Raw genomic sequence first — 59,463 nt, forward strand, 5'->3', positions numbered from 1 at the left:
GCTCTTGGTAAATGCATTGAGGAAATCAATGACTGGTTGTGCCACAATTTTCTCCAGCTAAACAAAAACAAAACTGAGGTAATAGTCTTTGGCGCCAAAGAAAAACGATTACAGGTCACCAGAGAACTTCAATCTATACATCTAAAAACCACAAACCAGGCGAGAAATTTGGGTGTAGTGATGGATGCAGACCTAAACTTAGAGAAACACATTAAGACAATAACAAAGTCAGCTTACTATCACCTCAAGAATATTTCAAGGATAAAAGATCTGATGTCTCAACAGGACCTGGAAAAACTAGTCCATGCATTCATCTTTAGTAGGCTTGATTACTGTAACAGCATCTTTACAGGTCTACCTAAAAAATCAGTCAGACAACTACAGCTCATTCAGAACTCTGCTGCTCGAGTCCTCACTAAGACCAAAAAAGTGGACCACATCAGTCCAGCTCTGAGGTCCTTACACTGGCTGCCTGTCCGTCAGAGGATAGACTTTAAAGTTCTGATGCTGGCCTATAAAGCTCTGAATGGTTTAGGACCAAAATACATCAATGACCTCCTGACCCAGTATGAACCTTCCAGATCCCTCAGGTCATCTGGATCCGGTCTTTTATCAGTTCCCAGAGTCAGAACCAGACACGGAGAAGCTGCATTCAGCTTTTATGCTCCTTATATCTGGAACAAACTCCCAGAAAGCCTCAGATCAGCTGAAACACTCAGTTTATTTAAATCCAGGTTGAAGACTCACTTATTCTCAGCTGCATTTGAATAAAGCACCAAATCCACACTTTAAGCTTAAATTTCAAAACTTACATTTAACTACTGATTTTATCTACTGTTCTGATTTTATCTGTTTTGATTTTATATACTGTTTTGTTTGTTTGTTTGTTTGTTTGTTTGTTTGTTAATTAGTTAGTTAGTTTATTTGCTTGTTTTAATCAATTTTAAATCATGCTTTTTATTTGTTCTTGTTTCTAATGTCTCTGTAAAGCACTTTGAATCACCTTGTTGTTGAATTGTGCTATACAAATAAACTTGCCTTGCCTTGCCTTGCCTTGCCTTGCCTTGCCTTGCCTTGCCTTGCCTCTTTTCCTCCTGGTGCACGACAATGTCCCACCTCATGTGCGGTGAGTATGTAGGCAGTTCCTGGAGGATGAAGGAACTGATGCCATTGGTTGGCCGCCATGCTCGCCCAGCCTAAATCCAATAAAACACCTCTGGGACCTGTTTCAGTCCATCTTACACTGCTAGGTTGCACCTCAGACTTACTAGGAGCTCAGTGATACCCTGGTCCAGCCATTGTCTCGTTAGAAGCCCCAACGCTGTCAGGCATGCGGAGCCCATACAACCTGAGGACTATTTTAAATAGATGCTAAGAAATTTGGGCAAAATCGATTAGCCTACTGCTGCATCAATTTTTCACTTTGATTTTTAAATTCAGTTGATGTGTTTTCAAAGTGTTCCTTCATTTTTATTTTTATAGCAATGTATTAGATAGATAAACTACCAACTGCAGTTACAGGTTTAGTTTCTCCGGACAGATGGGTAGACTTTTGACCACTGAGACACAGTCAGTACATTGCACAATGCTGATGCCTTCAAGCTCTCTGAATGTCAGTGCTATTCTTGTCTCCTTGGCTGCTCATACCAGGCTTGCATGTCTTCAGAATTAGAACAAGGTTCTTTTCCTTTTCTCTTGGGTAGATTTCAGTAGAAATGAATACAGTGTGATTTAATGATGCCATATCTAAGTAATTTGAGTTTTCCAATGATGTTACAGTCAATACTCTGCTATGTACTGTATTATATGTAGAATGTGACGTTTCAATCAACTAAAACATGAAAGACATTAATATGTCATCACTGCTGAAGAACTTAATTCTTATTTAACCCCAATGTGTCCTCAGAAAATGTCTCAGATAATCCTCCCTGTTTCCAAAGAAGGATGCTGTATCACATGTAATATTTAATTAATGTAATTTTAATAAAACGTAATGATTTTCAAACTTTTTAACCTATATTTTACTCTAAGGATATTTAGTCAGTTATTAAAATAAAGTTGTTAAAAACTGTAAGCTATGTATGCATTGCTTTTAGACAATCCTTTTCTCACTGAACCAAGAAGTGAATTTACACTAACATATAGCATTTACATATTTTATATATTCATTTATCTATATATAGATATAGTAATTGATATAGTACGCTATCTATATATAATTATTAGAGGTATTATTTAATTACATTAGTATATAATATTGAAATGTATAATTCGGTTGTGCATTTGTGAAATATTTTCAACGAGCTTTGAGGTCAAATTGTCCCTTTTCAACATAATTAATTACCTTTATAGGGGCTTATGATAAGATTTTAAATTACTTTATTAATAAAGTTGTTGCATGTAATTTCTTTTTTTTAAAGAAGTATTAAAGTATAATGCAGGAATTAGAAAGTGTGAACAGTAAACACAAGCAGAGACAAAACAATAATATAGTCATAACTGATTTTTTAAGGGAACTGTTCAGCAAACATTGTGTGGCGTCATCGGTGCTCAGCCAATCGATCAGTCCGAGGTTGCAGCTCTGTGGTGAAGGGAGGAATATTTAATCCACGTGGTGCGTTCCAGAGTAATTTGGAAGTGTAAAGTTCCGAGTTTGCAGTCTTATTTTTCGTCTGGAACGACCCGTCAGCTCTGACTTCCAACCGGAGAAGTCGGAGCAACCCCATTAATATCGAGTTAACAATCCGAGATGTCATAAATTAAACTGTAAAACTTGTAATCTGCACTGTCGTGCTCGCTAAATAAGCCATAGGCGGAGAACTGAGCAGCTTCTGTGCACAAGTGTGTGTTAAAAACAGTAAAAGTATTTCCCAGTAGTATTAGTGGTGCACAAAAGACTGTAGTTTGCTAAGAAGTAAAAACAAATCCTGTTTTTTCCTGTTTTCCAGACGTTAATACTGGAGTGACGTCACTCCCGATTCATGCGTCCGATTTCCAAGGTAACCTGAACGCGGCATACGATTTAAAACGCATATCATCCTCGAGCACAGAAGCCACGATCAGATGTCAACAAAGCTGTAAGAGTGTGAATATTACCGATGATGTTTGTGCTGAGCACTGACACTTAACGCCGTAAACCAGTATAGGACCCTTAGTGGAAAAATCGGAAGGAAGAAATATTCTGGAGGGAAGAGCGACGTCCATAAATAATGTAAGCAAAGACTACATTGCTTCTGTAGCATGCTGTGAGAAACATGTCATGGGGTTTAGGTATTTTTGAAGTACAGGTGTTATATATTGCTTGGGCTGTTTGAATGAAGACAGAGCCCTGATGCAGACTGCAGAGCCTCACCCCGTGTGCAGATGTTTACATGTCGCCACAGAGCCACACTACGACGTAATTATCAATCCCGTACTGATGCAGCTTCTCTTCACATCCTGCATAAGAGAAATATCCACAATATTTGTGACAGTATTTGTTTATATATTTGTATATATGTATAATATATGCATCTATGGTTTTATTTCGTGGTGTGCGTTTTCAGACGGTATAGTGATTTAGTAAAGTGCTGTCTAATATATAGAACCCCCCTCCCTTTTTTGTTTTATTTAGCTATCATTTGTCACAGACAATCATCCCGGTGTGTCTGGCTGCTCCAGTCACATTAAATTGATTTAATTGGATAATCCTTCACATTATCATCTGTCTGTAAATCCCTCAATCTCTCTCTTACCTCTCAGCTATCCTGTCCGTGTTTGCATACTGTCTTTCCTGTGGTGAGAGGCCACTGATGTTTTATGTTTATAAATAAGCCTCAGCACACTATGTCACACACTGTGAATGCAACTCAGCGTTGTTGCTCACTTATCCGAAAAAGAACAGCAGTGACTGAGATCAGGTTCTTGTAGCCTAACTGTTTTGTTTCTTGTGCTGCATGTCCATTTAATGACACATAATGACCCCTTGGCCTTGGGTGGACTCGTGATAGGTTATTACGTAATTGAGGCGCAGTGTGATTGGCTCTTTAACAGAAACGTCCTGGAGGACTGGGCATGGCTTTGGCCGTGTGTGTGTGTGTGTGTGTGTGTGTGTGTGTGTGTGTGTGTGTGTGTGTGTGTGTGTGTGTGAGGGAGAGAAAGAGAGAGAGAGAGAGATTAAAGGAGAGAGAGAGATGTGTTTGCGGGAGATTTCTGTTTACCGTAATGTCAGGTCTGTGGCATGAAAATTGATGGACTCATATTCATGGTGTTGAAATAAATGGACAAGAGGTCCAGGGAGTCAGAGTTGGGTCAAGGGATCAAATAATTATTGCCTATCCCATTTGTAATGCTCGAAATTGCACCATAGAAACTGACATGTTGAAACAAACTACCAAAGGAAAAAGAACATATTTTCTCCCATGAGGTTATATGCAAATTTGTTCATTTGCAAAGTATGTTCGATAGCTATCACTACAGTTTCTATTCCATCCTATTATTTTCTTTCCATGTTAAAAGAAAGAATGTTGAATAAACATTTAGAACACATAGGCTATTAATCATTTTGAATTTGTAGTGCATCAACACCATTTGGCTCAACAATATACAAGTACAGGCTCAAGGTCGTTAAAAAATAGGATTTCATACTTTACCACATTGTATGAAATTTCCATGAACAGCATTATGGGTTACTTTGTACGATATACAGATATCACTGAATTTACCACACTCCTCTGCAGAAGCAGAAAAAAGAAGGAAAGGTGCACAGCGTGTAGTCGTTATTCTAATAACAGTGTTGTGGTGTGTTGTGTTATTATTGTTGTGGCCTGGTTAGACCAAGGGTGTGATGATTGACTTATGTGGCTTTGATGAGCAGTGGAATAAAGCTAGGCCATTAGAACAAAAGATCCCCAATCTGTGATGTTCAATAATTGATGTGTGTTAATGAATCATCCTCATCATCAGCGTTCTTGCACAGTTTGCTGAAGCACGAAGCCATCTGCCGACTGGGCGTGCTGTAATGTTTGTGTATGTGACACTATCTTAGTCAGCACAAGCAGGTGACAGGTGGTTACAATTTTCTTGAATGTGTTTAAACCCATGTTACACGTGGCCTCACCGCCCTTTCGTAACCTTTTCCCGCTCTCCCTCTTGTTTCTGTATGCCTCTCACCAAAAGGGGATTTATATATTTTTAAACATTCTCTCTAAAAATATCTGGTTACAATTAACATTGACTATTACATAGTGGCTACTATTAATAAGCCATCATAGCTGTAGGGCCATTAGGTTGTACATTGCAAAGACAGTACAACAGAAGAAGGCTTATGAAATATCAACTTGTTTATTCATAAAAAATTAATAAGGCTGTTCAGTTCATAACAGATGGGTTGCTGTTCATTTCTCCATTACTCACAACCATAAATCTTGGAGGACACTGGAGGCATTTCCCTGTCTGTGATGCGCTCACAAGAGCATGTTTGCCGTACTAGAGTAATGCCAGACATCCCTGATGGACTGTATATTTGCACTACAGAAAGGAAAATGCGCTGAGTTTATAATGCTGTCTTTTTTGGTGGGGGGTAAACCCACCCCCTCATTCTGTCTTTTTTGAAAAGCACAATGCTCTCATATACCAACTTTGGTCAAACCCACAAACATACCCCGCACTCAGAAGCACCACAAGAATAGAGAAAAGAATGATGAAGCTGTCTTTGCTTGAGGTATCAGCAACCTGCCAGAAACCACTTGAGATTATGCAGTTAGCTGGCATGAGTGGGCACAAACTGGACTCAGTATATCAATAATGTGTCTTAATGTGTAATTATGTAACAAGATGGCCTTGCATTGTGTTTTGACGTTAAAGACATGAAACGTGACTAAAACAGATGAATAATCTCCTATATTTCTTCTCTCACTCTCTATCTCCCAGTTGCAAACCATGAATTATGTGGGTCAGCTGGCGGGGCAGGTGTTTGTGCAGGTCAAGGAGCTGTACAGAGGGCTCAACCCTGCAACACTGTCTGGGTGTATAGATGTCATTGTGGTCCGGCAGCCAGATGGTTCCTTACAGTGCTCTCCGTTTCACGTCCGCTTTGGCAAGATGGGTGTGCTGCGGTCACGTGAGAAAGTGGTGAGATCATAGAGCGCTCTCTAACCTGCACATGTTTAAAATCTATTTTATATTTCACGACAGCTAAATGTAAATTTTAATATATGTAAATTTAATCTGCATTCATTTGTGCAGCGCTATAGTATATTTTTTGAAAAAAAGAAACTAAAACAGTGCATTATAACAGTATATTTAAAACAGGACTACAATCAGTAAAACTCATGAGTCCGTATCTTAATGATAACATTAGGTTATAACAGATTATTATTTATTTTTTATAGCCTAAAGGTACTGCATTGGTCTTCTCAACCTTCCAGTCTGGAGGTTGTCAGGGAATGCTAATGAAGTCTAAGGCATTAGTCTTAATCAATTCTTTTTCTGTTCTGTTCTGCAGGTGGACATAGAAATTAATGGAGAGCCAGTGAGCTTACACATGAAGCTGGGAGAAAATGGAGAGGCTTTCTTTGTTAAAGAGACTGAGAACAAAATGGTGAGTAGTGATTGACAGAGTCATTACTCCTGAATCAGTAAACACACACGAGAATAGCACAGAACATTACTCGCAGATATGAAGGTCATAAAGCCTGAACTAATATACAAGAAGTGCTTGATTTATCACTGTGCTCCAACAGAGCTAAATTATTATTTGCCCTCTTAGGTAGTAGCGATTCTCACTGGTTTTACCACTCGCTGATTAATCTGCAACTACACGTTGTTGTAACTTTAATTGCCAAACTTAAATGTCTTCTCGTCCTGCCCTGACAAGCCCAGAGTAAGAAAAAAGATGTACCTTGACTCACTCGCGGCGTCAGTTTTACCACACAGCTTTAAGGAGTGTAAAATATACTTCAAAATTTCTTAATATTATGAGGTTTTCTATGAATTGAGTACCTTTTTTATTTACACGTGCATATAAAATATCCTAGTGTTGTCATACTTGGGGGAAAAAATCCAAGCATAGACCTTATCAACTTGTTTGTAGATAAGTAGCTAAACATTTTAGCAAAACACTAGGCTCAATAACAAGGCACAACAAGTGCTTCTGTCCTCCTGTGGCATCTTCTTGGCAAACACGAGTTTAGCTTCCCAGAAATAAACCATCATGACAAGCAGAAAGCAGAGACAAACACTGGTCAGTCAGACACTAAACACACAGTCGACAGTCTGTCATTGTCTAACTTTGATATGTGGGTGGAGAAAAAGAAATTTGATAGAAATGAATGACTGATTCATATAGTGTCAATTCATAGCAACATTTGCCTAAAGGTGTTTTGTGTTGTTTTGGACCTGTAACTATGTTATACAGGGTGTTTTCTTACTTCCAACAATTAGCCAGGAGCAGGCAACACTTTGTCATTTTCTTCCCATTTCAGCCAGGGAAACAAAGACATTTGTTTTTCAAGTCTAAAAGCTCTTATGAACATTTACGCAGTACAAAAGTGTCATGCGAGGACAGACAGACATTGACTATTGCCAGTGCCAGACACCAGTTTATTTGCTTCCAGGCAAATGGCAACAGATACAATGTTCAACTGATAAATTGGGGCATCTGTAATAGAAACGGCTCACATTATTCAACCATAGACTTTACCCACTGGTTTGCCTCAATCCCCTGAAGCTGAATTTATCTGTCAGATTTTAGCTTTTCATGTATCTGTAATACGCCGTATTACACAGAAGTATTTGCAGCGCACATGCACATACACGTCACAGGAAACGGCATAATCTGGGAACATTCCCTTCTGTTTTGAAACCTGATTCTGTAACGCGATAGGTAACGTCTCATGGGAGGTAGGAGGGAGTATGGGAGTATTTGAGGTTGAGAGGTACTTCAAGGAAGATCTATTGTAGTAAACAACATCTATCAGCAGTCACAATGTTACTCGTGAAGTGGTGAGTAACCAGGAGCTCGCGCTTTCCCCTGGCCAAGAATGAAAAGGAATATGTTGCAATCTGAGAGGTTCTAATTCCTTTTCCGAAGGATTACGTCCATCTAATGCTGCATCCATTACTTACTGTCCATCTTATAGAGAAGCTATTAATAAATCAATACTATAATACCTCTTTCCACAACAGACAAGAAAATAATGGCTTTTAGTTTCAGTCCCACATAGAGTTATTTGCGAATTCGGTTTGACCATGTTTGTCTTATAGTTTTGGTCTCAACTTGAATCCTTTCCCTTAACTTAACTCTCTCTCCAGAGAGTGGAAAACCACCGGAGACCTATTTATAGGTCTGCCATTTCACACACTGTATAGTCTGTTACACACAGACTGCCCTCGGAAATTACTGAGACATACTGTACATGTCATGAAAGAGGAGCAGTACAAGGACATAAAACCTCTAGCTGGTAATAGCACATTGGTAGCACAGCACGGTGTGTTTGCCACTCACATGAAGAGGTAAAAGAACAAGCATCATGGGAGCTTGCAGACTGTGTCAGTCTAAGTTGTCACATCTCAAGTCCTAATGTACACTCTGTACACTCTTCATCTGTGTTTCTCAAGGTGCAAAGTTTGCAGGGGTTTGTGCATGATCAAATAAATGCACAAAAATTGAGCCCAAAATTCTCATCTTCATGCTACAACATTAGAAATCTTTCAATACCAGTGCTTTAATAAAAGAAACATCTCCGATGATGTAACTTAATGACTTTGTGCCCTAAAGGGTGACACATAAAGAGAATTATTACTCTCTTTATCTTTATGGCATGTGCATTTAACAACCCTTTAATGCAAATATCACAGATGTAAAACCAAAGTGTTGGAAAGATTTTTACTCAGTAATTGAAGTAATCTTATTTATTACATTGCATTTTGCAGCATATAAACAAATCGCTTTATAGTTGATCTTGTGTGGTTTAAGAACTCTATATTTGTGCACAAATGCTCTTTTTCTAAGGAAATTGTGGGAATAACACTTATAGTTCAGTGAGAAACTGAAATATCAACAGACTGGAGTAAAAAAACAAAAACAATTTAAATACTGGAACTGAAACTGGCTTTAGAGCTGATATTTCCCTCTAAGTATAGAGCTCAGAGTAGATCTGTACTCAGTACTATCCCTTTTCCTCTCCAGTCTAAATGAATTGTGCTGTGTTGGACTGTGCAATGACACGTGAACTGCAAGGCATGTGTGAGTCTGCTCTGTTTGGATCATCCCTTTATCATGCCTCCGCCTCCCCCACTCTCTCTCTCTCTCTCTCTCTCTCTCTGTCTCTCTTTATTCTTCTAGCAGCCTCTTGGCAGTGCAACGCTGATGAGCAAATCTCTGTGATTTTGCTAATCTGAGCTCAAATTTTCACCAGATTATTTAGCTGGCTGTTTGGCAGTAGGAATGACCATATCTGTTGTTGCAATATTTCATTTTCTTTTAGAATAGAAAAATCAGCAATCTGCAATATGGACTGCTATGACATTTTGACAGAGAACAAACATATTTGGCCTGGTCATTACCTGCTATACTCAAGGCTTTTTCATCACCCCCAGCTGTAGAGAGGGTGATGGGACCTTAAAATGCTCCACTTTATTCTTGCATCTTGTCCTACATGATTGGATTCTCAATCTATTTTATATTACAACTGTTCAGAGGGCAATTTTTACTTGCTGTTGTGTAATAATTCTTAAAAACTCCAGATATAAATGTCAAAGCTAATGGCTTAAACCAAAGAAGACAATTGCATCATTAAATGTATGAACAAAGAGTTCTCAATAAGGCAATAATAATAATTAAAAAAAACAAAAGTAGAAGCACTTTTCATGTCAGTATCAGCAGCTATTATAGATGCTGCGGTCTACACAAGAGATGGTACAGCAGAAAAGACTTGCGTCAAGTATTGCTAATTTCAGACCTTATCTCACTTTCCCTGGAAACAGGAAGTGGTTCCATCCTACCTGGCAACATCACCAATCATGTCAACAGGGCAGGAGTTAATGAAGTCACATCTAGCCAGGGGCAACTCTCGTCACCATGGTAGGCGCCGTTGGAAACAGCGATGTTAGAATTTGTGACAATTTGCATTTTCTTAAACAGTTTTTTATGATACTCTTTCCCATCATATAGACTCCATCCCATGCGGCCCGCTTCCTGTTCAGAATCTGGGACTGCAGCAAAGTGAAGGAGGGTTAACCAAGAAGAGGAGAAAGAGAAAGAAGAAGGCACGGCCAGAGGGAGGTGGAGGAGGCGCAGGACTGAGGAGAGAGGAAAGTGGAGAAGAGTTCTCAGATGATGAGGACATGTTCACTATTGACCTGAGCTCAGATGAGGAAATGGAGGGGGACAGCAGCAGGTGTGTGTGTGCAAGAGAAAGTCTGAATATGTTTGCGTGTATGAAACAGAGAGGGAGAAAGAAAGAGAGGTTATTATACCTGCCAGCCTGGTATTTAACAGGGGAAAAAAAACATTTGTTGGTTGTCACAGTGTTGTTTGCGAAGCCGATGAACCACTGCCAATAATTCCTTAACTGTGTTAAGTGGAAAACCTGTGTGTGTTTGTGTGTGTGTGCTTACATTTTTCATGCATGGGTATGTGTTTAAGTGGCTGTTTGAACTGTCTAAAAGCTGGGTGTGTATTTATATCATTTAAATCACAGATTACATATATATATATATATATATATTCATATCTGGGCCTATGTCCTCATTTTAGCTTTCACAGCGTTTTAGTAGATAAAGGTGAATGGCTTGGATGTGAATTGAACTGCGATTTGGGGAAGACCTCGAAGGGGCCTGGTGGCGGCTCCCGGGCCAAGCAGATCCCCATGTACTAAATAGAAGTGAAGAAGTTAAAGAATTGAAGAGGGGATGGAGGGTGGGGCACGTAAACAAGAAGGAACTGCTTGTAGAACTGGGGGAACATATATACAGTGGGGCAAAAAAGTATTTAGTCAGCCACCGATTGTGCAAGTTCCCCCACTTAAAATGATGACAGAGGTCAGTAATTTGCACCAGAGGTACACTTCAACTGTGAGAGACAGAATGTGAAAAAAAAATCCATGAATCCACATGGTAGGATTTGTAAAGAATTTATTCATAAATCAGGGTGGAAAATAAGTATTTGGTCAATAACAAAAATACAACTCAATACTTTGTAACATAACCTTTGTTGGCAATAACAGAGGTCAAACGTTTACTATAGGTCTTTACCAGGTTTGCACACACAGTAGCTGCTATTTTGGCCCATTCCTCCATGCAGATCTTCTCGAGAGCAGTGATGTTTTGGGGCTGTCGCCGAGCAACACGGACTTTCAACTCCCGCCACAGATTTTCTATGGGGTTGAGGTCTGGAGACTGGCTAGGCCACTCCAGGACTTTCAAATGCTTCTTACGGAGCCACTCCTTTGTTGCCCGGGCGGTGTGTTTTGGATCATTGTCATGTTGGAAGACCCAGCCTCGTTTCATCTTCAAAGTTCTCACTGATGGAAGGAGGTTTTGGCTCAAAATCTCACGATACATGGCCCCATTCATTCTGTCCTTAACACGGATCAGTCGTCCTGTCCCCTTGGCAGAAAAACAGCCCCATAGCATGATGTTTCCACCCCCATGCTTCACAGTAGGTATGGTGTTCTTGGGATGCAACTCAGTATTCTTCTTCCTCCAAACACGACGAGTTGAGTTTATACCAAAAAGTTCTACTTTGGTTTCATCTGACCACATGGCATTCTCCCAATCCTCTGCTGTATCATCCATGTGCTCTCTGGCAAACTTCAGACGGGCCTGGACCTGCACTGGCTTCAGCAGCGGAACACGTCTGGCACTGCGGGATTTGATTCCCTGCCGTTGTAGTGTGTTACTGATGGTGACCTTTGTTACTTTGGTCCCAGCTCTCTGCAGGTCATTCACCAGGTCCCCCCGTGTGGTTCTGGGATCTTTGCTCACCGTTCTCATGATCATTTTGACCCCACGGGATGAGATCTTGCGTGGAGCCCCAGATCGAGGGAGATTATCAGTGGTCTTGTATGTCTTCCATTTTCTGATGATTGCTCCCACAGTTGATTTTTTCACACCAAGCTGCTTGCCTATTGTAGATTCACTCTTCCCAGTCTGGTGCAGGTCTACAATACTTTTCCTGGTGTCCTTCGAAAGCTCTTTGGTCTTGGCCATGGCGGAGTTTGGAGTCTGACTGTTTGAGGCTGTGGACAGGTGTCTTTCATACAGATGATGAGTTCAAACAGGTGCCATTCATACAGGTAACGAGTGGGGGACAGAAAAGCTTCTTACAGAAGACGTTACAGGTCTGTGAGAGCCAGAGATTTTCCTTGTTTGAGGTGACCAAATACTTATTTTCCACCCTAATTTACGAATAAATTCTTTACAAATCCTACCATGTGAATTCATGGATTTTTTTTTTCACATTCTGTCTCTCACAGTTGAAGTGTACCTCTGGTGCAAATTACTGACCTCTGTCATCATTTTAAGTGGGGGAACTTGCACAATCGGTGGCTGACTAAATACTTTTTTGCCCCACTGTAGATAAGAATCGGAAGGAGCATGTTTGGAGGTGTGGTCCCGCTCCTGAAATTCCAATACTTTATCTCCAATTAAAATATGTGTTGAAAAAGTACTTAATGAGAGAAGAATATAACACTGAAAACTTTAGAACACGTGCTTCATGAGGACTGCTGTGTCGGTGTAGTTTGATCAGATTTGAATGGCAATAACAAACAGCCCACCTGCTTTCAACAGATTCATATTCAAACATTGCTAGATTTTAATTTGTCTAAGCAAGTCCTGCACAGCTCAAAACAGTGAGAAGGCATCAGAAAAATCAATGTGGTGTGTTTATGTTGAAAACCAGGATCAATTTTCTCTCTAACCGGTGTTAAATGGAATTAAGGTTAGTTTCTGTTCAATAAATAAATAATTTTCTTAAGTGTTTAAAGAGAAGCAGTTTTATGTGTGTGTGCAGGTTTGTGCATGTTTGTGTTCATGTGTGAAGCCCTCTTGGAAACCAGCTCTGCTTGTTGGACTTGCTCCAAGGATTTGTCCGTTTCCCACAGCGCGCACTGTCTCTTTGAAAGAATGGCTCACGGGGTCATCCTTACTGGAGGCATTCCAAGCCTTTTTTAGGAAGTTTGCCACATGATCCTGAAACCCTTAAAGACAAGCAAAAAAAGTGTGTGTGCTTCAAGTCATTCTCTAAATTGTACTTAATGAGTGTATTTCCTTGGCTGGTTTATGATATGCGGTCACAGTCAAACAGCCCACGACATTTCAATTTTCAACAAATAAAAAGACCATACCATAGTTTCTTGGCTGTGATACGACTTGCATCGACGCACTGTTTACATAGTAAATACCAGTGTCTGCACTAATGATGAAATAAAATGGTTGTGCACATGACTGACATCTCACTGGATGTGTGTATTTGTGATCAGACCTGTGTATGGTGATCAGGGATTGACTGCCAATGCCCACATTCTCCCCAGCACTGACTGGACTCATTCACAGAGGTATTTGGATGTAAGTGTGTGTCTGTCACACTGACAGACACACACTTGAACTCTTTAATAAACTCTTCTCATGAAATAGCATATTGCACATTTTAATATGTTTTTTTTGTCCTCATGATAATTAGATGGAATCACAATTCACTGTCTTTCATTCTCTCTTTTCTTCCCTTCTCTTTTTTTGTGTTCTTTTTGTCTTTTATTCTTTCTGTAGTAAATTGATTAAGAAGACTCTGTCCATTCCTCAGCCCTGTGGTCTATCCATCTCCTGTCCTCAGCAGTCCTCTCACTTCTCTTCTCCTACTAGGTATCACCTTAGATTCCACCCTCTCTGAACACTAAATATGAAATAATGCACTAATTTTAGTGCATTATTTATGCAATAAAAATTTGCACAAAGAATGATACATTTTGTAACTTTGTAACTTTGAAACTGTGAAGTACCAGACAATCCAAAACAAATGTTTGACTTTAACTTTTCCAGTAGCCCAGACGATTCGCAGTCATCAACACCAAAGAGTGACTCAGAGCTAACAAATCCATCTAAGGACAACCCTGAGATGCTATGGACCTGGGGGGAGTTACCACAGGCTGCCCAGGTACATAACCACACATGGCATCACATGAATTGAGTCTGTTGGCTTTGCCTTTTGGGGATGGCAGCATTAAATCAACTGCATGGTCATAAAATACAATATATACATATAACTGCATGTTGTAGCTGTTTACTGTGTTAAGGTGTGAAGGTAAAATAAAGTGTGCAAACAATGAAAACTGTCCACCGCACCCATTATTAGCACTTCTCGTGCTGCTTTTTTTGTTTTTTCATGCTTCTCGCCTTTGGGTTGTGCTCCACAGTTGCTCCCTTTACTACTCACGCTGATCCACTTTGTGTATCAGTCGACACACAGCTTCATCAACATTAGGCTGCACACTGTTAGTTTCTTGGAGGACTACACTAAAGTATGTCTGCATAGGTTGCACACCCAAAGTCAAACAAATGGACACAAATGTGCTGATTCTGAACTGATTCCACCTGCTGATCAGAACCAACAAAGCCATATCTATTTTATAAGTAATGTTAAGACTTCAGCCTGTATGAGTGGAGAAAATGAAACATGACTAAGGGGTGGGGTTAATAAAATGTATGTAAGAAAGCAAATATTGTCTGAACTGACTGTCTGTTTTTCTTTTACAGCCATCTTTCCTGACCGCCCACCAGAAGCAGGATTCTGCCGCTGTTGTCTCCATACCGGTGTCTTCTAGCACTCACTTCCGAGCCATCAGTGACATGGGAACTCTGTGCAGTCCAGTGCCACCACTGGACAAAGACACAGAGGAAAACAGAAATGGACACATTGTCAGAGAACAAGGTAGAATAAAACTTTGCACTGAATGTACAAATATCTAAAAGCAGGATAAATTTGCACAGCGTCACATTAAAATGCTTTGAGAAATGCTGTGTTTTTTCCTTTAGAGAGAGAAGTGAAAAGTGTTGGGCCGTCATGTGTACAGATGGAGAGTTTGACAACATGCTCAGTGTCTCAAAGAATTCTTCCTGATCATTTGGAAGATAGCAGGAATAGTCCCATCAAAAGGACCGATTCACCGTCCAAGAGGAAAGGTACTGTTTGAGTTTTCTGCTCGTAAACAATGGATATCTTGATCTCAGTGTGTCTAAATTTCTGTTTCCTCTTTTATGCACTGATAAATGTCTCTTCTAGAAAAGAGAAGTCAACACCTGGGTGCTGATGGTATTTACCTGGATGACATTACAGAACTGGAGCCTGAAGTAGCTGCTCTTTACTTTCCTAAAACGTACGTACAGCATGTGTTGTAGCACCCTCTGGTGGCCATATTAGGGATCACAGTATTTCTTTCCACTGACACACAGAGCACAGAATACTTTATGGATGATTTTTGTATAACATTAGGTTTTTTTTTTTCAATAACTAAGCACTTGCTTCACTGTAAGTGCTTATAATAGCAGATTATTTGAACTTGATAGCATGAAGAAGATTAATGAGGTAGCTAGGTTACGAGAAAGAAGGAGACCTTCTTTCAGTTGTATTTTTGTCACCACATGGTAACAGCCATTGAACTTCTTTATAACTAAGAGAAGACAGATATTCCTCCTCTCAAGGTCTTCGAAAACTCCAATTTCCAAAACTGAATTTAGCCTTGAAGAACTTGAAGTGTACTAAATACATTTTAGACCATTGTTTACATAGTATATGGCATGATAGTATGAAGAATTACTGTGTGATCCATGTGTGTGTATTTTTCCCTCCACAGTGACGGAGGCAGCAGCTCGATGAAGGGGGACACTGAGATGATGGTGGGTGTGCGGAGCGCTAACCAATCCCCACAGTCAGTCGGCAGCAGCGGGGTGGACAGTGGCGTGGACAGTTTGGTGGATCAAGTGTGTGATCTACCTCATGTTGCTATCTCTTTGTGTGGAGGACTCACTGATAACAGGGAGATTACAAAAGGTGGGACAGGGAATGATGATGTTGGATAATAATAGTGAAATAATGTGCATGAAATATTTGCAGTTGTCGAGATAAAGCTTATATGAAAGAAATTAAAAACAACATATTATATTTTTTAATTTGAAAACTTTAACAATATTCATAAATAATGTTGCAGGTCTGTTCGCGTTTTACATATTTTAAACAGAAATGAATTGATTTTTAAGATTTCACACAGTTAGATAAAAATAAGTTATTATATGAAAAAACTATCTTATCAATCAGATCTTTTTTTCTCATTTGTTCTTGCCTCTGTCTGTTCCTGCTACAGAGCAATTCATGGAGAAGGCTGTTTCCTACCAACAGTTCTCTGAAAACCCTTCTATTATTGATGACCCTAACCTTGTGGTCAAGATAGGAAGCAAGTATGTACTTCTACTGCTCTTTATTTGAACTGAGCGTCTGACATATACAAGCTTTTTTTTTTTTTTTTGCAAATATGTAAGCTATCCTTTGCCAGTAGATGTCTTTAAGAATGAACGGGTGCATAATAGCTTCCTCTGTCACCTGTTGTAGGTACTACAACTGGAACACAGCTGCTCCTGTCATGCTGGCCATGCAGGTCTACCAGAAACCACTGCCACAGGTAAGACCACCACAGTGATACACAAGTATTTACTCCTGATTCTTTCCATTCGACATGAATGCCACAAATTCTGCCCTCTCAAAAACTGTGAAGACGGACCTTTACGTTTTGTTGTATTTAATCAATAAAATGTGTAAATGAAGAGTTTTGTTTTTTGTCTGAAACAATGTGTAAAGCCACATTTTGCTTTGATGAATATACATTACTTTGGCTACTATCTACTGTTGTATTCAATATTGTTATTTGTTATATGGTGTGTTTGTTGTGTTGCAATGTTATGGACCACCTTTACTCCAGAGCATTTCTGGCATTTTACAATTTATCCTTAATCTGTTTTTTTTTCCCACTCTGGTTCACTATTGTTGTTTGCCAGCCACCTCTCATTAATACAACAAAATAACACCAACTGAAATGTGTTCACACTCATTCCTTGTTTCAATAATCAATATTTCAAAACTAAGTGAAGATTTAAATGTTTTCACTTTATCCCAAGTGAACAAAACTTACATGCTACCGATCAAAATTACTCGACACATGGGAGAGCTTATAGCATATTTGCCAGTCCTATATCACAGTGAACTGTTGTGGTAAATTCATTGACCTAACACTTGATTAATGTCATGTCTTTGTCCCCCTTCTTATTTTTCCCTTTTATTTAAATCCATTCTTTCTTTCACCATCCACCCGATGTTTATATTTACCAAGTGTTGGTGTTTGAGTTATGTGTTTTCTGCTTTTGGCTTCTTCTCATACTGCCTCCCTGGTCTGTTTGGCTCCAGTCCTACCCAGCCTGTATGATGTTTTCTGGCTTTGCTTATGTGTTGGTCGGGGCATGACTTTATCTGCCTGCTTTGTTGCTTTATCATTGTTACCCTTTCCGTCAGCCTCTCTTTTTCCCCATATTTTCACTTGAGTCCAACCATGAACATCATCTTCCTTTTCATTTAATCTAGCATCTGCTATTTTTCTATTTGCATGTCTTATTGTTTTCAATTCTAATTGTTTCACATGCAAGTTAGCAGGAGTTTAGTGTGGTTTGTCATATTTTACTTTGCCTTTTAGATTTTCTTTTTGTGCTTTCTTGTGCTCTCTCTTTTTTGTCAGCTTTAAGTTACATTTTCGGTCAGTTTTGAGTTGTATATGCATGATTGTCTCCAGGCATCGGTGGAGAACATTATGAAGGACAAGATGCCAAAGAAAGGAGGACGCTGGTGGTTCTCATGGAGAAGCAGGAACAATGACTATAAGTCAGTAAGTGCACAGATAGATATGCAGATGATGAACTTGTTTATCTACGATTCACCGTATCATTTACTGGACATTAGGAAGAACGGGGAAAGGATTAGTCAAATTTCTTCCTTGGGTCATACATGTGACCTTTGACCTTTTTGTTCCTCAGGAATCAGTGACAGAAGCAGCTGGAGACCAAGACGAGACTTCCATAACAATGGCCCCAGTAAACAGGTAACGTTAGATTTAAAACTGTGTATTTTTCTCTCCGCACCTATTGACATATTTTTTCCTACTTGTTTAATCTTATATGAGCATTTTTGTCTTGTATAATTCAGGCTGAAGGATGAATCATCCTCAAGTGATGAAGACCACAAATCATCCAGTCAGATATCAGGAGTCTTTCAGTCAGAGCCCCTTGAGAGTTCTGGTGGCATTTGTTACAAGAAGACTCTTCGGCTCACGTCAGAGCAACTGGTACAGTGTTTGTTTCTACACTTGCTTTTATTGACATCAACAGGAATACAAATTACCTTATTTAAGATATTTTGCTCATGTGGTTCACTACATATAGAAGAATCTGTACAGTAACAAACAATAATACACTGTCTTTAATAAGACCATCTGAAAGTTTAAATTACTTAGCAGTCGAGGCAAAGTGAAAATAGAAATACGTCCAAAACCTCAAGAAAACTTCTCAACCTTCCTCATCTGTGTGTTTACAGGCTAGCCTGCAGCTAAGGGAGGGTCCTAATGAAGTGGTGTTCAGTGTGACCACTCAGTATCAAGGCACGTGCCGATGTCATGGCACAATCTATCTTTGGAGCTGGGATGACAAGATAGTCATCTCCGATATAGATGGAACCATTACAAGGTGTGAAATAACACTTAGTGGCCTACATCCTGTTCAGTTCTATCATATTACCAGCAGGAGTCAGACTTTACACAGTTTTTGGGTTCAAAGGGACAGCTTTATTCTGTGATGTTGTCTGTCTTACATTACGCTGTAGATCAGACACTCTGGGCCACATCCTCCCTACGCTGGGTAAAGACTGGACACACCAGGGTATCGCACGGCTCTACCACAGAGTCAGCCTGTGAGTGCTGCTTATTGTCCTCCAGCTAAAATACAGTATGTTGGGGTGAAGCACAATGCTATGTTTCTGTCTCTCATATTTTCTTTTGTTTGTTACAGAAATGGATATAAATTCATGTACTGTTCTGCAAGGGCCATTGGCATGGCTGACATGACAAGAGGTTACCTCCACTGGGTCAATGAAAGGGGAACCATGCTGCCAATGGGCCCAGTGCTGCTCAGCCCAAGCAGTCTTTTTTCTGCCTTGCACAGGTCAGATATAGAGCAAGGGGTAGAAAAATTCTACTCTAGATTATTTTTGGCCATTAACACAAAACCTAAAATATTTAGTTGCAGGTAATAATAGGTAACCTTTATTGTTTTTGCATATTTAAACTACGGCAAAAGTATTTACTCTGGCAAGTTAGTGGTTATTACTTAGATGTACCCTTTGAAAAAAGTTAGCTGAGGCAGATTTACAATGAGGACAAAAAAAAAAAGAATGTTCAACATTATGTTGTGTTTAGGGAGGTGATTGAGAAGAAGCCCGAGAAGTTTAAGATCGAGTGTCTCACAGACATCAAGCACCTTTTCTACCCAAACACTGAACCATTCTACGCTGCTTTTGGCAACAGAGCTACGGTGAGAATACTGCGCTGACATCCGCAGTGTGGATTACTCGCTCGTATTTTGGCCTCAGTGATTTTTAAAGCATGCTGGTTGTTTGTGTTATTTCAGGATGTTTATTCCTATAAGGAGGTGGGCGTTCCACTTAACAGGATTTTCACTGTCAATCCTAAGGGGGAGCTGGTGCAGGAGCATGCCAAAACAAATATTTCCTCGTAAGCTATATGCCTAGTTGCTTTTTGATTTTTATCAGTCTCGTGTGCATGGCCATGTTTTGATGTCTGCATTCTGCCTTCTAACAGGAAAAATGACAAAAGTCTTGTGTTTCTTTCTCAGCTATGGCCGTTTGTGTGATATGGTGGATCATGTCTTTCCGGTCTTTATGCAAGGTGAGGAAGCAGACTTCCCTCACTCTGATGATTTTGACCAATGCAATTACTGGAACAAAGTACTTCCTGAAGGCACTATTGAGGGAGAGGAAGACCCACAGCCAGCCAAGATGAGCTGAAGAAACTGCTGAATCTAGCATGAAGCAGCTTTAGCATAAATGTGAAGATGAATGAAGCCATCAAGCTTTTCCTAATATGGTAAATCAAGATGGCTCCTTAACTCACAGGTGATACTTAAAAAAATAACTGAGTACCAATTCAAAGGAAATGAATGTTTTTTTCTACAGTAAACACAAAGAAACAAGCTGTGCTAACATTTAGGAGTGATAACGAAAGTAGTCAGGGAGACGGAGATAAAAGCAGAGGACTAAAAATGGCAACCTTAGGATCAATTGCTAATGAGACTGCTGAGTGAAAAACAAAGCAAGAAAAGAGATTTAAAAAACAAACAAACAAAAAAAGCAAAACCAAAATAATTCTGTGATGAAATTCAGCAGCTGGTTGGGAATTAAACTAACTCACATTTGCAAGTGTTCTGACTCTAATGCATACACATAGTAAACCTTGCAAACAGCATGAGTATAATATTTCTTTAGATTTTTTGTTATGCTACAAAATGTTTCTCAAAACATGTTTGTTGGTTCTCTAAAGGCACCAAGACAGAACTAACTGATTCCTTCGACTGGTTACCATTCTTGCCTTTAACCTACACCCATCATGTATATTCCAAAGGATAACAATTAGTAAATCAACTATTTCAACTATTGCCTAAATAGCAGACAATAAAACATAAATTGCCAATTTAGTTCAGCTTTTGAAATGCTAGATGGGCCCTTTGCTGCGGTTTCTGTTCTGCTCGTAGCATGCAGTATTAGTTGTACTTAAACTACAACTTTAAATAAGATTCTACCTAGCTATGTGGCTAAAGGTTGTCTTCTGACCTCAAGTACAGTGGACATTTTGCACCAGAAAATGCAGACTATATATGGTAAAACCATCCAGAGCATGCAAAAATAGCACAAATAGGGTATGCAAAAATCTCCTGTGCCAAACTCCTTTGCAAAGTAAAGCTAAGCGTGTGGTCTTTTGACCGTGCTACTGTGAAACATGTGGCCATGGCACATATTATAGTCTTCAGTGACTATATTCAAGACAAGTGCAAGACAATGCAATGAAATTCTGTCTGTTTCTATCTATTGTTTTTAAATGTACAAAAAAGGACATTCTGTGATATCGTACAATGTAATATACAAATCTCTCTACTCATTCGAATAACTAATGCCCATCAATGCAATTGCTTCATAAGCTAATTTAACACTAAGTATATTTTCAGTTTTGTAATGCAATATGATATATTGCACAGGTTAGTGTACTTCATGTAAAGCGCTTATCTGTCCTGCAGAGGGAAAGTAAAGGAAGAGTATTCAGATTCTGTAAAGTTTTTGTATGAAACATGCCTATTTTTTGTAGTTTGTACATACGGGGTTTTTTTGTCTGTTATCAGACGTTTGTATTTTCATCACTTATCTAATAACATCCACTAAACAACTTTTATGCCTAATGTAAACCTCTCTTTTAATTTATATTACTTAAAATGGGAAAACCACTGCGTATGGTGTTAACATAATTTTTGTGACCGTACTATGATACAAGTTCTTGTGAATCAGTATATTGTCTAAAATACCTTGATGCTGGTGCTCATTCAAATATTCACACCCATTTTAAGGCCTCAAGGCAAATCTCTTTTTAAGTCAACTAAGAGGTGCCATTTTCATCACGCAACCACTGAAGCAATAAATCAACACCCAGTTGTTTTAGTGCTGCCTGTGGTTTGAGGCGTTAATGGCAACCAAGATAAAACCTCAGCTGTTTACAAAAAGAGATATGTTTCCACTGCCTAACTGGTTTTAAATCGCATAAAGATTTATTCCCAGAGTACTTCATTAGATTTTTAGTTTGAAATTAACAAGTATATTTTTAGTACACAAGTATTTGTTCATGTGTTTTGTACTGAAATACCAGAATGCCAGAAACAAATCTGACTGATTGTGATTCACCTGGTTATACTGTCACTGTTTGTACATATAACAGATACTCTGTGTGTTGTGATTAACTTAAAAGAAAGTCAGGAATTTATTTTTCATTTAATGAAAAACTGTCTTTGGGAAGTCCAGTGTAATTTGTGCCAGAGGAAAAAGATGCTCAGAACGCATGCTCTTAAGTAATGACTGTTGTGTTGTCGCCTGATCTTTTGAGGAGGCATGTTGCTCTGAAAAAGAAGAAAAAAAGGAGATGAGATCATTGTGTCAAAATTCAAATTTTGCTTTCAGCATTTTTAAAGAAAATCCCATTTGGTGATTGCTAATTTCTTTCTGTGAAAGATTCATTCAAACTGTTGACTAGTTTTCACTCTGACTCTGTGTTGATTTAGATGATTACTTTGCTGCTTCCCATGTAAATGTTATGTTTTTGGCTCTAAGCAACAGGCCACCGTTATCCAGTGCAAACCATTGTTAACATTGTAATTCAATCTGTACAATGGACACATCTTTAATAAACTTAAAGTTAATATTGATTTTGTGTTACACTTTTTTGACTCTGCATGCAGTGCTTGATTGTTTTCTTGCGTAAGTTCCTAATTCTTCCTTTAACCTCAGAAATTTGCCTATAGGCTCCTCATAATGCTTTCTTTAAATTTGTACTTTTTCTTTTATTGAACTGTTTTTGGTTCTATATTATAATATACTAATTTTGAGAGGCAGAGCTCATGAGTGTGCTGCAGTAAAATAAAAGTTATTCTACCACAGACGGGAAGTGTTTAATCTTGGTAGTTTTGTTATTAAACCGCATCTGTTTTATATTTTAAAATTCAATCCAGCCAATCGTTTCTTCCTTACCAGTTTATCACTTTAAAACTTTGTCTTTCCCAAACTTCTGCTGTTCAATTTGATTTTTTTTTTCCATCTAGCACAACACCAAACAGCATATAGCTAAACAGGAAATCAGCTCTTTCTGTGTTTTCTGCTCTCAGGATATTTTGCCACAGTCCACTTCTTCATTTTAGCCCTGCCCCATTTTAGCCCCCACACAAAAACAGTTCATCCCTCCCCTCTGCTGCTTTGGCTGGAGTGATGAAAAGTTTCACTCGATTTTAAGGAGTCGATCATTTCGATTCAGCACATTCCACAGAGTGAAAGTGTTTATAATTAGTTGAAAAAGATTTTTGTTGGAAGATGTATGTCTGTTCTCATGCATGTGTACCTATTTACACATTTGAATATTAATGTACTTAAAATGGAAAAAAATAACAATGATCATAATGTCCACCTGATTGTTCAGTACATAAAACTGACTAGTAAGTAAACACTGTAATGAATAGTTCACAGTAATTCACAGTAAAAAGTAAAACCCTTCAGCTACACAGAAATGAGTAAACACTTTGGAGGAATGGGGAGAAAAAGAGAAAAACACTCCCAAAAATCTCAGAGTTCAAAATGATGTGATCGTCCAGAGATTACCCTTAAGCTGCTCCAGATATGAACCTGATATGAGGAGCTTCCACACTGAACTACAGCTCTGACTGCACAGCTGCCTACGGTCTGTTTTTTCTCTTGTTTACTAGCTTTCTTTTTGCTTGGTAAAAAAACAACTTTATTTTGTAGTCAGTCACTTCAAAATGAAGTACAGTTGTAGCTTAAAGCAGACACGCTTTTGAGTGTCGGTGGATTGGTGGAACAGCAGATTTTCCTTTTTTTAATAGATATTTTATAGTACAGTACTTCTGCTTATGTTGTGAATGTGCTTACTGTCTACAGTTGCTCAGTTTACTTACAGACAACAAGCTGAAGCACCAGGCAGCCAGTCTATTGGACTATTGTTGGTCAGTTGCTAGTAGCTAATCTGTTGCAGACTCCATGCTATTTCAGCAGCATCTGTAGCATCAGGCTTTTGGGCTTCTCAACAAGCTTAAATGGACTCCGGGAGCTTTTATCTCCTAAGATACAACTAAAAATTAATGCTGTAGTGTATAATTATGATTAAAAGTGAAAAAATATTTTGCTGTCATAAGAAGAAATCCCATTAGCTACACACATGCTGCCAGAGTTTTTCAGATGATAAATCTGACATTTGATACATGCATTTGTTAAGAATTGATTGAGAATAATGATTGTGAACCATTGTGTGTTAATGGGTTAGATGTCTGCTGAGCTCCTCTCAGTGAGTGATCCAGGTGGGAATAATGGAAATCCTCAAGGCACCTCAGTGGGGGGCACAAAACCTTTACACCGCTTCTTAAAGGGACAACCCAAAATTATTGGTGTAAGACACTGACACATACACAAATGCACATGAATGTTTGTTGTTTTGTTTCATTTCAGTATCTTTCCACATTTGAGAAGAACTTGAGGCTTATATTGCCACAGAAAATAAAACATAGCTAACAAAATCATGCTAAACGTTGTTTATGTTTTCTCCTAGACAATTGTGCTGATCTTGGGTGCATCCTTCTTTATCATATCCGTTGCGATCACGGCAGACTCCCAGATGATGGATGTATGGACAGTCATCCCACCAGGCTTCCTGCTGGGGACACTGGTTGGTAGTTCAAGAATAATAAAGAGTGCCTTGGGAAGTTTGACGTGACTCAATATTTTTTAACTTAACATTAACTTAACATTAACTTAAGAAGTATTAAATAATCAGAATTTATATTGCACTTTATTTTAGTGTCAGTGTTTGCTTTCCTGTCACCTTACAAACATCCAACACATGGGATATGTAATAAATCTGTCTTTCTCTCTGTCTTCTCATAGTTAATCATATGTGGAATTACATACATTTTGGCACAACATAACACCACCAAGAAAACAGTAAGTTCTACTGAAATATGATGAATGTTATATTATAGCAAAATTATACTAGAACTAGAAATTGAACAAGAGGTTTCTTCAAATAAAAGTGTTCATGGATGCCTTAGAATTTAATATTGCATTATCGTCAGTGATTTATAGTTTAATTTATAGTTTGACTTATATTTGAACATTGTTAATATCTTAACACCTGTGAAGATAAATCACACCTTTACTGCTTCCATAGAAATAAACAGGGTATGTAGTGCTGCAAATGCACTTGATTAATAGAGCATCTCTGTAAAAGTAGATGTTTTTGGCAGTTTGCTGGTCTGGAGCATTCAGATGTACAGTATGTTAACAACAATCTTCACTATGTGGACATCATATAATTCACCCCAAAGTCAGATCATGCGACAAACAAACTATACTACAGGTCTTTGTTAGCATGTTAAATGTTAACTTTTATGACAGTACAACTGGAAAAAGACTGAAGGAGAATAGTTTGTTTGGAAGGGTTTCCATTAGAAAGCCTTTTCACAGCAAAACCTTGGACACCAGCAAATCTACAAGAAAGAAACTGGGAATAAAAATACTTGAGGTGCTGAAATGGTCCAGCTGAGTCCAGCTGAAATTCTGTGGCTGGACCTTAAGAGAGCTGTGCATAAACAAATGCTTACCAACCTCAATATAATGGGATTTTTTCTTAAGAAGTTTCTCAGAACCCTAACCCTTGAGGTTGTGATTTCTTTATCACATTTTAGTTGAAGTTATTGCTGCTAAAAGTGGTTCTCATGTGTACTCAGTTTTTCACAGAACTGCATAGACTACAGTGGAATTTATTTGTTTTAAATGACTGTGTATCACCCCCATCTTTGTCTGTTGGTGTCTGCAGGTAACCATTTCGTTATCTCTGAGCATTGTCTCCATACTGGTCGCATGCTGGACTTTAATACGCATCCTGCCTGACATAGAAGCATATTCCTACCACCTAGATTACATCTATGATAATGGAACCTTTTCATTTACTGAACCAATGGAAAATCGCCAGGTAATTGTTTTATCATATTTCTCAGCCTCAGGTTTTATGTCTCTGTTATTGTTATTGTTATTTACCTATCTTTTGGACAGCATGATGTATTTTGACTGGAGCTTTAAATTTAACTAATTAAATTCTTAAATGTATTAAATTAAATATAATATAGCGTTAAATGCTACGTAACAGTGTATTTCATTTCTTTAATGTCAACCTTTTTTTTTTTTAGCTCATGGGATTGGCTTTGGAAGCAGTTTTTGTGTTCTACACTTTTGTTGTAGCGGTTATTTTCATTGTAATGTCAGCTCTGGCTGGCATTGCCCTGCGATCCACAAAAAGCCAGGTAAGAGGGCACACTGCAGTCATTGCTTAGTGTTGGGAATGTCCTACAAGGAACTTATTACCCAATATTTGTTTTAAAAAGTTGCAAAAGGTCAAGTTACGCTAATTTTTTCTCCTCCTTTAGGCCATTGTAGTGATGACTGCTGCATCGCCTGATTCGTCAGTTGAATAGCAAACACAAGAGGACTGTCTGAAGTGTGAAAAATTAAGAGAAGAAATATATATATACTGTATAAACAAACCCTTTAGTTTTAGTTTGCTGAAGCGGCAGATTCAATGCATCGTTTTGAAATTGCATGGTGTATAACCTAACATAAACTTGATAAATCAATAAGGAACAAATTAATAATCTGTTTCATACAAGTATGGTTCATATTCCATGTCACATGCTAATATTATCCTTAATAAACCAAATTTATGTACAAATGTATTTACTGGTCCAATTTACCTTAATTAATTAGATATTGCCATTTAATTCTGTTGGGGCACCTCCTCAACTGAGTTTTAGCAACTATTCTGATGGTTCCTTATAAAATTAATACAATTAATTAATTGCATTATTGCATGTGTTGCACCTTTTTTCATATTTCCCTACTAATTGTATTTGTTTGTAATGTGTGCTGATATATGTGTGTTTGTATGTTAGTAAAGAAACAGAAAGGAGATGCAAGAAAGACACACACACAAATATTTTTAAGGTATCGTAACATTTTTCATGAAACCTTTTAATGCAGTTAAAGTACAATGTTACATTCTTATAATATTAAAGTTAAATGATCTCAAAATTAATTACATCTTTTTTATCAGAAATGTTTGTCTTTGTCTCACTTTGCAGTTTGACTGTTCCAGTGTTCTTAGATCAGCTGGTTGATTTTATCTGGAGACTGCTCATCTCACAGCTAATGTTTCAAAAGCCATAGAGCCCAAACTATTACATTAGTATAACAAAACAATATTAACAGTCCTTATTAATCATAAGTACACAAGTAAATGTCCTACAAGGGGTTTTTTTTAGCATCACAAGTTAATAACCCAACTTTAAAAAAAAAATTAAAATAGGCGGGAACTTCAGAACATGAAAACACAATCTTAGGAACTTAAAGCACCTCTCATAAATTGCATTGCCCTTTTATTTATATATGTATTTACCTATCAAAGGTACCAATAGTTCATACCAGGTGTAAGATACCAAATAATATGATCCTTTTTCACCCTTCTGTCCCTAACAGAAATATTTTGGAATAGACCAGACAGAACATGCACAGAACCTCATAGCTGCCCTTGACTCGTGTTTCACACCATTGGCACAAACACTGTGACACCCAACAAGCTGTCCTCTCTTACAGGGAACACTATGTGAGACATATAACTATTACATATAGAGAGATTCAGAATCACAACACTAAATGGAATGAAGTCAATATTATGGCAAAGATCTACTACACTACTTAATGGCTAAACATGTAAAGTTGATAAGAGCATAGAATATGTGTGTGTCTCCCTCTCTGCATTAGACTAGACAGCTCTGGTACCTGTGGAAGTGAAAGGCCGTGAAAGCAACTTTGGAATATAATGTACCAGCCAGTTAGTTGACATGGTAATATCTTTAAATTAAATCACACACAGAGAGGAAATGTCATGGTTCTGGCTACCTGGTGAATGTGAAGTCATTATTGAGTTTTACTCGGTTTGGTCTCTAATAAACTCTATCTGTTTAGATACTAAATGATCTACTTTGTGCATGAGCTGGTATCTGTCTGTTGTTTGGTGCCAGTAGTATACCGCAATCTTTTAGAGTGTTTTACACTGATATGCGAACGCAATAGCTGCCAGTACGGTAAACTGCAAGCCGAACAGATAAAGTAGAGGGAAGCTGCAGAATGGTATTTTCTGTAGATTTGGCCATTATTTTCACATTGTTATTGTGAAATACCAAATATATAAACATAAAATATTCATTTGTTCTACACTTAGTTTGCAGGGAAATGCCACCTTGTTTTCCAGGTTGCTTCTGGGTTTCGTACTGATTTGCAAATCAGTCATACCATATGTTTAGCTTAAAATAGTAAAAAGGGAATATATCAACTGTTAAAAATTGTATACTTTTGAATTTGATGTAAGCAAATGTTATAATGGGGCAATTAAAAAAAAATGGTGAAGAATGAAGGATATGTAAATTTAGGGCTAACAGGAGAATGCTAGGATAGGGTGACATGGAGGAAGACAATGACTAAACAACATGACTGGTTATAAAAGGAACAGAAAAAAGAGGACACATCTTTCAGAGGAATGGAGGAATTCACAACTCTGTAAGAGACAATTTAAGAACAATATTTCCAATTTAAGACACAGCTACATAATATCACTGAAAGATACAGAAAATCTGGAGAAATCTGTGTATGCAGAGATATTCACAAAGGCCAATGGTGACATGGCAGCTAAGCAGAACTGTATTTAAAACCAAATTTGTTCTGTACTGGAAATAACTGCATAGGCTCAGGAATATTTAATCACAAGATTTGTTGTTGCATTCACAAATGTTAGCGGAAAAAAAAAATGCAAAGATTAAAAATGAACATCCTCACATGCACACATGTATATATGAAAAACAAAATCTGCAGTAAAGAGAAGTGGGGCCATGTGGTTTGTTATCAATGCACATTTCAAAGTACTGCATGGTATAGAGGTATATTAGTGGATTAGTATACAGGTTTTGGAATAAGTCCTTTCATCCAAAGGAAAACCTTTTTAAGGAAAGGCTCATTTCAACAAGTGAATGACAAAATAACATTGCAACAATTAAAGAGTCTTTAAAGGCTAAAATCTTTCACTAAGGTAAGAATGGGAAACATATTGCCTTTAAAACTTCAGCATTTAGTTACCTCAGTTGCCAAATACTTATACAGGGTTTCTGATATCAGAGATGATGCATCACTGCCAACATGGCCTTGTCTCGCACTCTGTTCTTAATGTGTTGCTGGCATCAAATTCAAAAAAGCATTTCATTTGATTCATTCTCTGTTTATGCATTTGATATGTTGCCTTTGCACTATGTTCAGTTAATAGATTATTTTATTTAATGGCTGTAGGAAAACAAATTCTCTATACTGAACACATTATGGGAAACAACTCCCACCAGTTTTATTACCTTTGTCAAGGGCGCAAGAACACTTGTTTTTGCTGGTGACAGAAACCAGATATCCCAGAGGTCGGATGAAATGCACAGACTCCAAACAGGAGGGCCCTGCCCTGGTTTGAATCCAGGATGCTCTAGCTGTGAATCAACAGGATTACCTACTGCTGCATATTAAAATGATTAAGATCCACAACATTTATTTTTCTTTACTTTCTTGCCCTCCTACTGTTTTTGCTTATTTAGAATAGCCTATATTAATTGCATTAAAGTCACTAACTTTCATCTGCAAGTTCTGATTTTAAAAATCGAACATGTAAAAAAATTCCCTGTCTTACATATATTTGCAAGACACTAAAGGAAACTGTCATCCTAACACACATTATATTATAATGAAAAATGCATTTCAGTTTCCTAGCTTTTCCTCAAAGTCTCAAGTTGATGAAGCAGGAGGCTTTTGAAAATCATTCCCAGGGGTACATCGCTGATGAACACGCATGTGCTCGGTGACACGGTATTGGCGTGAAAAAGTCATAGGGCAGCGGGGGCAGGGGAAGGGCCTTACACCAAGGTGGCTCCGCACATGTCTATTTAGAGAACCTCGCTGGCTAAAGGAACGGTCGCATAGAGAGCATTGGAATGGGTGGTGAACAGGAGATGACAGATGAGCTGATCTATTGGTTGGCATGCTGGTTGAAAGGCCAGATGCCATGCAAAAAGACACAGAGGGTTGCATGGAGTCTGACACTCCAGGAGGTGAACAGTGTGTCGAGGTAATGGTTTGGTTCTCACCTTCTTTAAGGTTGGAAACTTCAGACACAATGCAAGAATTTTGAATAGTCTCAACAGCTGGACTACTTTGAACAACAGGCTTTCTTTCCTCAGCATTTGTCTTTGCAGCCCAGTGTGTGCCACCCATATCAAGTCTCCCAGTTCCAAATTTAGCCCTAGCCGTAACTGTTTTCATTTCAACAGATGCTACAGATGTTTTTTCGTACCTCTCTGCTCCATCATATGCCCAGATTCCAGTTTCAAACATATCCCCTTTCTCTTCTATGCCAGATCGGTGTTTGCAGGATACTAATAGTTCTGCAGGTCTTGTGCTAATATCCAGAAGAAGAAACTGGTCTGTAGTCTCTGTTGAGCTGTAGTGCTGCTTTAGGGGACTCTCAAAGGCACCAAAGTCTTCCTCCTCACTTGAACCATCAGAATCATCAAAGTGGTTTGAGTGGGAGCGTTTGTCATCAGAACCTCCCTGCAATAAGTGCACATCCTCTTGCATATCATCATGCTGCAGGCAATGATAACGAAGATGTCCATGATAAGAGTGTCTCACAGCACTGTCAACACTGGTGTCAGACATGTTTCTGTCCGCAGGCATTGTAAAAATCGAATGTGATTCTGTGATGTCAGTGCCTGAGGTCTTTTCAGTTTGCAGAGATTTGGGGAAGCTATCAGCATGGAATTCTTTGGTGTCCACCACTGTAGGACTGTAGTTTGAATCATGGTTAGAAGGAGCATTGTTTGCACTTTTGTCAGCTCTGTATATGTTTGAGTACCCTTTCTTTGGTTCATAGTTGCAGTGGCTGTCCTGTATATCACTTTCAGCTGGAACTCTATTAGAGTAACTGTGTTCCTCTTTCACCTCTTCCTCTGGACCTAGATGTTCTGTGTTTAAGTCCTCCACAGGATGAGCAATAAGTGGAACTTCAGCTCTCAGACCTCCTGGTTCTGCTGTTGCTGTTGCCAATTTGCTGACATTGTAGGATTCAAAGAAATCCAGCTGCTTTTTTTTGGTTGAGAAATCATCAAACCTGAGATCAATTTTATGCTTCAATTCTTGACTCCAGTCCTTACTCTGCAGCACTGAATCTTCTCTAAGATTGTGTGTATTTTTCTGAAAGGAATCACAATAAGCATGCTGATCATTATTGTTGGTAAAGTGAGATGATCCTCTGTCAACACATTCATTGCCCTGCATTGTAAAATGATCTGAATCGCTGCTGTCAAAATGAGATCTACCTCCACTGGATTTGTAATATAAATCTTGTAAAGCACATTGATCTAAATTATCCTTGTTATTCAGATTTTGTGTAATAGTGTGTTTTTTATTGTGGCCGTATTCCTGGCTCTGTGCTTGATATTGACGTTTGCATTTAGATGTAATACCTTCAATAATGCTGTCATTTTCTATGCTCGCTGAACGTGAGACTGGAGACCTGCTGGAGTTGCTTGAAGTCTGGAGGGCTGAATGGCAGGGAGACACAGGAGACACATCTGCTAGCTGGGGGATAGCTGCTCTGCTGCTGTGACAGATGACAGGTACTGCCGCACAATATGAATGTGGGGATGAAGATGAGCTCCTCCTATTTTCAGCTGTCCTCACCAGAGTGTCACCTGTGTACCTTTGCCAGATGCCAGCTGGATTAAGCCGATCCTTTTCCGCCTCTTTGTCCACTTTAGACGTGTGATACACTTCAGCAATGCTAGGGACATTCAGAGTCAAATGCTGTGGCGTTAGATAAGTTGCTTGTCTGGCATGTCGTGCATTTGTGCTCCTTTCAGTTCTTTCAAGTATACCACAGGGTGCACTTGGATAGCTTAAAGTCCTTGCATCCCTTCCACTGCAGTGGTCTCTGCTATTTCTACCTGTATCTATTTCTACTTCATCAGTGCTGCAATCCATAGCAGCTGAGAGCATCTGACTTTCACTAAACGGATCCACATTGTCTGAATCCTGATACTGAATATCGCTGTCTGGTGAAGTTGTCATACTTTGTTCACTGGAGATGTTTGTTTTGTCAGGTTTTCTAAAGGTAAAAATGCTGGATGTTGATGGCATATGAGGGGAGGTATTCACAGTTGTCCTATAAGAATTCTTTTCAGCTTCAGCAGAAGCCTCTGCGCCATTTGCAGTGCAAACCTCAGTCTGCTGTTGAGCCCTCAGAGCCTTTTGCAGTTCATCCATCTGCAGGTAGCAGGCAGCTGTGAGCAGACTATAATACTGTTGCTGGCCGTAACTGTAGGGCAAATCCCCTGTGTAAATATAGTCCAAAAGAGGTGTTAATACAGAGTCAGAGAGACATTTGGCCTGCAGCTCCACCAGAGCACCAGCAGAGGACAAGACAGATGCCAACACTGGACTAGAGGCTGCCAGCACACATCTGGGGGAACAAAGAGCAGTTTTGTGGTGAGGTCTGAAATCCTGAACATCGTGTAAGACACACACTGTTAGTATAATCATGATATCATTGGGCAGTTTTATGATATGTATATGTTGGTGTGTTTGTTTGTTATTAGCTTATTTTTCTCACCTGTGTGCGGGGTAAAGTTGACCTGCATTCTGTCCCGGTCTGAGCACAAGGTCACAAAAGTGGCCTTGTTTTCTCTGCAAGTTCAGATAAGCCAACAGTAATGCCGCATGTCTACCAACTTCCTGGGCACAAGGTGCCACCTGGAGAGTACAGAGCAGTAAGTAAAAATAGATTCTTGCTTATTATAATCAAGTGCTAGTACGAACACGTTCATAAAGACACTTGACACAGCATTAATCAGGTGACAAAATCAAATTAATCAAAATCAGTGCATTGAAGCTAATGAGATGATTCCACTGTCCATGTTTGATGAACTAGGGCGGCGAATCTCAATAATACACTTCCTTAATTACCAAATTTTGTCAGTTTATCACTTGCAGTTTGTCACTGCAAAGAGTAAATACACCTGATAATTTTGCTCACACTGCCAAAGCGCCTTATTGCCTTCAGATAAGCGGGGTTACATTTTTGTATCGATTGGATTTGGATTGTATCACCCATCACTGAACAGTGGCAAGGTTAGGTTACTTTGAACAGAAGGAATAATTAAAGTGATCAAAACAAATCTGAAAAAGCTCTGCGTGCTTCCTAAACATTTCACTATCTAAAGCATATTTTAAGGCTTAAAGATTTTGTCCTAAAATGCACTATCCAACAGATGTTAAAACTTAGTAAGGACATGTATTCTAGAGCTTTATGTCCCCATTTCTGCCAAATTAAAGAAAATGTGCACACACGAAGAATATAAAAGCAGACTGCCTTTCTCTTAAATATATAAGCTGTTAAAATCATAAGACATTTCTTTATGAGGTTTTCTAAATTTCTAGAACTACTTTGAGCACATGGGAAAAAATCAGATTTTAAATACACACAGCTGTCAATAAATGTCTTTGTTTCTTGTTAATATACAACAAAAATGCTAAAAAATCTACTCTGAACTCCAAACTTATACCTGACTATTAAACTGATCAAACATACTATTTCAAATGTACATTAGGAAAAATGATCCCTTACCTCCATATTATGTTGGAAGAAAAACAACAAACCTCGGCTGTCTTGCTTGCAGTGAAATGAAGAAAAGAACTGTATATGCAGGATATATAGTACCACTTTACTATCTACGCACACTGTCTCATTCGGAAAACAATCACACGCTTTTCCTATTGGGAGCATGGCGTGACATGAATGGACAGGTGCTTATAAGGAGTGCTAGCGTCTAACGTCAGAATCTCCATAGCCTCTTTTGGGGAGAGGACTGAGACCAGCCCACGGACCAGCCAACAAGATACCACAGAACTAAAGCAATCAGAACCAGTATTTGTACTCACATCAGACAAAAGACAGTGCAAGCTCCTATTAAGTCCCTCATACCCATAATAAAACAGAAGCAGGAAGTATTTTAAGGAGCTTTTATTTTTATTGAGAGGTCAGAGGTCATGGACAGTTATAAAATAGTCTGCAATTAACGTGAACTATAGACATTCAGAGTGCACAGCTGATTTTAATCTTATCAAAACATTAATTACTCTGTTAGCTCTGAGTCTCCACCAGTCTTCTGCTGAAATGGTAAAGTTAGAGAAAAGCATTATGATTAGCACTAAAAAAGAAAAGTGGGATGTATTTAAGTATTTCTATTTGCTTTGATTCTACAGAGGGGAGCTTCTCCAGTGTCAGGACTACGAGCCAGTCCCCCTCAGCTGACGTTTTGTTGACAACGCCATACTAAGCCATTTCTCCACCCTTCCACACCATGTGCCTGTCACGCCTTTCTAATCTCTTTAGCTCTCTAATGTCACAGCCACACCTCCGTCCACAACGCAGCAGGACATTTAACCTAAAAAGTGTGCAGTAGCACTACTACTGCATCACAAAGTAAGTAATAAAAATAAGTCCAGTGGAACTAAAAAGAGGGTCACAACCCTTAATGTCGCAGGAAATGTCGAGGAAGGTCAAGGACTGAAAAATTCTTAGCTGCTATGAAATATTTAAAGTATGAAGAATTAAGTGCATAGTTATTGCATATGCTACAAATTATATTCGTTTTTCAAAGTATACCAAAATATATATATATATATATATATATATATATATATATATATATATATATATATATATATATATATATATACTGTATTTTTTTAGTCAGCTTCATTATAACATGTTTATAAAAGTACAAGAAAATGGAAAATGAATATTTTGCCAGGTGTTAAAAATGTCCGCTTTAGCATTAGTACTTTTAGTATACGCAATGTGAAGTCATCGAGTGCCACAGTGCAATGTAGGTAAAATAAACAGGCAAAGTATCACAAAATTGTATCTCTTAGCTGGCCAATGGTTGAGGTGCATGACATCACTGTATGATTAATAGTACAACTCCAGCCAGGTGACTCTTAATGCATGACTCTGTGTCTCATGATTTCTGCCTCTCACTGCAGCCGAATTTTAAAAGAATGTCAAAGAAAGCATATACATAGTATGAACAAAAACAGAATTTTAATAGTTAATCGATCTGCCCTATATAGTAATTATTTGAATTACGTAACCGTGCCCCTCAGCCCCTCCCACCCCTTTCTCTCTCAGAGTACCACACGTACTTTAAGCTTGGCACACCGTGGCTTTGAATGTTTCCATTCACTGGGTGCTTGGTGACATAACTCACGTACTGTACTGCTGCATGCAAAGGCAGTGTCTCCCTTGCTCACAGACACAGCTGCAGGTTTTGGAACAATATGATGTTATGGGGCTTCACTCATAAAGCCTCAAAAGGCTAAGGACTAATTTACATAGAAACAAAAACAATCCCATTTATCCCATTCACCTATATTTTATGTAAACTAGTGCAGTAAGTTGCAAATTGCAATACTTGCTAGTCCTGAATCATCACATTTGCATTTCCACATTCATTCAGAATATGAAAACATTCATTTTGTGTTTCCTATTTGCATAAATCATGTAATTAAACTTACTGAAACTAAAGAATACATTTTTTTTATTATTAATGAAGCAGCTAACAACAGATAGCAGAATAACCACATTGCAGTAGTAGCTGGATGTCACTGTGACCTAATCCAAAAACAGGCACCAAAGCAAAATTTCACAAAGAAATTTTCAAGTACTCATAAAACTCTCGACACCAAATACATGGTCTGTTTTTCATCTCTCCACAAGAAGAAGCCTTGCAAAAATACACTGCACAGATCCTGGAATCCATTCGTGACTGAAAATGTCCTTTAGGGCATTATTAGTTGGCTGTTAACCATGGTTGCTGGAGGACATCAAAGCATAATGTTGAATATGTCGTTTGACAAGGTTAACAGAAGAGAAACAACAATCAAAACCAAGCTAGTATAATAGGTTCTTTTTCATTCTTATCTGATAATGGTCTTTGATGACTATCACATGCAGCATGGAAGTAAATCAAAAACGTTTGACTTATTTCCAATAATAATCTCATTTGGCCTGTGCTCCTAGTGGAAAAAAATATATAATAAAAGCAGGGGATCCTCAAAAGCAATCTTCTGCCATTGCATCAAGTAGATTAACATATAGTGGGATCATAGGTATCGTCACATGGCCATTACCAACATCATGGTACATGGGATTTAGAGATATTTCGGTCTCAACCACCTGTCTGGCAAACCAAGACTTTGTGATACACCCATGCATAATCATTTGCGAAACCAAATGAACAGCAAATTCACATGTCACATGTATTCACATGAGTTTTCCAAAATCAGTTAAACTGTGCACATAAGCATTTTTAAGATACAAGTACCAACCAAAGAGGCACGTGCATTCACACACAGACACAATAATGCCGTACCCAGCTGACTACATGCCAATCTTGTTTCTGTAACACATGCAGTACAAGGCTCCAGCTGTTCACTTGTTCCACTTCCAGTTTTACCAATGTAACATCGTCTTCATTTCTCTATTTTGATCACACCCCCAGAACATTGTAGTCATTGCTGCTATTCTTGGCTCTCTGGCATGACACCTTACACACTCATCCCAACATAAACACCCCTCGAAAGGCACAACTGCAGTGTGAACCCAGGAGAACAGTAGGTCTGCTTAGGACTCTGGTGTGATTCAAATTATACTGGAGAGCTTTCAGGATGTGACAGCGTTGTTGGCTTTTGTGGTCTAAAGCATGCCTTAAACTATCAGGGGACCTTTGTTCCATAAATAATCTTTTGTAATAGTATTTAATCTTTATTTATATTGACATGTATTAATATAAACAAATGAAAACATAAAATAAAAATGTTATTGTCCTTGAATAGATAGCAATATCCACTTAATTACATATTAACCTTACAAACATCTTAAAGTAAATAGCTATAATTTTTCATACGCTTGTGAGCTCAAGCTTTTAGTCACTTGAGCCTTTAGAAAAAAGCCTTAATGTGTTCAAAGAAGACAGTAATACTTTCAAAAATATGGATCTATAAGTATGTGGACATACAAACACATTCTATACATGTTTCAAAAACCATAGTCGTTGATGAGATTTTGCCCCACCTTAACTGCTGCTAAGCTCAGGTTGTAATAAGACCAGGCAATGATTGTGGTAAATGTAACATGTTTATATATTTCATTTAATTAAAAGCGCTTTCTAAACAGTGCATAAAAATTAAAAACATTGAGTTAGACTAAGCATTTGATGAAAAAGGCGGAGGAAGAGAATTCATTACACTTTCAGTCAAAGTGCAAACTTGAAGGTCAAGACAGCATCTCTCTTCTATCTATAGTGTTTAATATATGAGCCCTCTTTTTCTGTTTCACAGAGTAAAATAACAGCAGTATTACTCCAATGGAGCACGATTTCTTACAAGTCACTCTGCAACACAATGTCTCAGAAAGAGTCAGAGAACAGATCTCTAGAGCAGTCACATGTCTGGCTCCCATGAATCCCTTCGCTAACCTCTTCACTGTCACAATTTTCTGTCTTTCTCAGCACACACTCGATGGAACCAAAATTGTTGCGGTTGTCTGTCAGCTTTCTTTTGCGGATTGGCACACTTTGTTGGATTTTACTCGCAGGTGTAGGAGGAACAATTGCTTCATTGTCATAGCCACACTCTGACACGTCAATAAATCTTGCTTTACAGTTGATTGACATGCGGTTTAGAGCCTCTTCCTGCACCCTAAGGTGCTGCAGAGGATGTAAACTGTTTTTATGCTCGACTGGTTTCAAGAATTTTCTTTTGGGGGTAAGTTTGTGGCTGTGTCTGCTGGATGTAGTTCTCCACACAAAGTTTTCTTTGACAGATTCCATCTCACTCTGCAAAGCCTGGTCAGCATTACCACAGTTCAGTTTATGAACAGAATTGTTTTTACTCTCCATTTCATGTAAATTTGCATTAAAACTTTTTTGATTGACAGGCTGTGAACTGAATTCACCTGTCACGCTTTTGTACAAGTCAACACATGAGTATGATACGACGCCTAGTTTTACAATGGGTGTGGACTGAGAGGGAGGGACAAAGTCAAATCCTTTTGTGTCTTGTGGAATCAAACTCTCCCTGCATTTACTTTTTTTAAATTTCCCTTTATCTGGTGTTGATTGTGTCACATTCGCATTTTCATAAATCAGATGATGCTCATCTGCCTTGGAAAACTGTGAGCAAGCTTCCATGCCATCACCGACGGCTTCTGCATGCATGGTGAGCCTCTCCGTTTCAAGATTGATCGTGTCTGAGCTACCAAACAGATCTGCTGAACAGTTGTAGGCATCCCCCTCAAGCTGCTCTTCTTCCTCCTTTTGAAAAGACAGTGAACTAGCTGTGCCATCCACCTGATAACACCCATGGGAATAAATGTTTCTATCTTGACTCCTTTTGACAAACAGAAGAGGGTTCTTACATTCTTTGCTGGCTGAATCATGTGAGCCACATCCATTTGTTGCAGGGGTATTAGTGGCATCCAACAATGCTTGCAAATGCCTGTCTGTTATTTGTGCATTTCTTTGGGAAGATGTTTCACTTATTAAGCTGCTGTTTCCCAGGTTATTTCTTGCCTTTACTTCCTTCCAGTGAACATTCTGAACTTGTTTCGTATCTCTATCAGTGTCAAAATCTTTATTGGCTTCACATAAAAACTCTGTCAGACTTTCAGAGAAAGGCAAATCGTTCCAAGCCAATGAGCTTGATGAAAATGTTCTGGTGAGCTGTCCAGTAGAAAACTCCTTTTCTTTGGGGCTATTCTGACAATACTGGGACGGCCTTAACCAAGTCTTTAGGCTAAGGCTGTTTCCAGCTCCCTTCTCAGATGATGGACTCTCATAAAAACTGTGCTGCAATGAGAAAAAAGGAGCCAAGTCCTTTTCCACTTTTTGGTTTTTCTGGCAACCCCTCTGTGCAAGATATGGTGTTACACTTTTGTCAGCCTGACTTCTGTTTTCATCTCCACATTCCTGGGTACTGCAGCCTTCTTCCTGCTCTGCTGATGATGTAACCAGTCCAAGTGATTGCTGCCATGGAGCTGTGGGAGTAAGGGTGCAGTCTATGTAACGTGATCTAGGAAGGAAACAAAAGCTATTATCAATTATCATTTTTGCATGTAATGTAACAGCACCTCCACCCACATGCTTAGAAGTCAATATCAGTAGCTTATGAGAATATGTGTGGTTTTTACTTTGGCTTTCAGAGCCATTTATTGTTATTTTGTAGTCCCTACAAAGAAATAGTACATAGGAGTACATGACTCTCTAGTTAGTAGGGGTTTTTTGGACAGAAAATACAGAAGATTGTATCATTTCTTAATTTCATTACCTTTGAAGTGATCGGGGCAAAAGATGAGAGGCAGATAGTGTGGCATCACTAAAGCTGCTAGTTGGAGAATGATCATGAATGAGGAGCGGGGTTGTTGCTGGAAGACTGGAGATTCTGCTGGTATCAGCAGATACAAGTTCAGATTCAGAAGCTTTCTGAAGAAGAACCCGATAATAACTGACCACGGTGCATCCTCCCATTCCCGTTGCTTTGGGAAGAATCATCTGAGTAGCAACAAACTGTGCTGCATTTTTACTGCTGGAGCCACTTAGAACAGGTCCTCCAAACCAAAGCGCACTTTCTGCTTCCATCACCTAAACAACACAGATGATACCACAGACAGCTAAGCTCAAACAATGCAAAAATAAAGTAAGCATAATTAGAACACATTTTGGACATATATTGATCCTATTATTTTATTTTCTTTAATGGTGAACTGAGAAACTAAAATTGTGAAATGTGGAGAGACGTTTATTATTTAATTGTTGCATAGTTTGTCTTGCTTTTCATGTTTTTTTTTAAATCATTTTATGTTCAAAGTAACAGCAGGAATAAAAAAATATGGACAATTGAGTTTGAGTTAATTTCTGCTGTTTTGTGTGACCAGGAAGTCACTGATTTCAAGTTATATAAAAAGAAAACAAAAAAACCTCCAAACAGCAATAGTGACTAAAATGTTGAATGCCTATTTTTAAGTCTTCATATGTATTTGAATAACTTTTGATCTTGCATGTCACATAATACTTTTACACACGTGATTTACGAATGTACCTTTATACCAAAAATGAAATGTCTGCCAATGAAACAGTCCTCGACTGCCTTCACCAGCAATGTGAGTCTTCTAGATTGTTCCACGGGTCTGTCCAAGTTTTCCACCAATCTATAAAAGACACAAAGCCCACACAGCTCTTCACTTAACCATCAGAGAAGATGTTATGTTCTTCACACGTTGTAGTCATTTGAAACTGACAAAAAACCACTAAAATCTGCACTTTAAAAAGAAGAGGTACAAAACAAATAGCATGTATCCATATTATTAGGTACACCTGTTAAATTTAATACAATAGGACTGCCATTTCTTTCCTTCTTTTTGGGGGGGGTTAATAGAAACTTGCCAAAAATTTTAAATTCTGGCATTTTTGTGGATGGTGGTCCTGGTGTTGTACTGAACTGCAAAGCACTCACTGGTGTTCTAATGTTTTCTCCACCCTCTTATATTCGGAGGGAGGTGTAGTAAACCCTAAGTGACAACAACCAGTACACCAACTCCATCACATACTATGACCTCAACTTATATGTATCCATGGCCTCTGCTTTATCCCAATATATACTCCTAAACCTGGGAAAACATTTTAACAGTTATTCAGTCTTGATAATAGGAACTTGCATTGTGTTTTCTGTACTCACCTTTGTAATTCATTTGCATGAATGCCAAAGAATGGTTTCAAGCTGTTTCCAAATACTGTTATCCCGAATATACGTCCGTCCCGGGCCACCCTCAGTGAGAGACGGTACCTGTAATCCACCTGTTCTCTCAGGCACTTGTAACCACACTTGAAGCATCTGCATCTGTGGTGGGTACACAGAGACGATTGACCAGTATCCATATACTGTCAGGTAACGGAGGTAACATACATTGTATAAAAAAATATTCTAATTTTCTAAAAGAAATCCATTCACTTTTAACTGGACTGTATCTCACTTAGATACAGTCCTCTCAGCACAGTTTCTAAAGGGATTTTCACAATGCTACCGTTTCTCGGCTACAACTGAACCTTTGTGTTTACCTCGTAGTGTCCTGCTGGTCAACATCAATCCTGGAGAAACAGCATCTGCAACACGGATAAAACACACAGGGATCTTGCAGAGACAACACCGCACAATCCACCAGTGCCCGTCTATAAGACATTTCAGTCAACTGAGACACGCAGCTGCAGATAGCAGGCTAACCGCTAGTTAATTACCCACTTAATACATGACTGTTTATTTGATCTGTTTTTGTAACCGAAGGATTTGAGCACGAAAAACTATTACAAACGTTACGAAAAACATAGCAAAGCCCGCCAATATCTAACTTTAATGCCGTCATAGCAAACATGCCCTTTTGCTAACTGTACACAAAATGCTACTTCTTCGTGTCTTCATTTCCATGTTGTAAGTGAGTCAGCTGGAGGATGCACCGCCACCTACTGTATAAGACGATCACATGAAACTACATTTCTTGATGAATCTACGATAATTTTAATAAAATAATGTTTTCAACTACTGCATGATATGTATTTTATTTAATTATAGATATATTAGTAAAACAAATCAAATTAATTTCTGTTAGATACATTTTTTGTCCTTTTGCCTATCATTTTCGTCTAAAATTGGAAAATTTGTCAGAGTGAAGTGTCTGTATTCATTTTTTTCTTCAAATCCAGTCATTTAAGACTTGTTTGGATAACGTGTAAACTGAAGTTATGTCCAGTATGATGATTCAGCAGTGTCTGAAAACAAACTCTACTGCTCACTTTTAACATCAAAAAGTTCAATGCACAGTGCCTAAAGGGACCAATAAGGGAGAAATTTCTGAGCATTTGTTTTGACAAATAAATAACAGTTTTTCATAAAATCCCATGATGCCACCTAGCCTTTGCATATTATGTCGCAATTGGATATGCATAATCCCCTTCACAAGAAAAATTACTGAACACTGTGTGACAGACCTGACCGGTTTCAGTGCTTGCATCATTTGTTACAAAGGCAGGAAATTGCCCAACATTTGCAACCATTGTCTTTTTCACAACCAGTAAGAGAAAACAACAACAAAGATTCTGAGCATAAGAGTTCCAAAATGAATAAATATTAATAACAAATAATGCAGTCAGACTATTTTTATTTCCTTCAATTATTTTATTTATTTCAAGGTACACACAGTATACAGTCAAACTCATCGTTCACCAGTCAAAATGAGTTTGCTACTTGTTTGCTACTCAAGTAAGTGAAGGTCTTACAGATATATTGCTCTTATACTTGGGTGGGTGACAGGAATATATTCACTACATTTGAAGACAGAAAAGCAGTACACGAAAGAACTATCAGCATTAACCTGGAGAATACAAACACGAGTCTGTGATCTAAATGTTTAAGGCCTTTTTGTCCAGACTGTGACTAGATGGATGGCTACAGGTGTTTGAAATCCTAATATAAATAATATAAGTAGTTGGAAACACTATAACATAGGAAACACAAATCATGAACCAGCTGTACATAGTAACATGATGCACCGTGATGGCAATTATAACCATTGCTCTGCAGTTGAAATGCGGCTCTCAGTTTACCACAGAGGGGCTCTGATCAACACCCCTTTCCATGTGTGAGAATTTGCTACCTGCAACAATTCAGAGCAGAACCAACATAAAAGAAAAACACCTAAACAATGTAAATATGTCTAACACACATTATTCATTATACTCAACTGTATTTGAAATAAAAGTAAATAAAAGTGCTGTATATCTCAATCTGTTATTTAAGGTGCAGATGAGTGATAAAGCACATCATAAATAGACAAATCCCCAATGTCATAATAGAAAAAGGAATTATATAAAAAAAGACACAGATTTTGCTTTATTTTAATTTATAATTAAAAAAAAAATACGCTAGGTTAATTCTCATGTCAGCTTGTGTTTGTTCAAGGCACTGGCTTCTAACTGGAGTTGGTCCACCAGATATTTTGACAGTGAATACCAACTGCTCCTTATGCTGATGAGTGAAAGGAAGGGAATGAATTGAAGGGGATCGATAAAGGATATCTTACCCTGCCTTATCCTATGTGAATGTGCCATAATAGATTTTCACTTTTTAAGTTAGTTACTAAACTACCCTGTGTGCAGAAGTTGGATGATAATTACTTTTGATTTACCTGCATTCTCTGATGAAGAAACCTCAACTTCTGGTTGAGACATTCAATTTCCTGATACAAACAAAAAGATAATGACCAGGTGTTTGATTTTTTAAAAACTCACTGTAATATTAACCCATTTAAACCCACTGGGAACAACTTTTGCTGCTCTAAGCCCCTACGACATTAAAAAATAATTAAACATATTGTGTGTAGGGGATGTCTAAGGAGTAAAATGCATGCACTTATTTTGCAGGGAAATTTTGGGGATTTAATGGGTTAAGAGATTTGATGAAGAGGCTAAAACTCTTCAATATGGTTCTGCGTTTCTCAGTGCATTCACCGCTTTAAGAAAGTTTAAATACCTGGGTTAGTTTTTCATTACGCCTGAGTTTGACTTGAGGAAGAAGGTCTTCCAGTCTCTGTATCTATAATTAAAAATACAATCTAAAATCATTTACAGACAAATAGCATCTGTTATTAAGTCGTTAATATATTCATTCGGAGATCAGTCTGTGGACTACTGCCAAACCACTAACTGTACTGTACTCTCATTAAAGAATACTTGCACTTACCCTTCTTTCAATAGTCTGTAGTCTTGTGTTCATAGTTTTATTGATCACAGTCATGGGGATGGTTCTCGGCTTGGGACACACTGAAGTAATATGAAACCAAACAGAAATCAAAAAGGTGCCTTTTTGTTCAGGACTATACATTGTAGTGATCTTTCTTTCTGTATCTTCTTTACTATTTGTAGAATAATTTAGCCATGATAAACTGATTCATGTTTAAGTGTTTCATGTGTTTCCCATCCAAAATAAAGGAAAACGAGTCCATTCACTGCTACTATTAAAGCTGCGGTTCCATTCACAGGATGTGGATGCTGACCAAGAGTAGTCTTTAGGATATTCCATTTGTGATACCTTCTAAAATTTCTGTCTGTTGTTTAAAAAACTGTCCCATGACAAGAAAATCTAATACTTTATATTATGTTCTATTTTTCTTTTACAGCAAATGAATCATTGCAAATACTTTTTCCAGAATAGAGGTGCTGGGACCCCTCCCAGCACCACATTTGATACAAGGTTTGTTCATAATTCCATTGCCTTTGTATATCCCATAAGCTAAGCTGATTGGCTGTAGTTATTCCATTAACAGGATTATGAAATGTAGAAACATTTACAGACTGTTAAAGATAAACACACTGATTACCATGCTGAAAGATCTTTGCAACCTCAAGCACGTAAGGTCTGTGAAGAAAAATATATAACTGCTTGATTATATATTTTCAGTATGCAGTGATTAAATGTAAAGACTTTTACATCACCAGACCACATACATGTGCTTGCTGTTAGCAGGGATGGAGCTGTTCAGAGGGATAAGATGGCCATGATGGTTCCTTATCTACACACAGAGGAAACTTATCAGCTTATTGTGTTTTCAAGAGCTCCCACCAATTTTTTTTTTCATTAATCATTTTTGACACATGGACCCACTTCCACTAAACGTTTAGAGAAATGCCTGTATTTTACACATGTACCTTGAACACAACATTGGAGCAGTTCAGCCCAAAAGCACTGCTGACAATCTGAAAAGGTGATGTAATATAATATAATATAATGGGCAATATTTTAATAAGTAAACAACAAAAGAGCACATTCATGTTTTATACTTAATAATATTAACAATCAATGATTTAAAGTCAAAGTCAAAACAACAAAAACAAAACAAATCAATCCAAAAATACACATGATAAGAAAGAACAATTACATAATTACACATAAAAGATTAATCAAATCTCAACAAATGCTGTGAGGACTGTGATCATTTTAAATCTTTAAATTTAATGTCTGCTTTAAATGCATATTTGTGAGAATTAAATGTATAACTTTGGAGATTTTAAAGTTGATTGGCTGACTCAATGGATGGATGAATGCATACCTGTACAATGATGGTAACATCAGCAGCTGGGGGAATAGACACTTCTCGAAGAGTAGCCACTTTTTCATCTGCAGCAAAGTAAATGTAAGAGTCTACTTTTTACAATGTTACCATTACATAATTGCAAACAGTGCATTTATTAATGGTTAATCAATCATTCACTTATAATTTATAAAGATATAAGCCAAAACAGCCACCAATGCTGTGGAAAACATGCCAGTAGCTGGACATTTGGTTAGTATAGTTATAGGCACTTTGAGGCAACTGTTTTTGTGATTTGACGTTACATAATGGAATACTCTCCCTCTTCATATTCGCGCATCAGATTCCATTCAGTCTTTTAAATCACGTTTAAAAACGTATTTGTTTGATCTGGCATTTAAGGCGAATTAGGGTAATTTACATCTGGCTCTGTATTTAGATTATGTAATTATCTTATTTTATATATTTGTAATTTATATTTCATTGTGATTTTATTTGTACTGCGATTTTAATGGAAAGCACTTTGGTGTACTTCGGTCTTAAAAATGTGCTATATAAATAAATTTTGATTGATTGATTGATTGATTGATAAATAAAATTAAATTGGATTGGATTGAACTTAATTGAATGTTATCAGTGCATCAGATCTAAAAAGCAGTATATTTAGTATAATCTCTCTCAACACAGAAGTGCTTATTTATGTCTTATGGCCGTCATGAGAAAGCTGGATTTACATATACTGTGTTTGAATGCATGGTAGCACACTTCACATGAGTATCATGAAAAATCAAATTTACAATCCAAGTGAATGGACTTTATAGTTAACTAGAGACATTTGTTGTGTTTAGTATTTTCAGTTAACTGCAGATTGTTTAGATATATATTATGTGTAAGTGTTATGTAAATATATATATATATATATATATATATATATATATATATATATATATATATATATATATATATATATATATATATATATATATAGGCTATTAGGCACAAATGTTTTGGTGTGTTGTTTGTCCATGTTTGACATGGATTTTAAACACTCACATCTGAACACTTGATTGTTACAGTATTTCATTCATCTCTTATTAAAATTAACCGTTTAATATATTTGCTAAATACCCAATTGCATGATTCTAGTAATCCTATAATCAGATTTTTGTTCCCTCTTTGGTTCTTTTGAAGAAAAAAATAAAATAAAATAATTTTAGATGTGAGCTCGCGGTCTAATATAACAGTCACCAGCGAAATGCTCCTACCCTTTTGGGGGGTTATTTATGAGTACGTTATTGCCTGATAAAGCAAAAAATAATATATAAACTTTTTTTTAAATGGATTTAACTTATATTATCTGGGGGGAAAAAAGAAAATATGAGCACACAATCCTCATTTTGACTTTAACGGGTTAAAGGGGCTGGTTGCCATGGACACAGACGCACAGACTGACATCAGTGAGTAATTAAAAAAAAATCACGGCTGACGAGAAGACGAGAAACTCACACAAACTCACGAACCTTTTTTGTCAAGCCGCCTCAGAGCGATCCAAATCTTTGATACCTGAGGTAATTTATCAAAACTGACGATAGACATTTTAGTCAGAGAGCAGAAGCAGCCGCAGCCAGCGAGTATAAAAAATAGATTATACATCCGGCAAGAGACCTTCAAAATAAGGCTTGAACTTCAGCCTTAATAAAGTACCATTCTAAATAAATAGAATGGTACTTTATTAAGGATAGCTTTGCAAATAAAAGAAAAACTGCTGTTCTTTAAGTGGTCACCACCCTAAGTTATTCAGAGAATGTAATGTATGGGTGCGGAAAATGCACACAGCTCTTCAATAATAGTATATCCTCTTAAGGAAATATAAACATGGCATTTCATTTTACATATACAGGTGGTTTAATTTAAAATAAAAAAACCCCACAACCTCTTTTTGGTTACTTTCAAACACCATATGCTTTATAAGGTCTGAGACGATGAAAAAATATAAATGTGACGTGTCATAATATTTAAGATACCGAAGATTTCTGAAAGAACACTGCTTAAAATGTGTATATATGAGAAGTACCAGTAATAATACTAACTGACAACCTACTGATAGACATCAGGAATCATCTTTCAAGTCTGTTTTAGACACAAACAGATGGACTGAACCAGAAGAGAACTTGAAGAACTTGAAACTCAGGATTGTCTCATATTTGTCAGTGTGAAATTATTAGCTGTCTTGAAGAGCACCAGCTTGTCTAGTTTCTTCATTAAACTTTCTAAAAATAACTGTAGTTTTGTTTGTTGCGCCAAGCCGACATGTTAGTTGTACAATCCAGAGTCTAAGACAATTTCGTGTGAAAAAGAATCAGCTTGTCCAATGTTAGGAACACAACCGAGTCTTGAGATTTTATATCCATAGCTGGTGCAGGATTGGTTAGTGTTTTGAAAAACCTAAAGGGAAAAACGAAACTGTCTTCTTTGACAATGCACTTGCAAGACCAGACAGATTCCCTGCAATGTGTTGTAAGCCTGATTGTTCCGTGTTTAACAGACCGTGTCTGCAATAGTTGATCGGTTAGTACGTCAGACTATTTTTTCTTTCTTTTGGCACCAAGCCACTTTATGTTTGAGGAGAAAATTGAAAGCTGTGAAACAAAACCTACAGGAAACCTAACAGGACAACTGAGAGAGAGAAAAAAATCAGACATTATTTAAGAAAGCCCTTTTAGGACATTCTTGTGTACATAATTCACCACAAAAAAGGCTTCAATATCATACAAAGACTTCATGTAAATTAATATATTCTGGATCTGAAAAGAAACTCAATGGTAAGAGAAAAGACTGTTTAAAGAGATGTTCTTGAGTAGGGCTGGGCGATATGGCCTAAAATCCATATCATGGTATAATTTGAAGCATGTGGGGTAACGATATATATCGTGATATATTCTTTTCTTCTGTATAACGTATTTTGCACACTGTAAGGCACACTTAAAATCCTTTAATTCTCTCAAAAATCAACAGTGTGCCTTATGTATGAATTCTGGTTGTGCTTACTGACCTCGAACCGATTTGATGTAGTACATGGCGTGCAGAAATCTGTCAAAAATGTTTTAGTACGACTTTGGTAAGCTATGAAGGCACCGCCTGATGGCTTGGCGGAGCGGTACGGCTGCCGTAGTCAGGAGCCTTGCGGAGTAATCTGGGTTCAAAACTCCGTTTGCTTCAGGTCCCAAAGTCAAAGGAACACTGCGGCATTACTGAGAGTTAAAAACTGTCTAAATTCTTTCATCTTTAATAAAATGATTAGCGTTGCTGCTTTACCAGGTGTAACAATTAAGTTTAACATTCAGGCATCCATGAAAACAGATTTAATAAATTCAACGGAGTTAGAAGTTAGCAGGAAATTAGCTCGCTAGTTTCCACCTAAACATGATATGCCATGTTCTGACTAAGAGATTTCTGAAAAAATTAAAACGTACAGCAGTGACTTTTGTAGGGTTACTGAAGTCGGACTAGCTGGTATATAATGATGTCCTACGTGATCACTAGCAAAACAGCTACGTTAGCATAACATTAGCACAGTGAAGCTGACGGATGAACGCTAACCTTTTTCCACATGATAAAAGTTAACGTGAGGGTTTCTGGTGGTTAGGGACAAATGCAATTAATAATAATAATAATAATAATAATAATAATAATAATAATAGATTTTATATATGAGCGCCTTTCAAGTCACCCAAGGACACTTTGCAATAGGATAAAACACTTAGTAAAACAATGGCAAAATAAGAACGATAAAACAAAAGCACAAGATAAAATTAACAAACAGTGGATTCACAGTGAATATGCAGATTTGAAAAGATGAGTTTTGAGTTGGGATTTAAACTGGGGGAGAGAACCAATGTTTCTTATTTCTGGGGGCAGAGAGTTCCACAGCCTGGGAGCAGAGCAGCTGACAGCTCTGCTTCCCATGGTGGTGAGGCGGAAGGAAGGTACAGTAAGCTGGATAGAAGAAGAAGATCGAAGTGAACAGGTAGTGGTTAACAGGTCAGAAAGGTAAGGAGGAGCGAGGTTATGAATGGCCTTGAAGGTGAGCAGAAGAAGTTTGAATATTATCCGGAATTTCACAGGGAGCCAGTGAAGTTCCTGAAGAACGGGGGTGATGTGCTGGTAGGAGGGGGTTCTGGTGATAATGAGAGCAGCAGAGTTCTGAACCAGTTGAAGCTTATGGAGGGATTTTTGGGGGAGACCATGCAAAAGAGAATTGCAGTAGTCAATACGGGAGGTAACAAGACTGTGGACAAGAATGGAGACTGGGTGGAAAGAGAAGGAAGTAATCTGTTAATGTTGCGTAGATGGAAGTAGGCAGAACAGGTGAGATTATTGATGTGAGATTTATAGGAAAGTGAACTGTCTAGGATGACACCAAGGCTCTTAACCTGAGGAGAAGGGAAAACTGTGGAATTATCGATGGTGAGTGAGAAATGGTTTGCCTTCAAAAGGTTGGATTCAGTTTACTGCACACAAAAGCAAACAGTTTACTTCTCACACAACAAGTTTTAAACATGTACATTTTATGTCTCTATGTCTCATATGAAATACTTACACTTGTATTTAAATTATGTATCTTTTTATTTATTTGATAATATCACAAATTAATTTCCATATACTTCAAATACGTGATGAAATTATCTTTGCACATACATACAAAAGCACACATGTTTTTCCCATTGTTTTCCATGCTGACTTCCTGTTTTCAGTGAACTTCAGACAGTTCAAGGAAACATCCTGGCTCATAAGGCCATGACAAAAAGTGAGGATCACTGTTTTGGCAGTTAAACAAAACACAGTATAGAAACCAGTAGGCTCAGTCTTGGGCGTGGATACATGAGTGTGGAGTGCCAGTAATATATTTGAAGTCAGGGAGCACACTGCCCAGGTGTTCTAAGTTGGCAGAGATCCGAAAATTACCCTGAAACACATACAGAGGAAAAACTTAAAGTAAAGTAAAGTGTAACCCTCAATACATTTATATAACCAAAATACATCCAACACAACTCAGGTTTGACTCCTGCACCCGAACAATGGCAGTTTGACTTCCAACAAGGAAATTCCTCTGAGAATACATTCATGTTAAACACCACAACTTGCTTTATATACATTCCACTTTGTGGAAGAAGATGAAAGGGGACATATAAACCTCCTGTCAATGTGACTAAAACATGTTCCTCCCCTTTTACATCATCAGTGAATGAAAATTAGTGCTACACTATACATGGGTATACATTCATTAAAATGTGCCTGGTATGGGTCTAAGGTTTCTTGTAATTGTGTGTTATGTTTTGAACCTAAAATAAGTCTATATATAAATTTATGTCACGTCATGGCTATTGACTGTGCAAAAAATGCTGAAAATGTGAACTGTATTTTTTTAAATCAAACTGCAAAACTGCAGCAGTAATTTGCCAATTAGAAATATCCTTAAGAATAGAATAGAATCATTTGTGTTTGTTGTCTTGTTTATTGTCTAGCTTGTCACAAATAATCATACTGTGTTTATCATAACTTTTTTCCAAATTATTTATACATGGTTTATTTTTTCCTCTCATGTTCTCCATATAATAAAAACGACCTTTGTGCAAGAATGGCATATCGCAATTCTAGAATCAAGGCATTATTTATTATGTGCAATAGTAGGCTTAAAATGTTTCCATGAAAGCTGTATAATTTCATGTTCAGGTTCCGTTTACTATACGTAGCCTAACGCAGGTCTATGACAGTATGACACACAAGCGGTCAGAGACTTTTAGCATAAATGTAATATAAAACAGCTGAGGACAGCCAGTGAACTTTAGAGACCCAACAAAATATAATTGGTAATGTTAGTTCCTGTCGATAATGTGCACGGGAAAAAGAAAGAGGAAAATTTTGCTTAATTTAAATGATTCCATCGTTTTTATTCCATAACTTTCCATATTCCCACTCTACTGCCAAACTGGGATTTTACAGTGTTTTACAGTAAGTCTACTCCCCCCTCCCCCGTTTTTATACGCACGGTTCTGTCCTTCCAAAGAAAAGTCAGTGAGTCTGACTTCCCCTAAATGAGTGGTGCATTCTGCAACAGCTTTCACATGAGAAAGACTGTGAGACACACTGTGCGAATGGATTTAGGCTGGAGCCGAGCAGACCGCTTTCTATGAAAATACGCGAACTAAATTGTCTCGTAATGGATTCAAACAGGTAACCTGGATAACGTAAATTTGACTTTCTTCACGAATCCGTCAGGTTTGTTAAAAGAAAATATCTTATTTTCGTTTTTTCTTCCAGACAAGTTTGCAACTGGATCTCTTATACCGTGCTTCTTTTTGGATACATAACTGCGGCCGTACTTCCTGGTATGTAGCTTACAGTAAAATAATAATAATAATATTAATACTGTAATTAGATAGTCTGTGTGAGCCCTGTGTGAGCACTCATAATTTTCGTACTTGTATAATATGTTTCGTTCAGGAAAGAATCCGACAATTGGCTTCAACCTTGAATGTACGTACGACTTTGACCAGGTGATGCAGTGTGAGCTGGAGCTGCAAAACTGCACTGAGTACAGCATGACTCTCCAAGTCCAAGACAAGTATGCCCGGTGTGTTTTTAATCGATGATTTTAGTATTACACCGATCAGCCATGGCATTAAAACCAACAGGCTTACTTTGACTGGGTGCTGCTTCTGAGGGTATCTGCCCTGTGTGGGGGTTCCTGGGTCGGCTGTATGTGGACCGGACTTGCATTGGCACACTGAGTGGATTCTCAGTTAGATTGGGATGTTTGGATTTTTGCTCTTCGTTGTGTTCCTCATTCACTTTCTAGACAGTTCTTGTTGTGTGGAAGTTCTCAGTGGAAATCCCAGCAAACTCGGTATTACTGGTGCTGAGAGGTAAAATGAATGTGCACAGAGTTATATCAAACTTAAAAAAAAAAAAAAAAAACAGCAAAAAACTAAAATAATAAGCTATGGCAGTTAAATGGTTGGTACATTCTTGTGAAGAACAAACATATTGTACTTTTACAATATGTACAGTTTTCCCAAATTTGTTTTTGTTTCTTTAGGCTGTTTTTTTAATCAATAAGTGTTAAACAGTTGACAAATTTCAGCTGCTTTTCTGTCTGTTAATCTTCTTTGGGATTCAGGGGAATATGTCAATAGATGAGCACTGTTAATTTTATTCCATAATTTTTGTGCTGTTTAAACAATGACTTTAGTAAACTAGAGTAACACTGCCTCAGTATGTGGGACATGTGTACAAAGGATAAAAATGTGGCGTTGTTGTAGCAGGAGGTTAGCATGATCCAAAGATGATTGGTTGGGTGTAACTGGAATCCAAGGTTAATCATTAACACTGCATTTAATGTGTAGTCATTACTTGTTACTTTCTTCATCTGTCTGTGGTTTCAATGCTGTGGCTGACAGTGTAAATATGCTGTGGCATATGAATGTTTAAAGTGTTTTGCATATTATCCTTTGCTCCCCAGTGAGGAGAACTGCGCTGTACAACAGTGTGGCATTGGAAAGTGTTGTTGCTCCTTCAAACTGATGCGTGTGTTAGGAGAAGCTCTCACAGCAAAAGTCTGGAAAGATGGCAACATCATGGAGTCAAAAGCTATCAATGTCATGGAGAGCAGTACGTTGGCTTCTTTCAAATTATTTCCCATAACTCTGCATCTGCCAGAAAGACTCTCTGGAGGTGAACAAATATTCACTTTAATGCTCTTTTGTTTCTGTACAGTAAAACCAAAAACTCCAACAATCAAATCAGTCAATAAATCTGAAGGGAATTTTGAAGTCAAGTGGACGTCAAACATGAAGGGATTTTTAAACAATGAAATGACTGCTGTGGTGACTTACTATAAAAAAGGAGAAACAGAAAAGGTAGGAACAATGCCACAGTAACTATTTGTTCTGGAGATGTAAACATGGACAACTGTCAAACTCATTTTTGTTCCTCCATACTAGACATCTGGACCTTTCAAACCAGCCACAGTTGATGAACTAAATTACTATGTAATAAAAGGTCAAGACCTGGCTCCCAGTTCAGCATATGTGGTCAGCGTGAAAAGCTTCTTAAGTCTGAGTGGCAAGTTCAGTGACAGTAGCAAAGAGTGGGAATTTGAAACTGGTAAGAATTGTCTTTATTCAGTTGTAAAACAGTAAATTCTGTATTTCTTAACTGTGTTAAGAGGCCCTAATTATATTTCTATTACACATTCAGCTGAAAAATAATATGAGTTTTAATATTAACTCTCAAACTAACTATCATGTAAGCTGTTGTCTCCAGAGAAAAGTGGAGATGAGCAGCTTAGATTGTAACATTAAAAGTGAATTTAGAAGTGTATTCGAATATAAAGGATCTGTGGAAATCTCAAAAGCAAAGAGATAAAAAGTTTGTATGTATAATATGTACAGTTTTAATTTCTCTTTTTTAATCTCCTGAACAACAAAGCAACAATAAATCAATAAATTATGATGCTATGTCCTGTTTTAAGTAGTATCGATCTGAACATTCATACCGTGTATAGCATAAGATAGAGTATGAAGACTTTTTAAAAAATGTATATTTTATCTTTGTAACTTACATTTTGGAGGCTGCATAGAGTAAAAAAAAAATGCAATGGGACACTCATTGGTATAAAAAAATAACTAAAAACTATCCTTTTGAGGCAATATGAAGAAACTGTTTAGGAATTATATAGCATTAAGTAGTGACACACAGTGTCATCAACACAACACATCTAACACAAAATACAAGTCTGTTAGCAGACATATAAGCATATGCTATGCACTTTATCCTACTATATCTCTCTGCTGTATAACATCTGTGCAAGATTGCAATTATTAAACTTGTTTCATACATGTTATTTCACAGGTCCTTCCCGCCACAACCTGATGTTGGTTATCATTATCACCCTCAGCATTGCTGCAGTCATCCTCAGCGTTGCTAAATATGGCTGTTATGCAAAGTGAGTCATGTAGATCAACAAGTTTTTCTTGTGCCTCGGTCAGTGCATATTTCCCCTAAATATTTGAATGGGGTCATCATTTTTTTCCTACATTTCCTTTTAGGTTGAGAAAAATCTATTACGATGCAGTTCCGAAAACTACAAATCCCTCTTTTCTTAATATTAATCCAAGTGAGCAGAAGGTGAGACAGGTGAGGTCAAAAACTTCTAACTTCAATGGTTGCATTCATTTACTTTATTATTAATAATTATTAACAATTTAAAATCTGTTGGTGATTTTCATTAAATTATTATATTGCATCACTTTTTCATCATTTGCCATAATTGGATTTACATTTGGTCTATAAATAGCAGCTTTATCAGGACTGTTATAGTCAAAAGAAAATCTAATGCATCTAGTGGACAACATTTGGCGATTAGAATAGAAATGTATCTGCTTAGCCATCAGCTGATGAAGACTGGCACTAAAAATCAGCTGATCTGCAGGGACTACAGCTGAACTTGAATTTGTGGCCTGTCTTAAGTGACACTATATTTAATTTTTCATTGTTCATGGCATAATCAGCCCTGGAGTCAAATGGCCTTCACAAACGCTATGATTTAACAGAAATTGTGCTGAAATCAGAATCCAGCTCTGCATTTTTTAACAGGTTTTTTCTACGGTAAAATCAGTCACTAAATCCTATTGTCCCAAAAACAGGGCAAACTAAGTCAACCAGAAATGATATCTTAAGGAATACAAAAGGCACTTTGAGAAACATACTAAAGTTCCAAAAGATTTTCCTCCTTCAACTGAAATGTTTAAGACTGTTCATTCATTTTGCTTAGGTCTTGAAACTTGAACCCATCATTACCATCCCCATACATGTTGAGACCCTTATTCCAGATGACAGTGAACTGGGGTTAGTATTGACTGCATTGATGCATCACCATTACAAGACATTTCCTTGAGGATTTATATCTGGCAGTTTCAGTAATTGTTTCTTTGTATTCAGGTCGAAGGTGTCATTGACAGACACAAGCTGTGGAAGCCTTCAGCAAAGCAGTGGGGTCAGCACGGGTTCCTCTGATCTAAGTTATACAAATACTGAAAGCCCCGTTGCTGTGAATGGAGAATCTTCTATTGCTAAAGCTGCTAAGAATGAGCTCTGTAAAATATTCCCAAATATTTGCCCAATATTACCAGTGAGCACCAGTCTCCCGACACAGTCAAACAATACACAAGGAAGTGAATTATTCTCTGAAACGAGTTCTGGAGTATCTGCATTTGAAAATAAAACCTATCACTTCCTTCTTCCTGGCTGTTTACATCAGACTATGACAGACAACTTAAACACCCAGGGGACGGCTGAAATGCTTTGTGACTCTATTTACCATCCCAGTAACAGTGGAATGGAGAGATGTCCGGATCACCAGATACCAGCTTGTCAAGTTCCTGCACAACTAAGTGGTATTTCACCATCAGTGGTTTCACCTCTTCTATCAACAGACATGTCCTATCAAGAGGTCCCCATATGTGTGCCCATAGGGTCACACAGTTTTCTTGCAGTGGATGACGACTATCAGGAAATTCCAAGTTTGGTGAGGCAGCCTGATGCTTCGCTTTTAGAGCACAGAAATACTGAGCATAAGGAACATTTGGACAAGTCGGAGGAGGAGTCACTTAGAAACAGCCCTGAAAGCATCTTAAGCCCAGTTGTTCCAGTTCAGGATGGGCAGCGTGTCTCTGAACTCCAAGTACCCACCTGTTTTAAATCTACTAACTGCTCTGTACCAATAATCACAGAGAGTGGCTATCAAAGTGTGTAGTGTTGTGACCATAACTTCAGTTTTAGCTCTTTCTAATACATGGATGCATGAAAATGATCTCATGATAACTGTTTCTTATAGAATATGATCCTGCTGTCATTTGGAAATTATTCTATATAGTAAGTCAAAGATTTGCACTGTGAGAACACTTAGGTTCAGCATATTTAAAATGTACTCATAACAAACATTATTTTATTTATTTAACTTTGATTTCACCAGTTTAGTCCCATTGAGACCAAAGATCTCTTTTACAAGGGAGACCCGACCCTTAAAGGTCTGACTGAATTTAACTTGACCGGTGGATTTGAGGGGTGAGCACAGGAGGTAGAGCAGGTCATCTACTAATGTAAGGTTACTTCAGTCTGCATGCCAATATATCCTTGGGCAAGTTTCTGAATGCATTCACCAGAGGGTAAATCTTAAGGTCTATTTTGACTTTTGCGATAAATCTACTTCATACATGACGCTGGAACTAGAAACTCCATTTATCCCTACACCACAGCCTTCCACACCATTCAGGTCGTTGTGGTACGTGTCGACTGAACAGTGGTTATTTTTCTCGGGAAGTGCAAGTCAGTTACGTAGAAGGTTGTGTAGGTTTGAAATGGGCTTTCAGTTATGGTGTACGATCTCAAATAAAAACAAACTGTGATATTTAGGGTATAAGTGATGTACATGTTGCCATTAGAATGCTTTTCAATCAAAGTGAATTACCCTGGGCTCTGTTTGTTTCAAAGAAACATTGCTGAAGAATTTTCAGATATTATATGGCTATAATTATAACCGTAATTTATTAAGTGTTTGTTTTCAACAAATGTTTAGGAAAAAAGTTTTATTTGTCATGTTGTTTTTATATCCAAAATTCAAGTTATTTTCTTTTGTTTTGTTTTCACTTAATTGTAAATAACACATTTGAAATGAGGCAGCACAGTGGTTCGCATTGTTGCCGCACAGTAAAAAGGTCCTGAGTTTAATTCCACCATCAGGCCAGGGTCTTTCTGTGTGGAGTTTGCATGTTCTCCCCATGTTTGCGTGGGTTCTTCCTCCCACAGGCCAAAGACATGCAGTTAGTGGGTTACGTTAATTGGAAACTCGAAATTGCCCATAGGTGTGAATGTGAGTGCGAATGGATGTCTGTCTCTGTGTGCCAGACTGGCGACCTGTCCAGGGTGTAGCCCTATGAGAGTTGAGATAGGCTCCAGCACCCCCCGTGACCCTGAAAAGGATAAGCGGAAGCGAATGGATGGATGGACATTTGAAATGTATTACTGGAATGTATAAATACTGATAAGACCAAAATATGTTAAATTTGTCATGAATGCTAAAACAAGTGAGCTTTAATCTCTTTGCTTTTCCCGAGTTAAAAAAATGTTCAAAGTGAATTACTCTGAGATGTGTTTGCTTCAAATAGACATTACTGAAGACTTTCAATGATCTACAGTATGCTGTACTTTGTACAGTCTGCACAAACAATTTAATATTAAATTCTTCAAGCATCATTGCGTATCATTTGTAACTTGGATCCCAATGCGGTGACCCATTTTAGAGATTGGTACTTCAAATTAAAGTCGTTAATAAATGAGAGCACAAAACCGATAGCAAAAACAAAACCCACAAAGAAGAATGTAATCCTGTTAATGACAATGGAGGGGGTCACATATCTGAAAGCTTGACTAATGTGCATATAGTAATGATAAACACAATACATTTACAGCTACACTGAGTCATACAAATAGTGCTGCATTTATTATAAACTTTTCAGTACTTAGTCAATACTCCTGATAATGTAGCTCTTTTCTGTTCACGTTGTTTAATTCAGATGTTTAATGTTGGCTTCCTTCAGTGTTGCTTGGAGGCTGGATGTCTATCAGGGTCCGCCTCCATATTGTGTTCTCAGCATGAGCAGACACTGTCGCCTCTGCACTGTGAATTTGCATGAAATCACATGACCAAAACAGACTCACCTGCAGTGGGTGAGCATGCAAACACGCATTAGATATTCATTGTTTCATTTATTTAATTGATTGTTTGTGTCTGGCCCAGAGTTTTTCCTATTGGTATGGCGTAATATGTAGAAAATGTACTAATAATAAACAATAGCATATAATAGTAGATTTAGTAGGGGTTAACTAGTTTCATAACTGACTCATAAATCACTTACAAATTGATCACAAGCCAGAATAACTTTATGTTACTGTTACATGCTGAAGGAAGACAAGGTTCATCCAGGTGCAAATTGAGGTTTATTGCTCTGAAACACAGCAAAACAGCAGTTAGGTGTTACTGAAGGCTTCCATTACCAAAACTGGCCTGCGTTACTTTTGTAAGGGATTTGCCAGTCACTCATTTGTTTGAGTCGCTACTGCCACCTACTGGCGAAACTCAGTATCGCCTTAGAGGCACCGGCACAAGAACAAAAAATTGAGGCGGGCCGGGGGCAAGATCAGTATTACAGTATTACACTTTGAACACTGACTTCATTGTAATACGTTTATAAAAAGATATCTATTTTTTTTACATCATAGTGTTGAGTATATGCAGAGTTTGATGGCTGTAGAAGGCTCTTAATAAAGAATAAACAGGAGTCAATGACTTAGTGTGATGAGAAATTCAAATCAAGAGCACATAAGGACTTTGAACTAGAGTCAATTTTGATTTCATAATTAACTTTTTACAATGAAAAATATTTATATTATTCTAGATTGCCAAGTGAAATTTTGAGCATTGATGTCATAGAAAATCCAGATTACACTTTTTAGGATTTTTCAAACTTTAGGAGGGATGTTAGATATTTACAATGGAATAACTATCATTCTAAATACATTATTTATTCCATTGTCTTTTTAAATTAATCATTGTATATTTGCTGATGAGCTGATTGCCAATAGTTGTTCAGAACAGGTCAACCTCCAGCCTCACACAGCACAGAGGAAAATGCACTCACCTGCATGCTTCACAGTGGAAACCATGCATGTAGAGACCTGGCTTCACCTTTTCTGTGTCATGCGAAGGCAAGGCGGGTGGATTCATCAGACCAAAGCACAGATTTCCATTAGTCTAATATCCATTCCTTGGTTTCTTGGCTCAAACCAATCTCTTCTGCTTGTTGTTTTTCTTAGTAGTCGCTAGTAATCTTTAGTAGTCCCTAGTAATCTGTTAATGTTGGGAATGATTTCTGAGGCTGGTGACTCTTCCTTTCCTGGGGCGGTCCTCATGTGAGCCAATATTGCCATTTGTTGGTTTTGCAACTGCACTTGGGGACACATTCAAAGTGTTAGCAGTTTTCTGGACTGACTGACCTCCAGTTCTTCAAATAATGATGAACTGTCATTTGTCTTACTTAGCTGGTTGGTTCTTGTCATAATATGAATCCTAACAGTTGTCAAATAGGGCTGTCAGCTGTGTTACCAA

The 59,463-nt window shown here is 37.8% G+C and overlaps 5 protein-coding genes across 11 annotated transcripts; 3 read left to right on the top strand and 2 right to left on the bottom strand.

Moving 5' to 3' along the window:
- Positions 1 to 2,947: 2,947 nt before the first annotated feature.
- Positions 2,948 to 22,551, top strand: lpin1a (lipin 1a). 3 transcript variants are annotated; one of them, XM_026171607.1, is made up of 24 exons: positions 2,953 to 3,211; positions 5,911 to 6,111; positions 6,485 to 6,580; positions 9,967 to 10,063; positions 10,154 to 10,379; positions 13,467 to 13,541; positions 13,753 to 13,845; positions 14,023 to 14,137; positions 14,737 to 14,911; positions 15,016 to 15,162; positions 15,263 to 15,356; positions 15,834 to 16,030; positions 16,341 to 16,434; positions 16,586 to 16,655; positions 17,361 to 17,447; positions 17,814 to 17,906; positions 18,055 to 18,119; positions 18,224 to 18,362; positions 18,611 to 18,759; positions 18,896 to 18,982; positions 19,081 to 19,233; positions 19,488 to 19,602; positions 19,699 to 19,802; positions 19,924 to 22,551. In XM_026171607.1, exons 2-24 carry the CDS (start codon positions 5,920 to 5,922, stop codon positions 20,093 to 20,095), a joined length of 2,835 nt encoding a protein of 944 aa, XP_026027392.1. In that variant the 5' UTR covers positions 2,953 to 3,211; positions 5,911 to 5,919; the 3' UTR covers positions 20,096 to 22,551. The 3 variants fall into 3 exon arrangements, with proteins under 3 accessions (XP_026027404.1, XP_026027392.1, XP_026027398.1); XM_026171619.1 differs by lacking the exon at positions 13,753 to 13,845 and having other exon boundaries at positions 2,948 to 3,211; XM_026171613.1 differs by lacking the exon at positions 17,361 to 17,447 and having other exon boundaries at positions 2,964 to 3,211.
- Positions 22,552 to 23,354: 803 nt separating this feature from the next.
- Positions 23,355 to 26,848, top strand: LOC113024510 (uncharacterized). Its single transcript, XM_026171659.1, has 7 exons — positions 23,355 to 23,573; positions 24,174 to 24,296; positions 24,456 to 24,572; positions 24,791 to 24,847; positions 25,722 to 25,877; positions 26,092 to 26,205; positions 26,329 to 26,848. Exons 2-7 carry the CDS (start codon positions 24,174 to 24,176, stop codon positions 26,374 to 26,376), a joined length of 615 nt encoding a protein of 204 aa, XP_026027444.1. The 5' UTR covers positions 23,355 to 23,573; the 3' UTR covers positions 26,377 to 26,848.
- A 7-nt stretch (positions 26,849 to 26,855) lies between these two features.
- On the bottom strand, positions 26,856 to 33,837 carry LOC113024490 (zinc finger protein 418-like). 3 transcript variants are annotated; one of them, XM_026171649.1, is made up of 4 exons: positions 33,666 to 33,837; positions 32,652 to 32,791; positions 31,507 to 32,501; positions 31,146 to 31,234 (listed from the first exon to the last, which is right to left on the bottom strand). In XM_026171649.1, the coding sequence occupies exons 1-4, from the start codon at positions 33,822 to 33,824 to the stop codon at positions 31,215 to 31,217; spliced, it is 1,314 nt and encodes a 437-aa protein (XP_026027434.1). In that variant the 5' UTR covers positions 33,825 to 33,837; the 3' UTR covers positions 31,146 to 31,214. The 3 variants fall into 3 exon arrangements, with proteins under 3 accessions (XP_026027417.1, XP_026027426.1, XP_026027434.1); XM_026171632.1 differs by having other exon boundaries at positions 26,856 to 32,501; XM_026171641.1 differs by lacking the exons at positions 32,652 to 32,791; positions 33,666 to 33,837 and having other exon boundaries at positions 26,856 to 31,234; positions 31,507 to 31,589.
- A 1,786-nt stretch (positions 33,838 to 35,623) lies between these two features.
- Positions 35,624 to 41,605, bottom strand: ddias (DNA damage-induced apoptosis suppressor). Its single transcript, XM_026171671.1, has 5 exons — positions 41,215 to 41,605; positions 40,835 to 40,996; positions 40,199 to 40,307; positions 39,428 to 39,741; positions 35,624 to 39,172 (listed from the first exon to the last, which is right to left on the bottom strand). The coding sequence occupies exons 1-5, from the start codon at positions 41,334 to 41,336 to the stop codon at positions 37,510 to 37,512; spliced, it is 2,370 nt and encodes a 789-aa protein (XP_026027456.1). The 5' UTR covers positions 41,337 to 41,605; the 3' UTR covers positions 35,624 to 37,509.
- A 9,752-nt stretch (positions 41,606 to 51,357) lies between these two features.
- On the top strand, positions 51,358 to 56,897 carry LOC113024522 (uncharacterized). Of its 3 annotated transcripts, none has more exons than XM_026171685.1 (10): positions 51,358 to 51,470; positions 51,558 to 51,625; positions 51,741 to 51,870; positions 52,759 to 52,907; positions 53,013 to 53,155; positions 53,240 to 53,402; positions 54,150 to 54,243; positions 54,347 to 54,434; positions 55,072 to 55,145; positions 55,239 to 56,897. In XM_026171685.1, the coding sequence occupies exons 1-10, from the start codon at positions 51,427 to 51,429 to the stop codon at positions 56,050 to 56,052; spliced, it is 1,767 nt and encodes a 588-aa protein (XP_026027470.1). In that variant the 5' UTR covers positions 51,358 to 51,426; the 3' UTR covers positions 56,053 to 56,897. The 3 variants fall into 3 exon arrangements, with proteins under 3 accessions (XP_026027470.1, XP_026027489.1, XP_026027479.1); XM_026171704.1 differs by having other exon boundaries at positions 54,347 to 54,425; XM_026171694.1 differs by having other exon boundaries at positions 51,741 to 51,861.
- The last annotated feature ends 2,566 nt before the right edge of the window (positions 56,898 to 59,463 follow it).

Source organism: Astatotilapia calliptera, chromosome 1, assembly GCF_900246225.1.
Source record: "Astatotilapia calliptera chromosome 1, fAstCal1.2, whole genome shotgun sequence".
NCBI lineage: Eukaryota > Metazoa > Chordata > Actinopteri > Cichliformes > Cichlidae > Astatotilapia > Astatotilapia calliptera.

Bases quoted from the DNA above. Each gene is read 5' to 3' on its own strand.
- lpin1a (XM_026171607.1), top strand. From the start codon at position 5,920: ATGAATTATGTGGGTCAGCTGGCGGGGCAGGTGTTTGTGCAGGTCAAG. The intron at 13,846-14,022 runs GTATCACCTTAG...TAACTTTTCCAG, and splicing joins CACTTCTCTTCTCCTACTAG to TAGCCCAGACGATTCGCAGT. The intron at 19,603-19,698 runs GTGAGAATACTG...GTGTTATTTCAG, and splicing joins CTTTTGGCAACAGAGCTACG to GATGTTTATTCCTATAAGGA.
- ddias (XM_026171671.1), bottom strand. From the start codon at position 41,336: ATGTCTTATAGACGGGCACTGGTGGATTGTGCGGTGTTGTCTCTGCAA. The intron at 40,997-41,214 runs GTAAACACAAAG...TACCCACCACAG, and splicing joins GACCAGCAGGACACTACGAG to ATGCAGATGCTTCAAGTGTG. The intron at 39,742-40,198 runs GTACATTCGTAA...TGTGTTGTTTAG, and splicing joins ATTTCATTTTTGGTATAAAG to GTGATGGAAGCAGAAAGTGC.
- LOC113024522 (XM_026171685.1), top strand. From the start codon at position 51,427: ATGAAAATACGCGAACTAAATTGTCTCGTAATGGATTCAAACAG. The intron at 51,626-51,740 runs GTATGTAGCTTA...TGTTTCGTTCAG, and splicing joins AACTGCGGCCGTACTTCCTG to GAAAGAATCCGACAATTGGC. The intron at 52,908-53,012 runs GTACGTTGGCTT...GTTTCTGTACAG, and splicing joins TATCAATGTCATGGAGAGCA to TAAAACCAAAAACTCCAACA.
- LOC113024490 (XM_026171632.1), bottom strand. From the start codon at position 33,824: ATGCTCCCAATAGGAAAAGCGTGTGATTGTTTTCCGAATGAGACAGTG. The intron at 32,792-33,665 runs GTAAGGGATCAT...TGTACTCTCCAG, and splicing joins TCTTCCAACATAATATGGAG to GTGGCACCTTGTGCCCAGGA. The intron at 32,502-32,651 runs GTGAGAAAAATA...TTGTTCCCCCAG, and splicing joins CAACTTTACCCCGCACACAG to ATGTGTGCTGGCAGCCTCTA.
- LOC113024510 (XM_026171659.1), top strand. From the start codon at position 24,174: ATGTCTGCTGAGCTCCTCTCAGTGAGTGATCCAGGTGGGAATAATGGA. The intron at 24,573-24,790 runs GTTGGTAGTTCA...GTCTTCTCATAG, and splicing joins GCTTCCTGCTGGGGACACTG to TTAATCATATGTGGAATTAC. The intron at 24,848-25,721 runs GTAAGTTCTACT...TGGTGTCTGCAG, and splicing joins ATAACACCACCAAGAAAACA to GTAACCATTTCGTTATCTCT.